Source organism: Gastrolobium bilobum, unplaced genomic scaffold, assembly GCF_033153095.1.
Source record: "Gastrolobium bilobum isolate Gb01-03AN ecotype WA unplaced genomic scaffold, APGP_CSIRO_Gbil_v1 utg19236, whole genome shotgun sequence".
NCBI classification, from domain to species: Eukaryota; Viridiplantae; Streptophyta; class Magnoliopsida; order Fabales; family Fabaceae; genus Gastrolobium; species Gastrolobium bilobum.
The window spans coordinates 6908-78996 of NW_026899298.1; the positions used below are offsets into that span (position 1 = coordinate 6908).

At 36.6% G+C, this 72089-nt stretch overlaps 2 protein-coding genes across 2 annotated transcripts; both read left to right on the forward strand.

The window, feature by feature from the left end:
• Nucleotides 1-8015: 8015 nt before the first annotated feature.
• On the forward strand, nt 8016-53496 carry LOC133289339 (E3 ubiquitin-protein ligase PRT6). The gene is made up of 19 exons (XM_061487256.1): nt 8016-8298; nt 8576-9649; nt 9878-11106; nt 11196-11336; nt 13046-13289; nt 13368-14087; nt 14417-14605; nt 14738-15414; nt 21595-21646; nt 21738-22377; nt 22951-23159; nt 23243-23784; nt 23862-23966; nt 34895-34961; nt 35164-35241; nt 49668-49736; nt 49827-49933; nt 50030-50167; nt 52897-53496. The coding sequence occupies exons 1-17, from the start codon at nt 8227-8229 to the stop codon at nt 49899-49901; spliced, it is 6183 nt and encodes a 2060-aa protein (XP_061343240.1). The 5' UTR covers nt 8016-8226; the 3' UTR covers nt 49902-49933; nt 50030-50167; nt 52897-53496.
• Nucleotides 53497-70392: 16896 nt separating this feature from the next.
• On the forward strand, nt 70393-71403 carry LOC133289340 (E3 ubiquitin-protein ligase PRT6-like; the record flags this gene model as incomplete). Its single annotated transcript, XM_061487257.1, has 3 exons — nt 70393-70596; nt 70680-71221; nt 71299-71403. Coding segments are annotated over exons 1-3 (851 nt in total), but the record flags the coding sequence as incomplete, so codon positions are not given.
• Between the last annotated feature and the right edge of the window lie 686 nt (nt 71404-72089).

The following is a 72089-nucleotide window of genomic DNA, read 5'->3' on the forward strand; positions in this document are numbered from 1 at the left end:
AGTTTTTAAAAAATATTTGACTGAATATTAGCGTATATTTAGGCTTGAGATTGAAAAAAATTAAGGGAAATGTGAAATAAAAATAAGTAATATTATAAAATTAATAAATTATAATTTATTATTATTTTTTATTTGTTTTTTGTTTTTTAGGCGGGTTGACCCGCCAATCCGCCAACCCACCTCAAAACGGGGTGGGTTGATGTTTCCAACCCACCATCAAATGGCGGGTCATCCCGCCCCGCCCCGCTTTTGGCGGGTTGAAGGCGGGTCGGCCCGTTTTGCCACCTCTAATATTCGTCATCATTTCATTCGTGATCATGTTAGTAAAAGAGATGTTGAAATTAATTTTGTTGATACAACAAAACAATTAGCGGATATTTTTACAAAGCCATTACCTAGAGATACCTATGAAAGATTGTGTATGGAATTAGACTTATTTAATCTGTCTTCTTAATACATGCACATTCATGCCTTATAAAATGTCTTTATTCATTATGTCATTTTTTATACACTTTGTTTTATCTCATGCTACTATTATTTTTGATAATGTCAAAGGGAGAGAAAATAAGACAAATGAATGTCAAATTGAGCTAATGCATATTGATAGGGGAAGCTTAAAGAAATTTTAAAGTTGTGATATTACATGTTATCTAACCTTTGCTACTAACCTTTATTTTGTCTCAATTTGAGTATATATAGCCATCATCAAAAAGGGGAAGATTGAAGGACCTCCTAAATTCAAGTAGATTATGCCTAAATGGTTTTGATGATGTCAAAGCATGAAGAACTCATTTTGAAGATGCTAAAGTTTCGGGTTAGATAATTTTTAGATTTCTTGTAACACATTAAATATATCACTAAGCATGATTCCAAGCTCCATTGCATATCATTGCATAACACGTATTTAGCTATGTTGAGTGACCTAATAAAAAAAATAAAAAATAAAATAAACAGGTCTTTAAAAATAAAATCCAAATCAATTAAAAATCTGTTTTAAAAAAAATCAAAAAGTACAAGTAATATATATATATATTTTATATAAAAAGAAACGAAACAAAAATTTACGTCTACAGTGTTCCTTTCAAAATTTGGTTTTAATATATAAAATATTATTTTACCAAACTGATTTTTCCAACGCACGTACACAGTGGTTCAACTTTGTTTAAAAGCTATACTATATAAAGTTAGTTAGATTTTAAATAATAATAATAAAAAATGTAAAAAGCAATTGCACCTTTCCCCTAAATCAAAGCGCGGTCAGAATCTTGTTGTATATAATAATAATAATAAAAAAGGAGAGAGAAACTTTTTTCAATATATACATCTTTCAAACTTTCACAGTACCCATTCTTCTTAGTTTACGTTCTCAGAAAAAACGCAATCTCATTTTCTCTATATCATCGTCTTTGTTCTTCGGAAGTTTCTTAATAGTTTTGGAAGCAATAATATTTTCAAAGCTCTCACAGTCTCTGCTCTTTGATAAGTTCTCAACCATTTTGAAGCATTTAATTCAAGATTCTTGGAACAAAGGTTAAAGAACCCTAACCACATTTTCTGTTTTACTTTGCTGAATATTTGAGATCTCTTGAGGTAATATTTTAATTCTTGTTTTGAGCATCCTTTGGTATATTCTTGAGACTTGATATTGTTGAATTAATTTTCTGTTATTTTTTTTGTATATTGTGAGTATTCAAATTTCTTTGTTTTGATATTAAGTGGATATAGTAGAAATCTTGATGCTCTTTGTGTAAGATTTGTGTTTCTAATTTTTTGTGAAAGATTGATTAAAAAATATTAAATCTGATTTTTTATAGATATATATTGTGTTAATTCAGATTTTTGTTTGAGATTTACTGTTTAGAAACCTAATCTTGAATTGTTCTAGAAATTTTATTGTTGGAATATTAAATTTAAATTTTCTGTTTTAATTGAGGTATATTGTGCTTAAAATTCATATTTCTTGTGGTTTATTACTAAAAGATTTATCTAGAACTAATTTTGAATTTTTTGTGAAATTTTGAGAGAAATTACAATTCTGATTTTTCTAGTTATAGTGTGATAATTTCTGTTTAAATTAGAATTTTTACTGTCCATCATTTAGATACTTGATATAAATAAATACAAGTTCTTTATTGCTGAAAATTTGTATTTTGTGATACATTTACTTGTGCTCTAAATTTTTTGCATACATCATATCATTTTGGAGCTTGTTGTTGTGCCTTATTTGATATATCAAGTGTGATAGGACTTGGTAATTGGTTGATAAATTTTCTGTTTTAAATCTGAGATATTGTATTGTTTGTTTAAAGTGAAGTGCGCGTGTTGTAAATCTGTCCTAGGTCGGGTGCAACCGTGTGGGTTGACAACCTTGTGCTTGGCTTGAGAGTGTGTCTCAAGGCTTGGAGCCTTAAGAATCCACTAAGAAGAGTGGAGGTCTTGTGTGAGAGGAGTTGATGAACTCCGTAGATTCGGCTTGAGAGTATTCTCAGAGCTTGGAGCAGTGTAGGCACTAGGAAGGTTTTTAATATTTTGTTTGATTGCTTGTGTAACGCGTGTTTGTAAAACAGGTACACTTGTGATAAATAAAATATCTGCAGCGACTTCAGTCTGGACGTAGCTCCCTACTTAGGCTTAGTGGGTGTGAACCAGGATATATCGTGTGTCTCTTGTCTCTCTGATTTAATTTCTGAATATTCTGTTTAGAGACTTAAAGTAACACTGATTTCTGGTTTAAAAGTGCTGTAGCAGAATTGATATTTTTCTGTTTTGTTTAAGAAAATTACATTGCTGCGTTTATACTCTATAAATTGCTAAGGTACATTTTCTGTCACTACATTGATCTTAGGATTGTGAAAAATTATTTTGGGCATATAAGGACTGAAGAAAAATTGTGTAATTGTTTACTGAATTCAAAAAGTTTTTGAAAAAGTTTAGAACACCTATTCACCCCCCTCTAGGTGTTCTGTAAGCCTCCCGTGTAAGAAGCCATTTGCCCAACCTTATTGGCATCCAGTTTATACACATTTTAGTGCAGGCACATCCACTTCTCAGCCCAGATATTCCCCGTAATTTTCAGGCCCGGCGACCAATGGTCAAGCATATTGTCCACCACAGTATCCCATGCCGTACGGGAGTAGTACACAACCCACTTAGGGATTAGATGAGTTTGTAGATAGGTACAGGCCTGGTTATCCACACACTTATATGGCCACCCCTATAACATATTCAGTCAGCTTGTGATCTTGAGAAAGAGTTTAGTTAATAGAATTATATTCGTTAACCCATTTGCCGATAACCCATTTAGCGTCTCCCTTTTTAACGTGTGCCCTCATCCTCCACGGACAATCATTGTTGTTTTCACATACCATGATTAATCTTTTGGTATCACTTTTTTCTACAACGGCCGTGTGATACTCCGCCATACAAAATTGCTTTATTGCCATCTGCACATCATGCTTGTTCTCAAACACTTGGTCCTTATACAGCTCCTGACCTATTTGCCAGTTAGGTATTTGTGCTTCCTCTATTGCAAACAACTCCTGATCTGGGTGTGCCCAATTAATATGTGTGTAATGACTTATTTCAGACCAAAATGGAACACTATTGTCTCTTGTATAAAAACACATGTGTAGAAATGAACCAACATATGTAGTTGCATAATCATATTCAACATGTGTAGTCATTTAGAGTTACTAACCTGCCATTGGTGGGTCGTGCATTCCGACAATGCTCGGTGAAGGAATCAGATGACACTCTGCGGTAAATGGACATGAATTAAAATTGCCCTCGATGTCGGTGTCAGATAAGTCACTTTCCAGAGCAACACCTTCATCCGCCTTTTCCTCGGAGCTGTCCGTATGTTGAGTTGGATTATAATCATCTTGGGGAGGAAGCATTTCAAACGACATTGGGGGGGGGGGGTAGGGGAGGTGGAGTGACACAGATCTATCTTCAGGATTCACCAATGGCTCCCTATTAAGGTTGATGAAGTGAATGGAAGGGAGAGAATGTTGACAGCTAGACTATCCACTGGGGTCTACTTCTACATACAGTTCAATAAAAGTGGACTCATGATCATGTTGAAATGCATCTACTACTAATGCAACATTTTCATCCTCAACAATCTCCACAAGATCCCAACTCTCTTTACCTGAGGCGTATCTAGCAGTCAATTGAGACAGAGATTGACCCTGTTGTAATCTCAACTTCTTGTATATTATCTTCTTCAGATCATTATAACAACATTGAGGGCTCATGTGAAATATTTTCGTATCTTCTTCAAAAATTTGACCATTAGGACCAAAATATCTCCTCTCATTGTAGTATACAATGACAATTATTGAATCATTCTCATCACTCGTTTTGAAAAAAATTTGAAAATAAGTATAAAAGAGAAGAAATAACATTAACGAGAAAGAACTTTTTTATATGCAACGTGTATAGATAACACAGGTGAGGATTCTAAAATTTTTGCTTGTTGAGATGGGTTTATATTAAACCAAAGTTGCTGAAAAGAGTAGAGACTATATTGCATTATAGTCTCTACCCTGTCCAGAATCTTTGGCCATGTGTCAGATAGCAGACCATAGTCTCTACCCTATCTAGCATCTTTGGCCATGTGTCAGACACGCAGCTGACATGCAAATGACTATAGTCTCTGTCCATACCAGCAACTTTGGTCCAGTGTCTTTCACGTGTCAGGCTCGCTGCATGAAAAGGTTGAAAATGACTCACAGTTTGACCATAAAAGTTGCCCAATAGTATAACAACTTTTGTGGCCTCAGCAAAATCGCCATGTGGCCAAGCAATTGACACTATAGTGGCTTGCGACTTAGGTGACGTGGTACTTTGGAAAAAAAATTCTGCTACGTGGCATTCAAGTGAATAATATTAAAAAGTATGTTAATTGGGTCAATGTCCCTCTAGGATACAAAATCGCACCTGCAACTTGACACACCTCGACTAAAAGGATAAATATTTGTATCTATCACTAATTGCATCCATTATGACCAAACATCTCTTGTAATTCGGTCCTTAAACTAATAAAACAACAAACTAGGAATAACTCTTCTAGGCTATTGTTTCGAACTCATAATGCAACTAGAATCCGACCCAACTAGCATCTACGAATGTTCAATCATTTACATACTCTATCCCTTTCACTCATTGACTTAAGCATCAAAATACTTATACAGGCACCACGTTTTTTATCCATTGAAATACATGTTGAATGTATATTAAGGAGACCTGGAAGCCACAACACAATTGGTTCTAAAAACAACATTTGAATGTATACTATATTAGTTTATAAAAATATGGTTTTAATATTTTGGATGAGGATTAGTTTAACACGTAAAGAGTGTAAAAAATGTTATAAGATTAGACAAAAGAATTAAGTAAAATAAAGAAGCACACATTAAACCATAGTTATTAAAACCGAATCGACCCAGCCGAGTCGACCCGGAAACCGGTAAACCGGTCATATAACCGGTCCGGTTGAAGCAACGGACCGGCCATGCATCAAAACCAGTGCGATCCGGTCCGACCCAGCCGATTTTTATGAAAACCGGTGACCCGGTCGGTTAACCGGTGACCCGGCCCGGACCTAAAAAAAAAATTCTAATTTTTTTTTCAATAAAAATAAATCATAATTGACATATTTGAATATTTTTTTGCTTATTGTCTTACATAATTTATGTACCTACAACACTAATATTATCTCAATTGTGCATTATGCAGAACATTTTGATTTGATTTATAGTTAGAGATGTCATTTTTTGAATTTAAAGCCCTGTATCACGATCATTATATTTTTATTTGATCCTTTATTGGATAATAGTATGTGATTTATTATTTTTTATATTAAAATATTTGAAATTTTTATTAGTTTTTTTAGATATTTGAGTATATTTATAATTTTTTAATATAAAATTTAAAATTATATATAATTACCGAATTATGCGGTTGAACCAGTAACCTACTGACCCAGTACATTGATCGAGCCGGTTTTAATAATATTGCATTAAACTGAATTAACATTTCAAAAAGTCATTGTTATGCTAAAATAAAGAAGCACACATTAAACTGAATTAACATCAACATTTGATTGTTTAATCTGGGTCACTTGAAATGTTCCCTACTAATTCTGTCCGGCCCACTAATGTATGAGCCCAACAAAGTCTCACTTTCACCAACTATATAATATATTATATTAAAATGACATAATTAATAATATAATTGTTATGGACTCATATATGATGCCCATTTAGTATAAAATCCAATAAGGGACAATAAAAATAAGAATATAATATAATCAAAGAAAAATATCAATTTAAAATATTAATCCTAATATAACAGCATCAAACTTGAGCTTATAGAAAAAGTACAAAATTCTAATACTCGCATGAAATTTTATAAATGAGAGGTAAAATTTATAAGTATGATTTATTCTCTCTTTTTATTGTTATAGTATCATTGTGTACATATATCATCCTTTAGCAAAAACCGTTCTTATTTATGTATAGTAATATGTTATATTCAAAGTATCTAATCTATAAATATAAATCCATGATAAACTTAGTAATCTTTTGACTAGTATGTGTTGATTTGAGGCGGTCTCCCAGCTAACAACCAAACCGCAAGCGAAGGAGATAATGATGAACGCATCTTTTCCACTTCTAAATAAATAAAATAAAATTTTATTTACATGCAGTTAATGTGATTTTTCTTAGATTTCCAATAATAAAGTCTAACTAGCAACTGGATCCGGTTGGAGAGTTGAATGAGCCGCAATAAAACTATGCATTTTTCATGCCAACGGATAAATTTTTAGTATCACTGTTGTACCCAAATATAGAGGTGTCAAGGTAGGTTATGACATGTGGGTCGATCTACGACATGACACGAAAATTCGTGTTCGGTAAACCTGTAAAAAATTCGTGTCGTGTTCCTGTTGATGTATTCGTGTTCGTGTTGACCCATATTTTTTTAATTATTTTATTATTATTTTTTTAATTTCGACCCATTTTTTTTAAATTTTTTGTCAATTACCGTTTTGACTACTATTTTGCGTGTTATTCGTGTCGTGTCGTGTCGTCAATCCATAAAAAATTCGTGTCGTGTTAGTGTTGAGGATTTTGACACGAATAAAAATTCGTGTTGTATTCGTGTTGATGTATTCGTGTCGTATCAAATTTATGTCGTGTCAACCTATTTTGACACCCCTACTCAAATAGGTACAACATTTTTCCACTTTGGGAATAAAGTGAAATGTGGCGAGAATATTTTTTTTTAAAAAGTGTTAAATTTTTTTCAAAAATGAAAAAATATTGTATCCATTTGAATACAATAGTAGTACCAAAAATTTATCGCACGGAGACCCTCCAAAACCATGCCAAGCTTACACCTCTCACGCTTTCCAAGTCAACACATGTCTTTGCTTCATTGAGCTAACATATGTCTCCCTCTACCGTGTTGATCCATCCAATAAAAAATATTGTGGAACATGTACATGTATACCTGTAGAACATTCCATAGGTATCTGCAGATAATAACAAAGCATGATAACAAAATCTAATTATGCTAATAAATTGTGGCTAATAGTAATTATAATTATTGCGTAAGGCACGTTCCACTTACCCCTCTTATAAATTATGCTAATAGGTGAACTTTTCATTCATTATTTACAATTTTTTTTACTAATTTAAGTATAGAGAAGAATTCGTTTATAATTTTTTTTATAAATTATATTAAGTATGATCAGTCATACACTCTTGATTGAAGTATGATCAGTCATGCTTTATAAACAAAAAATTTGTAAATATAACCCTCCTTTCACTCTCACTAATTATTTGGATCCTTATTATTTTTTTTTCAAAGTGTGACTTTTTTATTACCAATAAAAAAAATAGTTTAATATTTTCATTTCTTTTTATTCCCAAAACTAAAAAAAAACTAGGGAATAAATGAAACCGCTATATGAAGAAAGAAGGAGCGAGAAAACAGAATTTGGTACATACAGTAGCTGCAGGTAGCATCATGTTTAACCATATGGAATTGGATTTTCAAGCAAAGTTTGGGGTTTTTGGGAAATCCAATTAGGGTTTGCTATCAAAATCAAGAAATTGAAAAGAATTTCCTTCTGCAGAATCAAACCTGGGGAGTGAAGGTTCCGGGTTCGATCCTCGCTCCTTGTGCTGTTGCTTCGTTCGGTTCTGGCGCTTCCTCATGGCTGATAAAATGGAAATCGATTTACCTTCCGATTCCCAACCCCTCAAGTCACGAGATCGAATCGTTCGGGTAACAAACACTCTTTTCTGATTCTCATAGCTTTTGTTTTTTTATTGAAATTCACACTCTCAATGACTCGATCACTGTTTAGTTCACTCTACATTTGACAAATATAGGATCTTTATTGGTTAATTTAGCAGTTTTGAATTGTTTCCCCTTTATGCGTTGAATGATTCTTTTTGTTCATGAATGCAGATTATTGATTTTTTATTTTATTTTATTTTAGGGTTTGAGTTTTTATATTGAATTGCATGTTTGATGTGTGGTTGTTTTGCATGGTTTTCAGAGGCTTGTCCAGTTTGGGGTTCCTGAGGAGCAGCTTGACCAGCCTGGTTTGGTTGATTTTGTTAAGGATAAGAGGGATTTGATACCTGACCTGGTGTCTGTTATATTGCCTCCGGATGTGGAAGTGGCAGAAGCATTGCAAGATTCTAAATTGGGTTCGAAGAAGACACCTTTGGGTGTGACCATGAAGAAGAGGTTCCATGAGAGCATGGTGTGGTTGCAGTGGTTGATGTTTGAAGGTGACCCGAGTGCAGCCCTGAGAGGCCTTTCCAAGATGTCTGTTGGGCAGAGGGGTGTCTGTGGGGCTGTTTGGGGACACAATGATATAGCTTACAGGTGTAGGACATGTGAACATGACCCGACCTGTGCAATCTGTGTTCCTTGTTTTGAGAATGGGGATCACAAGGGCCATGATTACTTTGTTATATACACGGGTGGTGGTTGTTGTGATTGTGGGGATGTCACAGCATGGAAGCGTGAGGGTTTCTGCTTGAAGCATAAGGGTGCCGAGCAGATACAGCCTCTTCCGGAGGAATTTGCAAACTCTATTGCACCTGTGCTTGGTTCTCTTTTCACATGTTGGAAACACAAGCTAGTGAGTGCGAGTGATTCCATTACTGAAAGAAAGAAGGCTGCCAATGAGCTAACTTTTTCTGTGGTTGATATGCTTTTAGAATTTTGCAAGCATAGTGAGAGTTTGCTCAGCTTTATTGCCAAGTCGTTGTTCTCTTCTACTGGTTTATTGGGCATCCTGGTGAGATCTGAGAGGTTTTTAACTGATGTTGTTGTAAAGAAACTCCATGAGCTGCTCCTGAAATTGTTGGGAGAACCTATTTTTAAATATGAGTTTGCTAAAGTTTTTCTCACTTACTATCCAAGTGTTATAAATGAGGCCATAAAAGAGTGCAGCGACCATCCTCTGAAGAGGTATCCTCTACTATCCACGTTCTCTGTGCAGATACTTACAGTGCCCACTCTTACCCCACGTCTTGTGAAGGAAATCAACCTACTAACCATGCTGTTAGGATGTCTTGAAAGCATTTTCATTTCTTGTGCTGAAGACGGACGTTTACAGGTAATGAGTTATTTCATCTCTTTAAAGGAATACTACTTTGATAGACAAAATATTTAGATGTGGAAGAGTAATGAGTCTGTCTGGCTATCATCCTTTTAAATAATTATGAGTGATTTTTGTTGTGAAGTTTGTTAAAAAATTTATATTATTGTAATGTTGCTATACTTGTTACAATCATGCTTTTAATCTTCTTTCATGATGTTAAAGAAATAAAGAATCCATTTGCAGGTTTCCAGATGGGTAAATTTGTATGAGACGACGATACGTGTTGTTGAAGATATCCGATTTGTAATGAGCCATGTGGTGGTGCCCAAATATGTAACAAATGACCAGCAAGATATCTCAAGAACCTGGATGAGGCTTATATCCTTTGTGCAAGGGATGAACCCTCAAAAGAGAGAAACAGGTCAACATATAGAAGAAGAAAATGAGAATGTCCATTTGCCTTTTGTTTTAGGGCACTCTATTGCCAATATTCACTCTCTATTGGTAGATGGAGCATTTTCTGATTCTAGCAAGGGAGAGATGGATGATGAAAATGTTTGGAGCTCAAATAAGAATGAATCAGATGATGGAGATAACCTAAGACGTGCAAAGGTAGGGCGGCTCTCCCAGGATAGCTCTACATGTAATGTGACCTGTAGGAATAGTGTCTTTGCTTCATCAAAGGTTCTTGAGATAAAATCTGACGCCTCTTCTCAACTGCTTCTTCCACGTTCTGTCTCTTGGTTGATATATGAGTGTTTAAGGGCTATTGAGAATTGGTGGGGAGTTGAGAATACCCCTGGGGTGCTTCCTAAAATATTAGCTCCAAACAATGATAGTGTCTATGATGACAATTTTTCAGCATTTAAGAGAACAATATCTAATTTCAGAAGGGGTAAATATACATTTGGTAGGCTTGCAAGTTCAAGAGAAGATCATGGTAACAAATGCTCTGAATATTGCATTGATGACCTGGAAATTGGTAAAAATGCAGGGAAGGATGGTAAATTGAAAACAGATGGTGAAATTGATTCAGAAAACACCTGCATCCGTCCCAGTTTTGATGATAGTGCCATGGACGAAGATTTTCCTGTGGAATCAGACTGTCTACATTTTTTATCATTACCTGATTGGCCACAGATAGTCTATGATGTTAGTTCACAAGATATATCTGTACACACTCCGTTACATAGATTGCTTTCCATGCTATTGACAAAAGCACTGAGAAGATATTTTTGTGAATCTGAAGTGCCAGATGTCACTGATGTTTGTTCTACTAATTCATTGTCAACAATTTACACTGACTTCTTTGGACATGCTTTACGAGGAAGTCATCCGAATGGTTTCTCTGCCTTTATAATGGAGCATCCAATGCGGATTAGGGTCTTTTGTGCTGAAGTCCATGCTGGAATGTGGCGTAAAAATGGAGATGCTGCTTTACTATCTTGTGAATGGTATAGATCAGTACGCTGGTAAGTCAATTTTGAATTACTATATACTGTTTATAAAGGGTTGAAATTCATTCATTATATTATACTACATCAGTTCTTTACTTCCACAGGTCTGAACAAGGTCTGGAGCTTGATCTATTTCTCCTTCAGTGTTGTGCTGCACTAGCTCCAGAAGATCAATATGTCAGTAGAATTCTAGAGCGCTTTGGGCTATCAAATTACTTATCCCTAAATCTTGAACGGTCTAGCGAGTATGTCCTCTCCTGTAACAGGACAAACTTTTCATGCAACTATGTTATTTTGAAATGCTTAAAGATGCAGTATTATAGGAAGTTAATGGCATATAAGTTCTTGAAGGATATAATTATCTTCTGGATTGAACCATTATTGTTATGATGCTTTAGCAGCCTCGTTGGTCACTTCTTTGATGTTTTAAAGTTCTTTTTATTCTACACTCTGTGTATACAAATGCTCTCGAGTTTTAAGCTTGCTGCTGCATGAGATGCCTTTCTTTACCACATTTATCTTGTTTAACTCATCTAAAGTAGCATCATTTTGCATATGTTCTCCTTTATACAAAACTGATTGAAATTAAAGTCCTAGAATGCCTTCCTACATTTCCTATGGTTCAATTCATGGTCATACTGTAGAAAATATTTCTTGTAGGGTGATTATAAGATAAAGGTGCCAGATAAAGAAATTCTGGCAGAGACTTCATAGCATTTTTGGGTAAAATTGGTTTTGTCTATTGAGTTTGGAGAAATTTGTCTTATGCCACTTAACATGTCTTGGGAGAAGTAAAGAAGGCAAGGTCCGTCATTGTTGTGCTTTGTGGTATGTAGTGATTTGGTATCTGTAGTTAGAGAGAAATGTCAGAATTTTCAGGGATAATTTCTTGATGTTTCCTTTTTTCAAGATAAAGTAGTCTTGGCTACTTTGTTTTCAGAGGCTCTTCTGTGTTGGATAGACAAACATTGATGAGCTTCACTCACTATTCTTTTTTCTTTTTAATTTGTTTTTGTTGTTCCCTTTTTTTAGGGAAGATATATCATTTTCTCCTATACTTGTTTCTCTCTTCTATAAATTTCTGTTTAAAGAAAAATAAACTAGAATAAAAAATGCAATCTTATAATCCATGCGCTCTTCATTTCATCTTGCTGACCTAACTGAATCATTTACTGGTCTAGCTCATTATTTACATGATGTGTACACCTAATACACTGTAAATGGTTACTTTTGGAACTTTTGGGCCCTCCAGGCTCCAGTTCTTACTGTATTTTTATCTTGATCTTATAGTTGTCCTTGAGATATTGTCGTTTAAAATTGGTACCTCAAGGCTTGTCCATATCCTTGCGAATCTTAATTTATATAGTCTAATCTTATTTTAGAACCTTATGCAAATATGCATTAATTGAGTCACAACTCACAAAAACAAGTTGCTCCGCTTACAGTCACAGCCAATTCAATCATTCCCATAGTCTTCTAATTTGATTGTTGAATGCTGTGAAGAATCAACTCTCTTAAAAGCTTAAGTTGTTAAATCAAGGGCCATTAATTACGCAAGAAACCTTCAGGGCTTGAAATACGGACAATGTACAAGTGCACTTTGCCTTGTGTTGTGATTTAACTTTAGTTTTGAAGAATGAGGACAGCATTGATCAAACTCTTGATCACTTGGTTATAGAGGCTTTGATATTATGTTAAGGATCTATTCTCCTAAAAGCTTAAGGTGTTTGTGGATGCCATTGAATGATTTTATATCTCTAACAAATATGGAAAGTTTTGCTTGTTTCCTTTTATCTGAGTCTGACCAGGATCTTAAGATCTCGGATTAATGATATTCATATTTTACTTGTTATGTTTTGTTGTGCTAATGTATAACTCCTCCCATATTTTCTTGCAATTTGTTTGATCTTTTTATACGTAATTTGTTTAATAATGAATGCTTTCTGATTTACAGATATGAACCTGTTTTAGTCCAGGAAATGCTTACACTTATTATTCAGATTATAAAAGAACGGCGCTTTTGTGGGCTAAGTACTGCTGAAAGTTTGAAAAGAGAACTAATTTATAAGTTATCCATTGGAGATACCACTCATAGTCTATTGTTGAAGTCTCTTCCTCGTGATCTCTCCAAGTTTGAACAGCTTCAAGACATTTTGGATACTGTAGCTGTTTATTCTAATCCATCTGGATTTAATCAGGTCTTGTTGAATCTTGAACAAATTTATCACTTTATTTTGTTAGCTTGTATTTACCTAGCTTTTCACCTGTTATATCAGGGTATGTATTCTCTGCGATGGCCGTTGTGGAAAGAATTGGATTTGTATCATCCACGTTGGAATTCAAAGGATTTACAAGTTGCCGAAGAAAGATACCTACGCTTCTGCAGTGTCTCTGCACTAACTAGTCAGGTGCCCCAGTGGACCAAAATCCATCCTCCTCTGAAGGGAATAGCCAGAATAGCCACTTGCAAAGTTGTCCTACAATTTATCCGTGCAGTGCTATATTATGCTGTTTTTACTTTTAAATCAGCTGAATCCCGTGCTCCTGATAGTGTTCTTATACCTGCACTACACTTGCTATCGTTATCACTAGATATTTGTTTTCAGCAGAAAGGATCTAGTGAGAATACATGTCATGATGTGGCACAAATTCCCATAATAGCCTTCTCTGGAGAAATAATTGATGAGAATTCTTCTTATGATGGTGAACTAAGCTTGTTGTCACTTCTTGTTTTACTGATGGAAAGGCACAGGAAGGAAAATGAAGACAACTTTGTACAACCAGGTGGTTGCAGTCTATCTACTCTAATTGAAAGCTTACTGAAGAAATTTGCTGAGATTGATGACAGATGCATGATTAAGTTGCAAAATCTTGCCCCTGAAGTCGTGGGTCATGTTTCTGAAATTGTTCCAACTAGAGACTCAAGTGTCTCATTGTCGGCTTCTGATAGCGAGAAACGCAAGGCAAAAGCTCGGGAGAGGCAGGCTGCTATAATGGTAGGTTGCCGTGTGTTTTTGTTCTTTACGAAATGTTGTATTCTGTTTTCAGTCCTTCATGATTTTGTTGCAAGACAAATCTGAGACATGATGTTAATTATTAAATATTGAAAGTCTAGAATATTTTGAAAGATATAAGCTTTTCATATCTTTCAGGTGAATGGATAGTTTACAGGCTAAGGAAGGCATTTGGTTGCAAATGTTCTCAATTGTGCTAAACATATTTTATTTACTTTTTAATGAAGACAGCCTTGACCTGTTCTGTTGTGCCAATTTAATTGCCTTCAACATTTGAATCATTGTCTAAGTTTACTTGTTTTCTAATGCAGGAAAAGATGAGAGCCCAACAGACAAAATTTTTGGCCAGCATTGATTCTACTGTTGACGATGGTTCTCAACTTGGTCATGAAGGTGACTTAGACACTGAACATGATGCTGAAGAATCTAAACAAATTGTTTGCTCTCTTTGCCATGACCACAGTTCAAAATATCCCATTTCAATTTTTATTCTTCTTCAGGTATATAGCTGTAGCATGCATGCTGTGAGCTAGATAAAGTATAGGTTCTAGTTTGTTGCACTTCATTAAATTTTATTCAATGTTACTTATTTTAGCCCCTGGCTTAATTCATTCATTTTTTCTTTGTACAAGAAATCTAAGCTTGTGAGTTCCGTGGACCGAGGTCCCCCATCATGGGCCCAACTTCGCCAATCAGATAAAGAACACATGCCTATCATCAACACCAAGGAGACAGATACATTAGCTATGAACTGGAATTCAGGATCAACTTCTTCTTCCCATTTAACTCAGTTAGTTCAGAATGCTGCCAATGAATTAGCTTCTTCTGGGCAACCTGGGGAAGTTAATCTTTTTCTGCGATATGTCAAGAATCAATTCCCAGTGTTGGGAAATTTTCAGCTCACAGACACATGTTATGAAGAAAAAGAAAGGACGCCATATACTTTTGAGACATTAGAACGGGGTATGTATTTCTGCATTCGTGATGAAGTACATGATCTTATGTTGTCTTCTGATTTGATGAATGAGGATGAGAAGGTTCCAACTGCTGGAGGGAATCCAAATAATATAATAGATACTGGATCTGTATTGCTTGGGAAATATACAGCTGATCTTGTGAGAGAGATGTCGGAAAATTCTTCTGCATCTGAAAATGCTTGTGGGGAGAATGCTTCTGTTGAATCAACATCACAGCATCCAGCATATGATGGATTTGGTCCCACAGATTGCGATGGAGTTCATCTTTCTTCATGTGGGCATGCAGCACATCAAGGGTGTCTTGATCGATATTTGTCTTCATTAAAAGAAAGGTATGTTTCATTTAGAGTTATATACATAAATTACTATTTTTATGTTTGTGATCATTGAATGCTTCTTCTAGTCACCTTTATGCCTTCTCTTTTGGTTTAAACTATGCCAATATGTCCTATCCTTTTGAGATTAACCAACCCTTATGCAAATTGTTTTTAGTTGTCGCATTTGAGATATATTAAGATAAAAATATACTGGAAAAGACAATTTGTATTTATCTTCTGAACCCAAACACAGATTCAGATAAGGAATTACAAGGAAATTCAACAGAAATCGAGTCTCAATGGAGTACAATTAAGCAACTCAGTATAATAAAATAATAACCCTCAAATTACTACTACCCAGAGCATTCGAGAGGCTCTGGTTCTCTCCCAAATTCCAGCCTAAGCTCCAATATTTTCCAAGTGGTCCCAAAATGGAATAATTCCTTGCCATATGTAACCGTGGGTGTAAAGGTGAGCTGAGGCATGACTCCAACATTCCTCTAACCAACTGTTGACTCAGCAGTAGTATTAGGGGCTTGTGATCCTCTACGCCTCCTCCTTGAATACACCTTCCTGATTCTGACTGAAGCTGCCACATCATCCGTATCAACACTCCCTCCCAACACAATCACCTTGTCCTCAAGGTGGAAATTAGGGAATTGGCACTGAATAACTGTAAAGTCCTCCCAAGTGTTTTCGAAGGATGGTAAGGACTTCCATTTGATTAATACTTCAAGCCCTCCTCCTGCTGTATTCCTCCACTGCAACACATCTTCTGGTTCAGCTTGAAGTTCCCACTCTTCAGAATAAACAGCAGGCAATGGTTGTGATTGCAAATTAGGAGAGATTGCCTTTTGCAACAAGGACACATGGAAGACGGGGTGAATCTTGCAATCTGCTGGGAGCTCCAATTTATATGCCACTTCACCAATCTTAGCCAATATTTTGTAAGGACCATAGTATCGAGAGCTCAATTTTTCATTGATCCTTTTTGCCAAGGACTTTAAACGATACGATTGAAGCTTTAAATATACCACATCTCCTTCCTTAAAATCAGCTCTCTCCTTTTGGGTAATCACATGCCCTTGCAAGTCGATGGAGACTCCCCTGCAAATCCCCTGACTTGAAACCCGATGGCCATCACCTAGCTCAACCGAGTACTTTGGCGTCTTGTCAACTTGCAGATTGAATCTTCTGGCTACCTTGGTACCCACAAAGTTGTGAGAAGCACCGCAATCTATCAACACCACGACCTCGTTCCCTACCCTTCCCCACAATCGCATGGTCCGACTAGAAGAAAGTCCTAATAAACTTTGCATTGAAAGCTGCAAAGCCACTGTTCCACCCTCTATGTCAGAGGTGACAGCTACCTCAGACTCCGTGACCTCTTCGTCTTCCTCTCCTTCATCAACCACGATTAGATGGAGCTGTTTGACTGTACATCTATGGCTGGGGTTCCACTTTTCGTTGCATTTAAAACAGAGTCCCAACCAGTGCCGTTCATTCAGCTGAGCTTGCGTTAGACGACGGCCATCGCTGCGGAGAGTGCTACTTGACGAACTCTCAGCGGTGCGATTGGTCCTTATTCTGGCGTTAGAAACGCTAGGGTTCCCTCTCTCTGTGTTGGACGCTCTCGAAGCTTCGCTTGAAACGGGCTTAACATTTGATAAACCGGGTAAGTTATGCTGACCTATATTCGTAACCCGGCCCATGGAAAAACCCGTTCCATATTTGCTGGACTGGGCCGATCTATTACCCCAACTCATTGTATTGGGCCCACCCTTCTTTGCCCAACCCTTCAGCCACCCATGCCTGGTTTCTTCTTTCAATCTTCAAAGCCGACTTCATCATCTCCTTCAATCTGGTGGTGGGGTGCATCAAAAGTTCTTCCCTAATACTATCTTGTAACCTGTTTAACCAAATGCCTCTGAGAATCTCTTCATCTTCATACCTGAGTGGGCTCACCACTTTTTCAAAAGCTTCTCTGTATTCCGCTACACTTCCAATCTGTCTCAACGTTAGTAATGGACAAAGTGGATTGTTCTGCATTTCTGGTTGGAATCGACTAAAGACCTCTGAACGGAATATAGCCCAAGTGGTGTTCATGGTGTTAATCTCCCACCATTGATATCACTTCAGGGCCTCTCCTTCCATGGCTAAGAGTACCGCCGGAAGTTTTTCGTTCTCCGTGAATCCATTTACCACGAAATAGCGCTCCACTTTGTTGAGCCACCCATAAGCAACTTCACTAGAAAACATCGGTAGTTCGAGCTTCCTCGTTTGGGTATCCACCATGGTTGGGCCTCCTCCATTTCCTCCATGACCACGTCCTGGGTTCCGGTTAGTAGTGTTTTGGAGAACTTCATCCAACCTCCTAATAATTTCCACCAGTCCTTCTTCCGTTCGTCGTATTCTCTCGGCTAATTCATCATATCGTGATTCCATACTTTTGGTCACCACCATCCAAAGCCCTCCCGGATCGGAGAGCTCTGATACCAAGTGATAGGATTTAAGATATATTAAGATAAAAATAGACTGGAAAAGACAATTTGTATTTATCTTCTGAACCCAAACACAGATTCAGATAAGGAATTACAAGGAAATTCATAAGAAGTCGAGTCTCAATGGAGTATAATTAAGCAACTCAGTATAATAAAATAATAACCCTCAAATTACTACTACCCAGAGCATTCGAGAGGCTCTGGTTCTCTCCCAAATTCCAGCCTAAGCTCCAATATTTTCCAAGTGGTCCCAAAATGGAATAATTCCTTGCTATATGTAACCGTGGGTGTAAAGGTGAGAGGCGTGATTCCAACATTCCTCTAACCAACTGCTGACTCAACAGTAGTATTAGGGGCTTGTGATCCTCTACGCCTCCTTCTTGAATACACCTTCCTGAATCTGACTGAAGCTGCCACATCATCCGTATCAGTGTCTTGATCAATATTTGTCTTCATTAAAAGAAAGGTATGTTTCATTTAGAGTTATATACATAAATTACTATATTTATGTTTGTGATCTGTTGAGATATATAAAATCATTAATGTAGCCTCTCCCAACAGCTTAAGCTTTTGGGTTGAATTGGTTCTTTACATGGTATTAGAGCCTCGGTGTATCTAGTTCGATCCTCACCGCCCCCTACTTTCTTTCTAGTGGAATTTCTTTCTACGCACAGGGAGGTGGGCCTGTGCATCATCCACCCTTTAAGCCCAAGGGGCTTTCGTGTGAGGGGGCGTGTTGAGATATATAAAATCATTAATGTAGCCTCATCCCTAAAATTGTGCGTACCTAATGGACCTATTATCCTCCGATAAAAAAAAATTCAACAGACTTCTGTTTCAACTTCGATCCACTGCCAGATCGGTAATGATCCCTTCTTTGCAATCATTTTCTTTCTCCACTGCACATCTCCAAGGCATTTTCTCCCTCATCCGTGCATGGCTCAGCCAACTGCCACGACATCTACGAAGATTATTAAACAACCATCTCACCTAAAAGCTCAAGCTATTAAGTAAAGGCCACTTTAATGGTTTTATATTAAACTTTTCTAACACACCCCTTCACACAAGAGCCCGTTTGGCTTGAAGGGTGAATAATGCATAGGCTCACCACCTGTATTAAGAAATTTCACAATTAAATATTTATTAGAAGAATGGGGGAGGTGAGAATCGAACATGTGACCACTTGGTCACTGTCTCTCTGACACTGAATTAAACAACCTTTTCACCTAAAAGCTTAAGTTTTTTTAGTGAAGGCCACTGTAATGGTTTTATATTAAACTTCTCTAACAAAGATAGAGGACATATTTTGTTTGTCGGATATTTAGATGCCTACTGGGCAATTTCTTATGTTGATAGATGATCCACCTCTTGGGTTGTGTACTCCAGAGAGAGAGGTTAATTTATATCTTGGAAAGTAAGAAACATAATGTAGTTGCTACTTGCAAGATCAAGGGTTGAAGAGGATCCTCTGCTATGGCATTCACCACTGCCGAATTCATCTGGCTAAAGCAACTTCTTTAGTAGCTTCAATTCACGAAGACCATGCACCGACCCTTTTTTGTGATGACCAAGCTTTACTGTATATTGGCTGCTATCCTGCTTTTCATGAAATGACCAAACACATTGAGTTAGATTGTCATTTTGTCGCTAGAAAGATCCAAACTGGAGACTGATAAAATTAGACCCTAATTGTAGTAAAAAGGATGGATCCTTTATTGACAGGAACCCACAATCTTTTGATCAGTTGATACTGATCAGAGATCAAGAACGCATAGGACACAGTACAAACTCTCTTCGAAGAGATCTAGGCTCTCTCTTCCATTTCCACTCCAAGTCTCAAACTGATCTTTCTTATTTCCCTTCAATTATTTATATCTTGTCATACCATGTCATCTCCCCCTCTAACTAACTATTTCGACTTACTAAGAGAAATTGGCCCACTTTTGATTGGGGTTCTACTAACAATACTCCATCCTGAAGTTTCACCTTGTCCTCAAGGTGAAATTCAGGGAAATTCTCCTTCACCCATGATCCTGCCGTAGCCTGCTGACATAAACTTGGAGAGGCTTAGAAGTTGTCTGCACATTCGTATCAGAAACACTGGAACCCAATGAATAAGTGTGTATTCTGGTTACCATATAGAAGAAACCACCAAATTCTCTATTTCTTCCCCTGATAAGAGATCTGGCAGGTCAGACCAAATTGATAGGAACCCAAAAGCAGATTGAGTTTTCAGTGGGAGAGTTGAGAAAAACAAAGAAAGGAAAAGAGAAAGAATACACCTGTAGTGTTTATTGAATCACAAAAATAGACCAAAGGAGAAAAATATACTTCCAAGGGTTCCCCCTTCACAAAGGGTTCCCCCTCTCTTCAAAAGAGCTAATGTTTTGTGCCCAAAATGATAAGCTGATTACCTTCTCCTATTTAACTGCCTAACTATTCTAGTTAACTACTTTCTGGCTTGGTCATTTGATTTTAACAAGCATTTTTGGAGACTTGGGTGTGCCCTAGATCCTTGGACCATTTTTTGATTATTAGCTTCACTGGTTTTGGGAGAAGTAGAGGAACCAAATTTTTGTGGAAAGGTGTTGTCGATGCTGTATTTTGGTGCATATTATAGGAGCATTATTCTTGTATCTTTCGGGAGAGTTCTTTGGTTGGGCAGCTTCTTTGGGACAAGTTCAGATTTGGCTTCTACTTGGTGTAGAGCTCATGATTTTTTAAAGAGATTTCCCTTACAGATATGTTGAGTGATAGAGATGTTTTTTTTATTGATTAACCAAAGAATATACAATGCAATAGAAGAAAAGAGCCTAGCTCCCAGCTTTGAGGAATCCCCCAAGCCCCTGCCTCATGGGGCACATATCCCAAAGTCTACGGATATCCACATTCCTATTTAAAGAGCAAAAAACCAAAACAGAAATTTGAAAGGATAAACTTAAAATTATTTACTTATTCTAAATAGGAGATAAAGATAACAACTTATCTCCTTATCCTAAGTTCTAAAGATAACAGCTTATCTCCTCCTCCTAAGTTCTCTCCCCTCTAACTAGCCTAATCTACTAATACTGAAACAGATTGAAAGGAAAACTGAAGACTACCTAACTAATTATCCTATGATTAAGTGGAGTGGGTAGCTTTGCATCATTGGTTTTTTTCCTCTGCTTTTTGTATTTTCATTTTTTCAGGAATATTTCTTATCCTCGTATCTCTTTGAAAACATCATTGTTTTATCTTGATGGCGTTCTTCTTTTATTAAATAAATAAAAAAAAAAATCATAACAATGGAGATTTTAAGCCAACGGAAGTTGGATCATGTAGTCCACCTTTTGCTTGTGAAAACAGCATGACTTGGGTTAGAATCCTGAAATCCTCTGTTAGTAGGCATTTTTTAATATCACTATAACTCCTCGCCGAGATTGATGGCCTTGGAATCGGGGAGAGCATCCCCTTACCCTGAATTTTCATGTACCAGAAAAGGGAGATTTTAAGCTCAGTCAGTCATACATATGATTAACTGAGTTCTTCAATCAAATCAAATCTGATGAATCTAATGGTACGTGGTCATATATATACATAATGCAGAAATAGTTAATAGATTGGAAGTCAGGCTTTTTCATGATGGAGGGATTGGTATTTTGTAATTATGACTTAGTATATAAGATGCCTAATATACCATATACTGCTTGAACAGATATGTCAGAAGAATTGTTTTTGAAGGAGGACATATTGTTGACCCAGATCAGGTATAAGTTTGTTATGATATCTCTATACTCTTTTCTCCCCTCTCTTGTCCTTTTTGAATTTTCATTCTTTTTTTTTTATATTTTTTTAAAGGGAGAGTTTCTCTGCCCAGTGTGCCGCCGACTTGTAAATTGTGTCTTGCCTACTTTACCTGGAGAATTACAGAAGCCTCTCAAGCAGTCTATTGTCTTGAGTACTGGTTCAATACCTACTGCAGCCCCCATAGCTAAATTGAGCGAAGTGACACATTCACTTCACCTTCAGCAAGCCTTGAAGCTCTTGCAATCTGCTGCCAATGCAGTTGGAAAAGATAAATTCTTAAAAGCCATTCCTTTGCATCACATTGATAGAACTAGACCAAATCTTGAAAATTTCTCTCAGGTGCTTTCTAAAATGTATTTCCCTGGCAAACAAGATAAGTTATCAACATTTGCCAGACTAAACCATTCAATACTGATGTGGGATTCTCTTAAGTACTCCTTGACGTCAATGGAGATTGCTGCACGTTGTGGAAGGACTACTTTAACTCCAAACTTTGCTCTTAGTGCCATGTATGAAGAACTCAGATCTTCAACTGGCTTTATATTATCTTTGTTGCTGAAACTTGTTCAAAAGGCACGGAGTAAGAATTCTCTTCATGTACTTCAAAGATTTAGAGGTGTTCAACTCTTTGCAGAATCGATTTGCTCTGGGGTTTCCCTGAATTATGCAAATAATGATGTATCTGGGAGAGGTATAATTCTTGTTCTAAGTTTCTATTGATTCAAACACAAAATGATTTTACTTATTTAGCATATTTTAATTTTCGACCATCTTTTAAATGTAAATATTATCTTGTTCAATTTGGAAGGTGTGGCTTGTTGCTCATGATTTGCTGTTCTCAAATTGCAACAGAAATCCTGTTCACATTTGACAATTTTTTTTTTTTTTTTTTGGTTTCATATGATAAATTTTTCCTGGTGGTAAATTTGATAGGGTTCAAAGTTGTTTTCTACTGCTGTGTCAAAATAGAAAGGCGTTCAGCCTAATTACTTGTGACATGAATTTACAGAATTTTGTTTCTTCCTTTTAATAAACCTAAATTGGGAAAAAGTTATTCCAGCAACTTTATCGGTGGTCTAAGTTGCATCTGATCTCATAATTTAATCATTTATGTGAATAATTGTGATGATCCATTTGTTTGTGTGCATTGCCTGCATGCCAGAAATTTGCGTGAGTTTATTCCCTCAGGTTTTTATTTTAATTGTATAGCAAGTGTTTTTATCTACTACTGATTTACTTTTTTTTAACTGCTATATATTCACAGGTGATATGCTAACTATCTTAAAGCATATTGAAAAGGACTTGTCGAACACTGACATATGCTTTTGGAGTCAGGCTTCAGATCCTGTACTTGCCCATGACCCTTTCTCAACGTTGATGTGGGTTCTGTTTTGTCTACCATATCCATTTTTGTCATGTGAAGAATCTTTGTTATCCCTTGTGCATCTTTTCTATATCGTAGCTGTAACCCAGGTTGGTCACCTTATTTCCAACTTAATTAATGATGTGTTCTCTGATAGTGTCTATTTCCTAATCTATTTTTCCTATGGGTACAGGCTATAATTTTGTATTATGAGAAATCTCAGGATAAATCATCAAGCAAGTCAAGTTTTTCAGATTGCCTGATTACTGACATATATAAAGTTATGGGTGAATCTGGATGTGCTCTGCAGTATTTTGTGTCAAACTATTTTGACCCTGGTGTTGATATTAAAGATGCGATTCGGAAGTTTACTTTCCCTTATTTGCGAAGATGTGCATTGTTGTGGAAATTACTCTATTCTTCTATCCCAGCACCATTCTGTGATGGGGAATATATGTTGGATAGATCGTGGAATGTCCTGAATGACACCATGGACAGGGCCAATATTGACATGTTTGAGGTCACAAAAATTCAAGAGCTTGAGAATATGTTTAAAATTCCCCCTCTTGATGCGGTTCTAAAGGATGAACTTTCAAGATCTTCAGTCTCTATTTGGTGTCGTCATTTTTGCAAGGAAATTGAATTGCAGGGAATTCAACGTCATATGCATATAACACCTGCAGTTCCATTTGAATTGATGAGATTGCCAAATGTTTATCAGGATCTTTTGCAGAGGTACTTCTAACTATTATATTGTTGTGTAGGGTACCATATTACTTTTTTTATTCATACAAATATATATACGTAAGCAGGTGTATCAAACAGCGCTGCCCGGAATGCAAAACACTTCTTGATGAGCCTGCATTGTGCCTACTGTGTGGTAAATTGTGCTCCCCTAGTTGGAAACCATGCTGCAGGTTCACTTCCTACCAATTTTATTGTTAGGATTACAGTTTATGTTTAGAAATGCATTTCAGCATTTAAAGTTTTGTCTCATTCTTAAGCTGTACTACAGTGATTAATTACAAGCTTGATTTTAATTATTTTCATTGGGTTCAGATTCAAACTGATTGGTAGCTGCAATATCTTTAATTTGAGCTTCGAACATAAGTTTGTATGCTTGAATATATTTTCCACTTTTTGCAGATCTTTCCACTTTTTTCGTTGGCCATCTTACTATCTTAGATTTCTTTCAAGTTTTACGGCATCCTCTAATCTAGAATTAACAAATGTGATAAAGACTCAAGGTAGATTTAGAAAACAGTAGTAGCATTATAGGTGTGAATTATGTTTGTCAGATGAGTTTTTCTTTCTGGCGGAAATTGCCTTTCATGTCAGGAGTTGCAGACTGAGTCTGATTGTGAAATTAAAAATTAATAGGTGTACATGATTCAACGATGTTCGGATGATTAGGAATTGCAAGGAATTTCTACTTTGTATTAGCATATAAATGCTTTGTAGTTAGTTTACTTCCCGTATTACTGTTACTGGTAATTAGCTTTGTTGTTGTGTATTCGCTTGATCATGGTGTGTGCAACACCTGATTAGTTCTCTTATGGTTAGTTTGTTATTTGTAAATCATTACACTGCCTCATTGCTAAGTCAACTCTTAGCTCTATAAATAGAGCTCTATGTGCATCTGTTTGCTACTTGAATAATATCTTCAGAAATTCTCAAAGCTTTTCAATGGCTTGTCTCTCCTCTCTCTCTCATTCTCTCTCATCTTCGTGTTCATTTCTGTTATGGTGTCACAGCCTTCAATCTGAATGCCTGATCCATACCGAGCCAAACCATGTCTTCCGCATCAGATTTACCTTCTTCTAATCGAGAATCATCGCATGCAAATCGAAGTTCAGGAGGATGCTATGGAGGATGTAATAACAGAGGAAGAGGCTGTGGAGGAAGATCAAACGTTTACTGTCAGCTCTACTACAAGTTTGGGCATGATGTAGACTTGTTGCATTGGTAAAGCCCAATCGTTTACCTTCATAACCCTCAAATATTGTTTACAATAAACCTTTTGAGTTGATATATAGTGATTTATGGGCCCTGCACCAGTAAAATCAATTATGGGGCACCTGTACTACATTTCCTTTGTGGATGCCAATACAAGGTTTACATGGATATATCCTTTGAGACAAAAATCTGAGGCACTTCAAACCTTCAAAAACTTTCACTCTCTAATTACAACTCAATTTCAACTCCCAATTAAATCCATACAAACAGATTGGGGAGGGGAATTTAGATCCTTTGCACTATCTTCTTCTTCATGGAATTAACCATAGAAGAGCATGTGCACACACCCATAATCAAAATGAGGTAGTTGAGAGAAAACATAGACACATTGTTGAAACTGGCCTCACTATGGTGTCATGTGCTTCCCCTACCAATGAAATATTGGGATTATGCCTTCATCTCTATTGTTTACCTTATAGTTGAAAAAGAGATAATCTTCAACATCAACTACACCTTTAGCCCAAATTAATTGAGGTCGGTGGTAGATGAACCCAAATAAAAGATACGAAAAGGTTGAAATAAAAATAAATAAATAAAATAGTAATAATATATATATATATATATATATATTTAAATATAAAAGTAATAAAAGAAGGGGAAAAGAAGAAGAGTGGGAAATAAAGAGGAAAAGGACTAAAAAGGGACCAACTGGAACATAGGAATAACAATGGGTCTAACTCTTCACCATGCTTATAGCTCTTCTCCATTCCGTTCTAAGGCACACCGTCCGCCAATCTATATCTCACTCTATTAAGTCTTGTTTTATTACCTTCCCTCAAGTAAGCTTCGGTCTACCTCTACCTTTCTTTGTGTTGAGCTCTTGACTTTTGTTCTCACGGGAGCATCCAAGGGCCTTCTCATTACGTGCCTAAACCACCTCAATCTATGTTCTCTCATCTTTTCAGCCACCGGTAGTACTCCTACCTTTCGTCGAATATCTTCATTTCTTATCTTATCCAACCTCGTATAACCACACATCCACCTTAACATCCTCATCTCTGCTACTCCTATTTTATGTTCATGTTGCCTATGTGCTGGCCAACATTCAGCTCCATATAGCATTGCAGGCCTTACTGCTGTTCTATAGAATTTTTCTTTTAACTTAAAGGGGATTTTGCAGTCACACAAAAACCCAGATGCACTACGCCTTTTCATCCTCCCTGCTCTGATTCTATGATTTACATTCTCATCAATCTCTCCACCTTTTTGCAAAATGGATCTCAGGTATCTAAAAGCATCTTTCTCGGGTACCTCTTACCACTTAGATGCACGGGATCTTGGTCTCTATTTAAAGAGACTAAATAACGTAATGGGCTAAGCCCAAAGAAGATTCTAGAATGGAAATAAATAAATAAATAAATAAACAAATACAATTATTTACAACACTCCCCATCAAGCTGAGGAATAGATATTTATCATTCTCAGCTTGCTAGTAAGCTCTTGAAACCTTTCTGAGGGAAGTCCCTTTGTCAGTATATCAGCTAATTGACGTCCAGAAGGGATGTATGGAATAGTGATCAACCCGCTATCAAGCTTCTCTTTGATAAAATGGCGGTCGACCTCAATGTGCTTAGTCCGATCATGTTGAACTGGATTATGAGTTATACAAATGACGAACTTATTATCACAAAATAGCTTCATATGTACTTCACATCTTTATTTTAAGATCACCAAGTATAATTCACAAACGCCTTCAGCCATAGCTCGAAATTCAGCCTCAGCACTCGATTTGGCAACCACGTCCTGCTTCTTACTCCTCCATGTCACTAGGTTACCACAAAGAAACATACAATAACCAGTGGTAGATTAACGATCAGCTACGGACCCAATATAATCAGCATCGGTATAAATTTCTAAAAAGAGATTGCCATTTGATAAAAACCCTCCTAAAATAACGCTTTATCGTAGGAAGTGCCATAGGGGATTATTTGGTGCCATTCTGTTATATGGGGGAGCTGAGTCAGCAGATGATGTTGTGCATGTGGTTGGAAGAGAGAGAATGATACACGAGGGAGTGCATCCTTAAAGGAGGAAAATACACAAAGATTGGTATCTTTGGGAACTAGGACTTTGGGCACCTTCTTGGTGAATGGGAGAGACCAGGAGCTCTATAATTCCCTTGGACTATCTTTAATATTCTGCCATTCAATTTTATTGTAATTTTGTTATATTGTTTCAAATCAAAATACATTGCTGTTAATTGTTCACAGAGATACAATTGATAGGATTTTGTTATCGAATTAATATAATTGCAGAAGTATTACAAAACTACAATAAACTAGTATGCAGCCTGAAGACGCAGCCAAAACTGCGTTCCGTACCCACGAGGGACATTACGAGTATTTGATTATGCCGTTCGTACTGACTAACGCCCCATCCTCATTCAAGCACTGATAAACGAAGTATTGAAACCTTTCTTGAGAAGGTTTGTGTTGGTATTTCTTGACGATATACTCATCTACAGCAGGAACCGAGTTGATCATTTGGAACATATGAGGGCAGTCCTAACAGCGTTGCGTAGTCACAAATTATTTGCTAATAAAAAAAAGTGTTCCTTTGGCAGTGAGCAAATAATGTATCTCGGTCATGTGATTACAAAGGATGGAGTGATGGCAGATCCTTCTAAGATTACAGCAATGAAGGAGTGGCCAGTCCCTAAAAACATCAAGGCCTTAAGAGGTCTTTTGGGACTTACAGGCTATTATAGAAAATTTGTGGAAGGGTATGGTAAAATTGCCAAACCTCTTACTGACTTACTCAAGAAGGATGCCTTCCAATGGAATAATGAGGTGCAGGCTGCTTTTGAAGAGCTGAAACAGAATATGTGAGTTACCTACCTTGGCCTTACCTAACTTTGAGAAGCCCTTTGTGGTAGTCACTGATGCTTCGGGGAAGGGAGTTGGAGCAGTATTGATGCAAGATGGTCGCCCGTTGGCATTTGTGAGTCAGGCTTTCTCTACTAGAGCCCAAGGGAAGTCAGTATACGAAAAGGAACTCATGGCAATTGTGTTTGCTATTCAAAAATGGCGTCCATTCTTATTGGGGCGTCTTTTCATAGTAAAAACCGATCAACGCATCTTAAAATACTCGTTGGAATAGTGAGGACTAGGAGAGGAACAACAGAGATGGATTTCGAAACTTTTGGGGTACGATTTTGAGGTACAATATCAACCGGGTCGAGCTAATGTGGTAGCCGATGCTCTATCAAGGCAGATGCAGTTTACTGCACTTACCACGGTATCGCTGCCATTGTTGGAGCAGCTGGAAAATGAGCAGTATCAAGATTTAGGCTTGAAGGGAATCATTCAAGATTTATTAATAGGAAGCTCTGCTTATTCGGATTACAAGCTGCGGGATGGGAAATTGCTATACAAAGGAAGTTTAATCCTTCCTTGCACTTCAGGGTTGATTCCTCTATTACATAAGGAATTCCACGAGTCATCATCAGGTGGGCATTCTGGTTTCTTTCATACTTACAAGAGGCTTGCGCAGTTGGTGTTTTGGCAGGGAATGAAACGCGCAATTAAGGAGAATGTTGTTGGGTGTCATATAAACCACCAAAAACCACTCCCCGTTAAATTCGACTAGCGAGTATGTTGCTGGGTGTCATATCTGCCAACAAAATAAATCTTTTGCTTTATCCCCAGCCGGTTTGCTCCAACCACTGCCCATCCCATCTCAGGTGTGGTCTAATATATCAATGGGTGGTTTACGTAAAGCAGGAGGATTTGATACAATTTTTGTGGTGGTTGATAGATTATCTAAATATGCCCATTTTATACTGCTATGTCATCCTTATTCTGCACCTGAAGTTGCTGAATTGTTTGTGAGAAATGTGGTCAAATTACATGGATTTCCTCAATCTATTGTTTCTAATCGCGATATAGTATTTCTAAGTCACTTTTGGGCTGCTCTATTTCGCCAGGCTGGTACATATCTTAAATTTAGTACAGCTTACCATCCTCAATCGAATGGTCAAACAGAGATTGTCAACAAATGTGTAGAGACATATGTATGTTGTTTTTGTAGCCCCAAACCGAAGCAATGGCATGCATGGTTGCATTGGGCAGAATTTTGGTACAATACTACCTATAAAGAATCATCTGGTATGACTCCTTTTAAAATCTTATACGGCTGTGACCCCCCCACATTGTTGCGGGCTGATGGGATGTCGAGGGTAGTAGAGGTGGATAAACTAATGTAAGAACGTGATTTGGTACTGACTCAACTCAGAGATCAGTTGGAAAAGGCACAAAATCGCATGAAACAACAAGCAGATAAGCATAGAAGAGATGTTCAATTTGAGGTAGGAGATACTGTGTATCTGAAAATGCAACCATACCAGTTAAAGTCTTTGGCTAGGAGGATGAATGAAAAGTTGAGCCCGTGTTATTATGGTCCCTATCCTATCATTGAACGGATTGGTGCAACAGCTTATCGATTGAAATTGCCAGATTATTGTACAATTCATTCTGTGTTTTATGTCTCCTTATTGAAGAAATCTGTTTCTGCTCCTTTTCAGCTTCAACCAATACCTTCTGTATTGCAGGATAATTGGGAGTTGCAGGTTTCTCCAGCAACCATTTTGCAGTGGCGTCAATCTCTGCACCACACTTCGAAAGTACTTGGGAGGAATCCTTTAGGATCAATCAACTATTTTGTGCCTTCCACCTTGAGGACAAGGTGTCTGTTTTGGGAGGGAGTATAGATAAAGACCCTCCTAAAATAACGGTTTATCATAGGAAGTGCCGTAGGGGATTATTGGGTGCCATTCTGTTATATAGGGGAGCTAAGTTAGCAGATGAAGTTGTGTATGCGGTTGGAAGAGAAAGGATGATACACGAGGGAGTGCATGCTTGAAGGAGGAAAATACACGAAGATTGGTATCTTTGGGAACTAGGACTTTGGGCACCTTCTTGGTGAATGGGAGAGACCAGGAGCTTTATAATTCCCCTGGACTATCTTTAATATTCTGCCATTCAATTTTATTGTAATTTTGTTATATTGTTTCAAATCAAAATACATTGTTGTTAATTGTTCACAGAGATACAATTGATAGGATTTTGTTGTTGAATTAATATAATTGCAGAAGTATTTCTTTATTGAAACTGCTGTGTTGAGGTTTGATTGTTACACCATTACGCCGAAACAACAGTCCTTTACCAAGAGTGGCTTTAAGATACTGAAGAATTTTCTCCATTGCTTGCATGTGTTTTTCTTTTGGATTATGCATGAACTGACTTACAATACTGACAACATAAGCAAGATCTGGTCTAGTATGAGCCAAATATATCAGTCTCCCAACTAATCGTTGATATTGTCTTTTATCAACTGGAGGACTCTCCTCTTCATAACCCATCTTGTGATTCTGCTCAATAGGAGTACTAGAGGGTTTACACCCAAGTTTTCCCGCTTCATTAAGAAGATCAAGGACATATTTTCTCTGGCTGATAAAAATTCCTTCCTTTGAATGAGTTACCTCTATCTCTAGAAAATATTTCAATCTCCCAAGATCTTTAATTTCAAACTTAGAGGCTAGCCGTGCTTGTAGAAAATGTTTCTTCGTAATATCATCACCTATTATAATAATATCATCAACATATACAAGGAGCATAGTTATCTTCCCACCTTGGGAGTGCTTGAAGAATAGTGTGTGATCTCCTTGACTGTTTATATCCTAAGGCTAGCATAACCTTAGTAAATCTCCCAAACCAGGCACGAGGAGACTGTTTCAATCCATACAAGGCCTTTTTTAACCTGCAAACTTTATTTCCTCCATCCATAGAGTCAAAGCTAGGTGGGATTTCCATGTAGATTTCTTCTAACTCATCGTTAAGGAAAACATTCTTCACATTAAATTGATTCATATCCCAGTTGTAAAAGGCTGCAAGGGATAATAAAGCTCTCACAGTATTAATCTTTGCAACTGGGGCAAAAGTTTCTTCATAATCAATACCATAGGTCTGAGTGTAACCCTCGGCAACTAACCGAGCCTTATATCTCTCGAATACCATCAGAATTATATTTCAAGGCATAAACCCATCTGTACTCTACTGTTTTCTTTCCACCAGGTCTATCAACAACCTCCCATGTTTTATTTTTCTCCAAGGCATTCATCTCATCTTGCATGGCTGGAGCCCAATTCTCATCTTTTAACGCTTCATGTACTTATTTTGGGATTGAGATAGAATCTAGTGCTGAAATTAAGCTTTTGTGCTGCACAAAAAGGTTAGGAGAAAAGACAAAATGAGAGATAGGGTGTTGGGTACGAGATCTTTTCCCTTTTCTTAAGGAAATAATAGGTAAGTCGTTAGAGGTACTGGGTAAGCTATCAGAAGCAACAGGTAAATCATTAGAGGGAACAATATTAGGTTCAGAAACAGGAGAAGTAATAATATTAGGATCAGAAACAAGAGATTCAGGACTTACCAGTGGTTCAGACGATTGAGGTTGCTGGTGAAGCAGTGTAGGCTGCTTTCTCCTGTGATATACCAACTCAGGTGTCACAATCCTCCGTATTTCCAGTGTATCAGATGGGTCAAACACAAAAGAATCAGAAACAAGAGGAAGAGGTGTAGGAGAAGACATGGAAAGTTCATACTCAAAGATAGAAGGTGATGAATCTATTGAAGAACTGCTCTTCCCCTGAAGATGAAGACTTGGGAAAAAGGATTCAGATTCATGAAATGTGACTTCCATTGAGACAAAGAACTTCCGACTAGCAGGATGATAACACTTGTAGCCTTTTTTATCAGGTGCATAACCAAGGAAGATAATCTTATTGATAAAATTGTATATTACATCTGTACAATTGCTCTCTAATTAAAGAGACTAAATAGCCTAATGGGCTAAGCCCAAAGAAGATTCTAGAATGGAAATAAATAAATAAAGAAATAAACAAATACAATTATTTACAACACTTATTAATAGATTACCAACAACTTTCTTAGAATTTCAAGTTCCCTGCACCAAGTTGTTCCACACTACACCAGATTATAAATTCCTTAAAATTTTGGCTGTGCTTGTTTTCCCTTCCTTAGGCCTTACAATAAACACAAGCTGGAATTCAGATCACAAGATTGTATATTCATTGGCTATGCTACAAATCACAAAGGATACTTGTGTCAAAACCCTCATGGACGTGTATATATCTCAAAGGATGTATTATTCAATGAAAACAGGTTCCCATATCCTTTATGGAATAATAAATCCGAACCATTAAGCTCCTCTCCAACCACTTTCTCTCTTCCTTTTGCTGTTTTCCCAAAATACAACCTTCACCAAGCATTTTCCTTTCCTAATACTAATGCAACCAGCTATATCTCATATCAGAATATTCACACTGCTCATGGTATTGAAGAACAAGCTGATAGCTCCTTACATGATGCACCTGTTATGTCTAATTCTCCCTCAATATCAGCTTCTGCTCCTATCATGTCCAGTGCATCATCATCTTCAGTTCAGGTCAGCTTTTCCACTTCAGGTCCGTCCTCCTACTCATCATCTTCTTTGTCCTCATCTCCTTCTGAATATCAGCCTTCTACTAGTCTTACTCCTCCCTCTCCTTCTCATTCTATTACCACAAGATCCAAAACCCTTGCTAGATCTCTTGCTCTCCTCACACACATGGAACCTTCGACTGTCAAACAAGCCTTGGCCAATCCTTATGAAAGCAGAATTTCATGCTTTTCAAACTAACCAAAATTGGACTCTTGTGCCTCTTCCATCTAACAGGAAGGCTATAGGGTGAAAATGGGTGTTTTAGTGAAGGAGAATCCTGATGGGACCATCAACAAGTATAAGTCTCGACTTGTTGCTAAGGGGTTTATCAACAAGGTTTTGATTATAGAGAAACCTTTTCCCCTGTTGTTCGACCAGTAACAGTGAGGGTTATGCTTACTCTTGCCCTTACATTTGGCTGGCCATTAAGGCAATTAGATGTCAATGCTGCCTTTCTCAATAGGACTTAATTGAAGATGTATACATGCAGCAGCCTCCAGGATTTGAAGCTCCTGATAAAACACTTATGTGCAAGCTGACTAAGGCTCTATATGGCCTTAAACAAGCTCCTAGAGCTTGGTTTGACAAGTTAAAACAGGCCTTGGTTCTTCTTGGTTTTCGGTCCAGCAGCTGTGACCCATCTCTTTTCGTTTTTCATCGTGATAACAGATGTATAAATGTCTTAGTATATGTTGATGACATCATTGTCACAGGAAATGATGCTCCTTTTATTCAAAATCTGATCACTGCTTTGAACTCAAAATTTGCTCGTAAAGATCTTGGTCACTTAGACTACTTCTTGGGCATAGAAGTCAAGAAGCATCCTACTGGTTTTGTTTCTCTGTCTCAATCCAAATACATTTGGGATCTCTTGGCTAGAGCAAATATGACAGATGCTAAAAGAATTGCCTCACCTATGGCTACTAGTTGCAAGTTGACAAAGCATGGCTCCAATTACTTTGATAATCCTTACCATTACAGGTCCATTGTGGGTGCATCGCAATATGCAACAATTACGCGTCTAGAAATCAGCTTTGTTGTGACCAAGGTTTGCCAGTTCTTGTCTCAACCCTTGCTTGATCATTGGAATGTTGTTAAACGCATTCTAACGTATCTTAATGGGACTGTTTCATTAGTTCTACACATTGTCCTCTCTCTCTAACAGCCTTTTGTGATGCAAATTGAGCTAGTGATCCAAATGATCGCAGGTCTACATCATGTGCCTGTCTCTTCCTTGGTCCTAACTTGGTATCTTGGTGGTCCAAAAAGCAGATTTTGGAGGTCAGATCTAGTACAAAGGCTGAATACAGGAGCTTGGCCATTACTTCTGCAGAAATTTTGTGGATTCAGTCTCTCCTTCGTGAACTTTATGTTCCCTTGGCTACTCCTCTGGTTTATTGTGACAATCTCAGCAATGTTGCTCTATCTCATAACCCGGTTCTGCATTCCAGGACTAAGCACATGGAGCTGGATTTCTTCTTTGTAAGAGAACGAGTGTTATCTAAAGATCTTCTTGTCTCTCATGTTCCTGCTTCATAACAGCTAGCTGACACCCTAACAAAGCCTTTTTTTGCTCCCAGATTTGCTGAACTCAGGACCAAACTCAGTTTTGGATGTTTTCCAACTCCACAACTCCTGAGTTTGAGGGGGCATATTAGCATATAAATGCTTTGTAGTTAGTTTACTTCCTGTATTATTGTTACTGGTAGTTAGCTTTGTTGTTGTGTATTCGTTTGATCATGGTGTGTGCAACACCTGATTAGTTCTCTTATGGTTAGTTTGTTATGTATAAATCATTACACTGCCTCATTGCTGAGTCAGCTCCTAGCTCTATAAATAGAGTTCTCTGCGCATCTGTTTGTTACTTGAATAATATCTTCAGAAATTCTCAAAGCTTTTCAATGGCTTCTCTCTCTCTCTCTCTCTCTCTCATATCTTCGTGTTCATTTCTGTTACTTTGGCTTTGTTGGGATTATTCTTTATATCTAGTCTCTGCTAATGACTTGTTTATGTGGGTTCAAATAGTAAGGAATTTGCTCTAATGTAAATGGATTTTTGAGAACTGAGTCATCATGCAGCTTGATGTTACTTCCATTACAAGATGTAGTCTGGTGATTTTTACATATTTGTTACATAACAGTCAAATTAGGAGGTTAACTGGTGCACAGCATTTGTAGTCTTGTTCAGATATGTCTCAGTGGTTATATTTTTATTTTTTTTAAGGCCTATTTTGGAATAGAAAATTTCAGTTGACCTTGATTCATTTATACTTCTCATGTATTTGTTTATTGATGCTAATTTGAAATGATTTCCTGTATTTTATTTTCAGTAAAAGTGGATGTCAAACTCATTCTGGAACCTGTGGAGCTGGTACTGGAGTGTTTCTGTTGATTAGGGTATCTTGCTCTTTCTCGAACTTAAGTTTTGAATCACTCGTTGGCTTAGGTTTTCTTGCTCTTTTTTGGTTTATTTTTCTTTGCCGTTGGATCTCCCTTTTGAGCTATCTTGTCCTGCCCCTCTTTCTTGTTATTTATTAGTTAATTAGGTACTTATTTGCTCAGACACCAAGGGAATAATGAGTTGTGTTTGTACTGACAGAGAACTACAATCCTACTCCAGAGATCTGCACGTCAGGCCCCCTGGCCTTCTCCTTACTTGGATGCTTTTGGTGAGGAGGTAAGTTTCCCTTTAACAGTTCTATTTAATGTGGATAAGAGTATTCCTTTTTTTGTTGTCTTCTTTCGTTATGAAGCTCTGAATGAAAATTCTATACATAGCTGGGTCATCTCTACTCTCGCAAGTCGAGGAGCCTTGTGTATCGAGGTTCTCCCTTTCCCTTTAGGAGGTTCTAGCTTATGGGATGTCAAGAAGCAACTATCCTAGAAGCATATGTTGTTGGGTTAAGGCACATAAATGGTTTTATATCAAATATGCCTCCTTACACAAGAGCCCTCTAGGCTTGAAGGATATACAATGGACAAGCTGATTCGACTTTGTGTTGAAACTTAATGGGGTAGCAAAACAAGGATTGAATTCTAGATCAGATGGTTGTAGATAATTTGATGCCATGTCATGAAACAACTATTATAATATCATATGCCATTGGGTGAAAGTGCATGAATAGTTTTGTATCTAACATGGGAAAAAGGATTGTAATGTTTTAGAGTTAGATCTCCAAGTGAAAGATTTCTGAAATGAGGATGTCCTCTTCATTTCGCAACAGTGATGGACATTTCTATATGCTTCAGTGAATATAGTCTATTGACTCTTCCTTAATGTCAAGGTATTCAAATTGAACCCTGCCGTGGGTAATTTTGTCTCATATAACCCTTAGGCTGAGTTGGCATCAAGTCGTCTTGAAAAAGTAAAGAGTAGGAATTGGGGGATTAAAATTATCAGCCTATACATGTTCTTTGTATTGATTTTGTTGGCTGGCATTCAGAGAATCAGAAGAAAATTTAAGTATATTAGAATATCAGGATTCGTATTTTTTTACCAGTCTTGTTATTTAAGTAGTTTTTCTTGGGCTTTGCTTTTACTAGTTGTATTATGCTAGTACTTGACGTAGATTATTAGTATAAATAGTGTGAAGAAATAGAAGATTTGGATTTTTTTTATTTTTTTTGGTTGTTTGCTGGAGTGAATTGCACACAAAGTGGTAATAATTACTCGATATTTAAAAGAGCTATCTACTTCCTAGTTGTTTGTTCCCAATGCAACTTTAATTCCTAGTACTCCCACTATACATTAAAAGCTGTTTGTTTCTAATGTTATTTTAATTCCTTGTGCATCGACTATACATTTGAAGCTGCTATTTCCAATATTTCATTGAAAAATATAATATAAAAATATAAAATCATTCATTTACCTTTACATAACAGCTTAATCTTTTAAGTTGAATTGATTTTTTGATATGGTATTAGAGTCTCTGCGAATCTAGAGTTCAATCCTTGACACTTCCATTCTTTTAATAAATATTCCGAAGTTTCGTAGTTCATGTAGGTGGTTTATGCCAATGAGTTCTTGTATGAGGAGACGTTAGAATTAGAACAAAAATATAGAAGTTTCAATTTGTCTCCACCTCAGCTTAAGCTAAGTTGAATTGGTTCCGTGACAATCTCCATTTACTGCAATGGCTCAGTTTTCCACAAATAGGTATATTACTTTAGTGGTTAAACATATCTTATTTTATATTATAATAATATCAATTATTTAGACCCTTTCTAAGAGGGTGAATCTGGAGCAGCGGTGAAGTTGTTCCTTTGTGACTGAAAAGTTGCGAGTTCAAATCTAGGAAACATCATCTTTGCAAAAAAAATCCTCTTTGCAATTAAGCAAAAATAAGGTTGCTTACAAGGATTATCCTTACCCCATCCTCGTTAGTCGGAGTTTAATGGGAAGTGATTTTTTATTCAAATTGTTTAGTGTTAGAATATCTTTGGTGGACAAAGGAGGGCATGTGGTTTATTATATAGCATAAGGTAAGAACAACATCCCCCAACCTGAACATATGTAGGAGTAGGGTCCTGACAATTTCAACTAAATGTCAGTTCTTGTGTTCAGATACTCTGTTTTGTTGTTGAATATGAGGAAAGGTAATTGGATGCAAGACACCCTGTCAAGACATAAATTCCTGCGATTGGTGTGCACATAACTTCTGAAAAATTGAAAATAATTGAGAATGACATTTCATTAAAAAGACCCAAATGCAATGATAATAGTCATTTATAATAGTGACAATATTTGAGCCCTTAACTAGAACTAACTCAAGTCAAACTCAAACTCAATATATCGGAATAGACAAATGAACAAGAGAAAAGGGACGTGGTTGTGCTAGTCCAATGCCACAAAGAATTATTTTCATGCCATTAGCAAGAATAAATGAAGGCAAGTTATCAGAGTAGGTAAGATAAGAGTGAAGATTCTTATTGCTGTCAAGATTATGATAAGCACCGGATTCAATTATTCATGGTTCAAGAGATGATTGAGAAATGCAAGCAATAAGTTTACCAATTTGCACAACAGAGGGTTGTGACTTGTGAGGATGCCTTAAAGCAAAGGAAGACCTCCTATTCTGCATAGGGAATGGTCACAGTAGAAGTAGATGATAATGTTGTCTCGGTTTGAGCAAAATTAGCGGTTTATTCTAATTGGAACTCGGCTGATTCAATCAATCGGTGTCGTGGTGGAAAGGACATTGATATTGGTGAACATAGCAGAATTGTCCCCCATTGTAATAACTCACATTATCTTGACTAAATGCGAAGAGAACTGTTGGTTGGACAGCGTCGGAATTGTCCCATGAACACCAAAAGTGGGTAACCCACAATCTAAATAATTAGAATGTATGAATGTATTGTATTCAATTAGTTAAATGTAAAAGAATACGTTGTGTATTGATCTGTGTCAGGGAGTTACAATATATAGAGACCCTAATGGGCTTAAGTGTAAGGCCCAAACCTAATCCAAACCTAATCCTAATACAGTCAGAATACAGTCAGACTATTTACGGATAAGACAGAATCCAATCATATCTAATCAAATCTAATCATATCATATCTAATATTCTAACACTCCCCCTCAAGCTGGTGCGTATATATTATGAGCACCAAGCTTGTTACAAATGTATTCAACCCGAGGACCTCTAAGAGCTTTAGTGAAAACATCTGCTAGTTGATTAGATGAGTTGACAAAAGCTGTCTTGATTTCTCCTGACTGAATCTTTTCCCGAATGAAGTGACAATCAATCTCTATATGTTTGGTCCTCTCATGAAAAACAGGATTAGAGGATATATGTAGCGCAGCTTGATTATCACAGATGAGTGTCATGGGTTGTTTCTGTTCACAAAGATGAAGCTCCTGAATCAACTGCTTTAACCAGATCAACTCACAGGTAGTATTTGTCATTGCACGATACTCAGCTTCTGCACTAGATCGGGAAACAACAGGTTGTTTCTTGCTTTTCCATGAGATTAAGTTTCCTCCGAAGAAGACACAATAACCAGAAGTAGAGCGTCTGTCCGAGGGTGATCCTGCCCAATCGGCATCTGAGTAACCACAAATTTCTGTATTTCCCTGATCCGAATACAACAAACCTTTTCCTGGTGCTCCTTTGATGTATCGGAGGATCCTCACAGCAGCATCCCAATGTGAATCACAAGGGGAATCAAGGAACTGACTGGCCGTACTGACAGCGAAAGAAATATCTGGCCTAGTCACAGTAAGATAATTGAGCTTCCCAATCAGCCTTCGATAACGTCCAGGATCAGATAACGGCTCCCCCTGTCTGGGCAATAACTTAACATTAGGATCCATTGGTGTATCAACTGGTTTACACCCCAACATACCAGTCTCCTCTAGGATATCCAAATACTTCCTTTGACAGATAGAAATGCCCTGTCTAGATTGCGCCACCTCAATTCCCAAGAAGTAACGCAGCTTCCCAAGGTCCTTTGTTTGAAATGCACTGAATAAATGTTGTTTTAACTGATGGATTCCGTCTTGATCACTTCCGGTGAGGATGATGTCATCAACATAGACTAACAAATAGATGCACTTGTTAGGAGATGTAATCCTATAGAATACAGAATGGTCAACTTTACTGCGAATTAGGCCAAACGCCTGTACAGCAGAACTGAAGCGACTGAACCATGCTCGAGGAGACTGCTTGAGACCATATAAGGATTTTCGAAGACGACATACCTTCCCAGACTCCCCCTGAGCAACAAAACCAGGTGGTTGCTCCATGTAAACTTCTTCTTGTAAATCACCATGAAGAAAGACATTTTTGATGTCAAGTTGAAGGAGTGGCCAGTGACGAACAGCAGCAAGGGCAAGAAATAGGCGGACGGACGCCATCTTAGCGACTGGAGAGAATGTATCGCTATAATCAAGGCCAAAGATTTGAGTAAAACCCTTGGCAACTAGGCGTGCCTTGAGACGATCAACATGGCCATCAGGTCCAACTTTCACAGTAAACACCCAGCGACAACCAACTATAGACTTCTCTGGAGGAGCAGAAACAAGGTCCCAAGTGCCATTGGTATGAAGTGCGGTCATCTCATCAAGCATCGCTTGGCGCCATCCTGGATAGGAAAGTGCTTCACCTGTGGTCTTAGGAATAGAAACAGAAGAAAGACTAGAAACAAAGGTGAAATGAGGAGGAGAAAGGAGATCATAGCTCAAGAAGGTATAAAGAGGATAAGGGTTACGAGTAGTACGTGTACCTTTTCTTTGAGCAATGGGAAGAGCCTCTGGTGAAGGATCCGGAGGGGAAGAATCAACTGCAGAGGGCAATGAGTAAGCAGGGGTCGAGTCGACTGGAGGTACTGTCTTACGACGCTGATAAGTGAGAAGTGGACGGTCCTTAGGTACTGGAGCAATAGGTGATGGCTTATCTGGAGTAGAAGCACATGCATCTGGCAAAGACAAGTCAAGAAAAGGAACAGGAAGAACATGATCAACCTGTGACAATGGAGATGGGATAGAATTAAAGGGTTGTTGATCAAAAAAGGTGACATCCGCGGAAACTAAGTAATGCTTGAGGTCAGGAGAGTAACAGCGATAACCCTTTTGAAGACGAGAATAACCAAGAAAAATGCATTTAAAGGCTTTGGATGTTAACTTATCCTTACCAGGAGTGAGATCATGAACAAAACAGGTTCAACCAAAAACATGTGGGGATAGAGGAAAGAGAGGAACATCTGGAAACAATAAGTTATGAGGAATATCATTACTAAGCACAGATGAAGGCATGCGGTTGATGAGAAAGCAAGAAGCAAGGACTGCATCAGCCCAGAAGTGAAGAGGAACATGCATGTGAATAAGAAGAGTCCTGGCAATCTCAATGAGATGTCTATTCTTACGTTCAGCTACTCCATTTTGTTGTGGAGTGTAAGGACAAGTGGTTTGGTGTAAAGTACCCTGTGTGGCTAAGAAGTGAGAAAAGTCAACAGAAACATACTCCTTAGCATTATCACTACGTAAAATACGAATAGAAGCACCAAATTGAGTATGAATTTCAGCAGAAAACTTTTGATAAATAGAAAACAACTCAGAACGGTTTTTCATTAAATAAATCCAAGTACAACGGGAGAAATCATCAATAAAGGTGACAAAATACCGAAAACCTAAAATAGACACACTACGACTAGGACCCCAAACATCTGAATGAATAATTGAAAAAGGAGCATCAGCTCGTTTATTGACTCGATTAGCAAAGGAGGAGCGTATGTGCTTTCCTTGCTGACATGACTGACAATCTAAAGTTTGAAGACCGGATAAAAGAGGAACCATCTTTTGCAATTTCGCAAGACTAGGATGCCCGAGACGACTGTGGATGAGCTGTGGAGATTCTGTGAGAGAACAAGCAACTGAAGGACTCGGCACATCAAGGTAGAACAGACCCCGTGACTCACGGCCCACTCCAATCATCTTCCCCGTACCCGGGTTCTGCACAGAAACAGAATGGTTTGAGAATGTGACAATACAATTAAGAGAATTGATCAATTTACTAACCGATATTAAATTATAAGGGATGTGAGGAATGTAATAGACAGATGTCAAGGTCAATGAGGAGGTTGGACAGATTTGTCCAATCCCATGAACGGGGGCCTTAGTTCCATCAGCAAGAGTAAAAGAGGGTAAATTATTAGAATATGTAAGGGAAGAAAAGAGTTCCTTATTACCACAGAGGTGATCAGTAGCACCTGAGTCAAATATCCAAGGACCAAGTGATGCAGAATGAGAAACACAAGCAACAGGATTACCAGTTTCTGAAGCAGAGGCCTGAGATTGAGGAGAGGACTTCCTGAGAAGGGCCTGGAATGCTGCATATTCTTCAGAGGAGAGAGAGACTGAACCATTTGAAGCAGTATCCGATTGAGCTACATTAGCAACAAAAGAAGGTCGCATGTGAGGATACTTGGTGTAGCAGCGTTCCTCATAATGACCAAGTTGCTGACAGTAATGACAACGAGGTCGCTGACCACGTCCGACTGGACCTCCTGGGCCTCCTGGGCCACGACCTCCTGGGCTACGTCCTCCTGGGCCTCCTGGGCCCCGGCCTCCTGGGCCTCTATCACGACCACGTCCACCTCCAATATGCCCGCGAAAATCAGTACGGGAAACTAGAGCAGTAGAATCAACAGCAGAAGACGATGCAGGAGCAGATTTCTTATTCAAATTCAGAAGACGCTGATACGTCATGGATAGATCAGGCTCCCCACTAGTCAAGATAGTATCACGAACATTATCATATTCTTCGGGAAGGCCAGAAAGTGTGGCAACCATAAAGAGACGTTCCACCTGTTTTCGATATGCAGTAGCATCAGTAGGGTAAGGCAGCATATCCAAATATGCCTGCATCAAAGAGCGACTCTTGCCAATATATGTCTCCATCTGAATGTCGGATGATTTGCTCAATTCCATAAACTGAGAGATGATGAAATAGAGCTGCTGAACATCATTAGTGTAGAGGTTTTTTGCTTCCTCCCACACTTCAGTGCAAGTTTGAAATGAATAAAAGATATCCAAGACAATCGGATCAATGGATTGCCAGAGGATACTCAGAAGTTGGTTGTCAATCTTTTCCCAATCAGACTTGTCCTTCTTAGGGACATCAGTAGAATTAGTTGTGAGATGGTTCCCATATCCTTGTCCAAAGAACCAAACTCGAACAGAGGTGGCCCAGTTCTTGTAATTAACAGATCCCTTCAATTTTGAAGAGGTAATGGACCCAATATTGGTAGAGATGATATTGGGAGAATTTCTCAAAGGAGGAGATGAAGACTTGACCTCCGAATGAATTGGAGGGTTTGCTGCCATAGTATCAAATCACAAAGATACAAACCGAATAAAGAGAAACGAACCTGATCACCAATCAAGAAGAGGTGCGCACAAAAAGTCAGACCCACAAAGAACCAACCACAGATCCAGAAAGAGCTCTGTCCAAGACCGGCTGGAAAAAGCCGCCGGAATAGTGGTCACGCGCCGGCAGAAGGTGGCACGTGAAGCCCACGCGCAGAGAAGACTGGAGGCGCGTGAGAGCGCGTGACAACTCCGATGGTGGCCGGACTTCCACAGAGCAGGTCGCCGGGAGGAGAGGGTTCTGTTCGCGTTCGTTCCAGACTGAAAACTCGCCGGAAAAGTACTCCGGCAGCCTGAACAGTGGCTGACGGTGGCTGATGGTGCTCCGGTGACTGTGGACACGTGCAGAAGATGCCTGGAGAGGACTTACAGCCTTTGATATCTTACCGGAAGGACGCACGGCAAAGAAAAGATGACTCCTAAGCAGTGGGCTTAGGTTTTAAAGCGAAGAACAAGATTTCTAAGCGGAAGCGAGGGTTCCCAGAACGAAATAGCTCTGGTACCAAGTTAAATGTAAAAGAATACGTTGTGTATTGATCTGTGTCAGGGAGTTACAATATATAGAGACCCTAATGGGCTTAAGTGTAAGGCCCAAACCTAATCCAAACCTAATCCTAATACAGTCAGAATACAGTCAGACTATTTACGGATAAGACAGAATCCAATTATATCTAATCAAATCTAATCATATTATATCTAATATTCTAACACAATTGTATATAGAACTGTACAAAAGTCCTCTATTTAAAGAGGTTAAAAGACCTAATGGGCTAAGCCCAAATAACCTGTTAAAATAACAGAATAATAAATATACAATACTATTTAATACAATATTATTTCTAACACTCCCCCTCAAGCTGGTGAGTATATATCATAAGCTCCCAGCTTGTTACATATATATATGATCTATTCGGGGACTTGTAAGAGCCTTGGTAAAAACATCTGCAAGTTGATCACTGAATTGATAAATGCCGTCTCGATCTCTCCTGATTGAATCTTCTCTCTAACAAAGTGACAGTCAATTTCTATATATTTGGTTCTCTCATGAAAGACTGGGTTAGAGGATATATGCAATGCTGCTTGATTGTCACAAATGAGCTTCATGGGCTGCTGTTCACAGAGACGTAGTTCCTTAAGCAATTGTTTTAGCTAGATGAGTTCACAAGTTGCATTTCCCATTGCCCGATATTCTGCCTCTGCACTTGACTTGGCGACCACAGTTTGTTTCTTACTCTTCTAAGAGATCAAGTTTTCTCTGAGGAGAACAAAATACCCCGAGGTGGATCGTCTGTCTAAAGGAGAACCTGCCCAGTTGGCATCTGAATAGCTAGACACCTTTGCATTCCCTTTATTTGTGTATAATAATCCTCTTTCTGGTGCTCTTTTGATATATCGAAGAATCCTGATAACTGCATCCCAATGGGAGTCACAAGGAGAGTCAAGGAATTGACTTGCCACACTAACTGCAAAAGAGATGTCTGGTCTTGTCACAGTAAGATAGTTCAACTTTCCAACTAGCCTGCGATAATGACCAGGATCTGCCAATGGCTCCCCCTAGGATCCATAGTTGTATCAATAGGTTTACATCCCAACATACCAATCTCATCTAGGATATCCAATGCGTACTTCCTCTGACAAATGGAAATGCCCTGCCTAGACTATGTCACTTCGATCCCTAAGAAATATCGAAGTCTGCCAAGATCTTTGGTCTGAAACTGATTGAATAAGTATTTCTTTAACTGATCAATCCCACTTTGATCGCTGCCAATAATAATGATGTCATCTACATAGACCAGGAGATAAATGCACTGGCCAGAAGAGCTATGCTTATAGAAGATAGAATGATCGGCTTTACTTCTGGTTAAGCCAAAGGATTGAACAGCATAACTAAAGCGACTAAACCAGGCCCGAGGGGACTGCTTCAGGCCATATAAAGATTTACGAAGCTTACATATCATTCCAGAATTCTCCCCTTGAGCAACAAAACCTGGTGGTTGCTCTATATATACTTCCTCTTGCAAATCACCATGTAAGAAGGCATTTTTGATATCAAGTTGTAGAAGGGGCCATTGATGAATGGCAGCAAGTGCAAGAAACAGACGCACAGAGGCCATCTTGGCAACATGAGAAAAAGTATTCCAATAGTCAAGGCCAAATATCTGAGTGTATCCCTTGGCCACTAAACGAGCTTTGAGGCGATCAATAGTGCCATCAAGACCAACTTTGACTGTGAATACCATCGACAACCGACAACTGACTTTCTTGGAGGAGCGCGAACAAGATCTCATGTGTCATTCAAGTGAAGTGCTTGCATTTCATCAATCATCGCCTGGCGCCAACCTGGATGAGATAGTGCTTCACTTGTGGTTTTAGGAATAGAAACAGACGAAATACTAGAAATAGAAGTAAAATGCGGTGAAAAAAGTCTATCATAACTTAAGAAACTATAAAGTGGATGAGGGTTGCGAGTGGATCGAATACCTTTGCGAAGGGCAATGGGAGTAATCTCTGTTGGAGGGTTCAGAGGGGAAGAGTCGACAGGTGAAGGCAGTGAGTCAGTAAGGGTCAAATCCGCTGGAGGCACAGTCTGACGACGTTGATAGGTGAGAAAAGGACGGTCCTCAGGGATGGAGGCAAGGGGCCGCTCCTCTGGGATAGAGTCACCTGCAACTGGTAAAGAACAAGGAACAGAAAGAACCTGATCAACCTGTGTTATCTGAGACGGGATAGAATGAAAAGATTGTTGATCAAGGAAAGTAACATCAGCCGAAACAATATAACGCTTGAGATCAGGAGAGTAGCAACGATACCCCTTTTGAAAAAGAGTATATCCAAGGAAAATACACTTGAAGGCTTTGGATGTTAATTTATCTTTTCTTGGATTAAGATCATTGTAAAGAACCTTGGGATACACCACCCCAAAAGTTAGCTCAAAAGGTGGGAGTGCCCAAGGCCTTATAAAGGCCACATTAGTTGGCTCATACAACCAATGTGGGACTATATATCTCAACACGCCCCTTCACACGAGAGCCCATTGGGCTTGAAGAGTGGATGATGCAACAGGCCCAACCTACCTGTGCTAAGAAATTCCTCAAGAGAAAGTGGGGGGCGACGAGGTTTGAACCCGGGACACGAGGCTCTGATACCATGTAAAGAACCTTGGGATACACCACCCCAAAAGCTAGCTCAAAGTGTGGGAGTGCCCAAGGCCTTATAAAGGTCACATTAGTTGCCCATACAACCAATGTGGGACTATATATCTCAACAATCATGAACAAAGCAGGTACATCCAAATACATGTGCAGGCAGAGGATAGGAAGGTGCTCCTGGAAATAATAAACTATATGGAACTTCATTATTGAGCACGGAAGAGGGCATGCGATTGATGAGAAAGTAAGAGGTGATTATAGCATCTGCCCAAAAACGAAGTGGAACATTCATATGAATTAGTAGGGTACGTGCAGTTTCAACAAGATGTCTATTTTTACATTTGGCCACTCCATTTTGTTGTGGAGTGTGTGGACAAGTGGTCTGGTGTAATGTCCCACGTTTCTCCAAAAAATTAGAAAATTCAAGAGACGCATACTCTTTTGCATTATCACTGTGCAAGATTTGAATAGAAGCACCAAATTGACTCAGCACAATTTTTGATAAATTGAAAATAATTAGAACGGTTTTTCACTAAATAAACCCAAGTGCAACGAGAGAAATCATCAATAAAGGTTACAAAATACTGAAAACCCAAAACAGACATTGTTCGACTCGGACCCCAAATATCATAATGGACAATAGAAAAAGGAGCGTCAGCTCTTTTATTGACTCTATTAGCAAAGGAGGAGCGAGTATGCTTTCCTTGCTGACACAACTGACAGTTTAAAGACTTAAACTTGATAAAAAAGGAACCATATGGTGAAGCTTTGAGAGACTTGCATGACCTAGACGGCTGTGAATAAGCTCAGGAGACTCTGTGAGAGAACACGCTACTGAAGAAGGTGGTGCAATCAAATAGTAGAGACCTCGTGACTCAATGCCCGCTCCAATCGTCTTCCCCGTACCTGGATCCTGCATAGATAAAGATTGTTTAGAGAAGTTAACCGTACATGAAAGAGAATGAATCAACGGGCTAAAAGAGATTAAATTAAAGGGAATGCCAGATATATAATAAACAGAGTTCAAAGTTAAAAAGGGAATTGGGTTGGTTTCCCCAATTCCACGAGCAGGAGCCTTAGTGCCATCAACAATAGTGACAGAGGGTAGGATTTTAGAATAAGAAAGTGAAGTGAAGAGATCTTTATTACCACAAAGGTGATGAGTAGCACCTGAGTCTATTATCCAGGGTCCAAGAGATGATTGAGAAAGACAAGCAACATGATTACCAGTGTCTTGAGTAGGATGCTGAGAAGAAACTTTCTTGAGAAGTGCCTCATAGTCGGCACTTGAAAGAATTACTGATCCAGTAGAAGGTGGTGTAGCATCAATCTGAGCAAAGTTGGCAGTCGGTGGCTTCAAATGAGGGTACTTCCTATAGCAGCGTTCTTCAAAATGTCCAAGATTCTGGCAATAATTGCAACGAGGCCTCTGTCCGCGGCCACCCTGTCCACGGCCATGTCTGCGACTGTGTCTACTGTTCCAATTGAAATCATTGGCACGAGAAAAGAATGCAGTGGAATCGGTAGCTGGCACATATGTGGGAACTGTTGATTTATCCTTAAGATTCAAAAGGCGCTGGAATGTGTGTGACAGGCTAGGAGTCTCAACACTGGTTAGAATATACTCACGAACACTTTCTAACTCTTCTAAAAGACCGGAGAGGGTCATAACCATAAAAAAGCGCTCCACCTGCTTCTTGTATGCAGAGGCATCTGCAGCATGAGGTAAAATAGCAAGAATTCTTGCATCAAAGAACGAATCTTACCAATATAAGTCTCTATTCGAGATTCTGGTGATTTGCGTAATTTCATTATTTGAGAAACAATGGAATAAAGCTGTTGAATGTCATTGGTGTACAGGTTTTTAGCTTCCTCCCATACGTCATAAGAGGTCTCAAAAGGGATTAAAATGTCTATAATTGTCGGATCAATGGAATGCCAAAGGATACTTAGCAGTTGAGCATCAACCTTTTCCCATTCAGATGTCTGATCCTTTGAAATATCGGCAAACTTAGTTGTGAGATGTTTTCCGTATCCCTGACCAGTAAACCAGATCTTAACCGAGGTAGACCAGGTCTTGTAAGTAGCAGATCCGGTCAGTTTCATCGTTGTAATGGATGGGGTAGTACTGGAGATGACGCCAATAGTGTTTTTGGACGCATTACCTGAGCCCTCCATCCCAAAAATAAAAGAGATGACCAGATAAAAGAAAGAAATAGCAAACTCACAAGAAATCCAGCAAAAATTAACTAAAAAGATGTCCAAACAATGTGTTTTTCGCTAATATCTTCTTAATGGATGGGACCCACAACGAATAGAGACCAGATCTGGAAAGAGGAGAGGAAGGCGAGCTGTTCTGTCTTGGAATGGTCGGAAAAGACGTGTGAACAATACCTGTACGGACGCGTGAACACTACCTGTACAGACGCGTTGAATAGTGACCTGTACGGATGCGGTGAACAATGTCATGTGGACAGTAACATCAATGAACAGTACTCCCGCGTGAACATTGCAGAAACAAGCCGAAGGGACGCACAGCGTTAGAGGAAGGAGAGAACGCCTAAGCTGTGGGCTTAGGGTTTTAGCGGAAGCTAAAGTTCCCAGAACAAAGAGCTCTGATACCAAATTAGAATGTATGATTGTGTTGTATTCAATTGTATATAGAACTGTACAAAACTCCTCTATTTAAAGAGGGTAAAAGACCTAATGGGCCAAGCCCAAATAACTTGCTAGAATAACAGAATAATAAATATACAGTACTATTTAATACACTTATTTCTAACATAAATCATCCCTAGATGGTTGATGCAGGCCAAGGGTGGGCTTGTGCTCAGATTTTAGACAGATATGTGCATGAACAACATCAGAATAGCAAGTGATGCGCTCTCATGTGCCGGCGCAAGTGTGTAGATGCCAGCAGCTTCTGAAGGCACATGGCAGTGCATGGAGAAGCGAATGGCAATTGGCTTTCGGGATTTGGATGGCCTGGCTACTGGCTTCAGATCTGGTGATTACGAAGTTGCTCGTAAAAGTTTCCTGGTTACCGGAAAATGGAATGGCAGCAGGGGCTTGCTGGAAAGTGACGCGCCTGGGAGGTAGAGACAATACAGGCTTGCGAGGAGGAAAAGACCATTGGACAATAGTGGGCAATTGGTTTTGTGATATGTGCTATTGGGAAGTGGGAACAGCGGGTCTAGGGTTATGTTAGGAGAGACAAGTCGAAACACTCTTATACCAATGACATTGATGTATGGCAATACTCTAATAAGAACATCCCAGTGAGAGTCGCATGATGAGTCAAGAAATTGGCTTGCCATACTCAGACCAAATGAAATATCTTATCTAGAGAGATGGCAATGTCTATACACTCTAATGATCAACTTGCAAACATCTTCATCTTAGGTTCTTGGAGGTCCTTGAGTCAACTATATATGTGACAAGCTTGCGCATATGATATATGTGCACCAGCTCGACAGAAGTGTTAGAATATTGTTAGAGAATAGTATAAACCATTAAAACGCTTTCACCCATCAGCTTACGCTGTTGGGTTGAATTGGTTCTTTACATGTTATCAGAGCTTCGATGTCACGGGTTCAATCCTCACCGCACTCCATATTTTCTTGTGGATTTTCTTAGCATATGTAGGTGGGCTTGTGCATTGTCCACTCTTCTAACCCAGTGGGCTCTCGTGTGAGGGGACGTGTTAGAGAATAGTATAAACCATTAATAAGCCCTCACCCACCAGCTTAAGTTGTTGTGTTGAATTGGTTCTTTACAAATATTTTAGGTCATATTATGTATATTGTAGAATCAATTAGGATTATGCATATCCGGCATAATATACACACAATATCAGTCATATCTAGGTTGCGCTCTAACCTTCAAGTGTCCCTTCTCTCTTTCCATCAAATTCCTACTATTTCAGCAAAGTAAATAATTTCTTATAATTCGTGATTGCTTGTTTTGGAATTCTGTTTAAGTTGTCAGGATTTAGGTGCTTGATTATGTAGCAGCTTAAGGTAGAAGTTTAAATTTATCTTATCTACAGTTTTTCAAATCTGTTATTGGTAATGTTTTTTACTTCAGGATTTTGAAATGAATCGAGGCAAGCCACTTTACCTGAATGAGGAACGTTATGCTGCTTTGACCTATATGGTAAGGATATATTCTATTTTACCCCTTATCTGTCTTTCAATTTTCTTATATTAATTAATATTTTAATCAATGGTTATTTTATATGCTTAGGTTGCTTCTCATGGTCTGGACCGGAGTTCCAAGGTTCTTGGACAGACTACTATTGGTTCCTTCTTCCTGGTTTAGTTCAAATTTTACATGTTGTTTCAAATGTTAAGGTCTGACATGTGAACTAGCATATCTTATATCTTGGCTTTCTTTTCTGCCTTTCTTGTCTGCTGAAGCACTGTATGTTGGTGTCCTTGTGAATGCAGAATTTTTTACTGGACATACCTCTGGAAGGTGGAAAGTGGTTCTAGATATGCTAAAATATCATGTTATACACTCCCCTGACTAATCAAAGGATCTTAGTTCATACTATGTCTTGTGCTATAAGTGTATAGCTCATTCAGGTGTGCTTGCTGTAATTGAAATTTTTGTTTTTATCAAATTCAATGTCATTATTTTATTACAATTGGAAGGATGCTTTCTACTTCTTGGATGATCAGATTACTCTTATTTTTGTTTGTTCTCTTCGTATACCGTGCTTTTCTTTAAACTTCTCAAATCTTGGTAGCTATGGCTCAAATAATCCAGAAAATAATGACAGATTTTCTTTCGTCCTATTTAGACAACATTAATATCAACATCAACAACATCTTTATTCCAAACTAGTTGGGGTCGGTGGCAGATGAATCCAAATGATAAATAATAAAAAATTGAGAAAAAAGATAAAAAAAAAAATTTAAATATATATATATATATAACATTATCTATAAAAAAAGTAGCAGTAAACAAATAAAAGGAAAAATAAATTAAAATAAAGATATATAAGGACAAAAAAGAATAAGAAAGGAAAAATAATAAAAAAAGAGAATAGAGGGGAAAAAATAGTGAAATGAAGAAAAATACATAAATAAATAGACAAGAGAAAAAAGATTGAAAGGGAAAAGGAAATACAAGAAAAGAAGGAAAGAGATTAAAAAAAGGGACGTAAGGAAAGTAAGAGAGGGAGATAAAGCGAAAAAGAGCTAAAAAGGGACCATCTGGAACATAATAAGAAAAAAGGGGTCTAACCCTCTACCATGCTAATAGCCTTTTTTCAATCCGTCCTAAGATACCAATTTATATATCACTCCATTAAGTCTTGTTTTATTACCTTCCCTCAAGTAAGTTTCGGTCTATCTCTTCCCCTATTGTGTCAAGATCTTGGTAACAAGCTTTTTGTTCTTACGGAAGCATTCAGGTGTCTTCTCATTACATGTCCAAACCACTTTAATCTATGTTCTCTCATCTTTTTAGCCACCGATACTACTCTCATCTTTCGTCGAATATCTTCATTTCTTATCTTATCCATCCTCGTATGATCACACATCTACCTTAATATTCTCATTTTTGCTACTCTCATTTTTTGCTCATATTGCTTATGTGTTGGCCAATATTCAGCTCCATCTAACAATGTAGGTCTTATTGTTGTTCTATAAAATTTCCTTTTAACTTAAGGGGAAAATGATCTCCTTGTGTCACCAGGATGTGGAAAATCATTGTATTTTTTGTTTCCTTATTCTTAGTGATCAACTAGTTATTTTATTAATTAGGGTAAATCCATGTAATTAATTAGGGTGTATATATTGTAACCCCCCCTATTTGGGATCAATCAATCAAAAACATTTTCAAACTGGGGAGATCTGCAAACCTAAAAATGTAGTAGATTGGGTCTTGGAAATTTGGTGTCTAAAAATATTGTTGTAGAGGCTAAATGGCTGTGGGGCTTTCAGTAGAGATTACTTGTTTACGGCACCGCTTAATTCAAAGTTAGTATGGTTTAGATCATAAAAGATGGAATGCAGCCTAGTGATCCATACAACTCAGGCTAGTCCCTCGAAATTCATCTTTCAAGGTTGTAAATCTTTTAGTTTTCTGTTTTCTTTTAGTTTGGGTAATGATTCTTGTATAATTATTGTGAGGATATTTGGGTATGAAGCATTTCCTTCTTATATGCTTTTCCTTGTCACTATCCTTTCTATTTTGCGTGATTTCCCCATTAAATTTTAAGAGAGTGAGCCCGAAGCAGTGGTAAAGCTCGCTCACTCTCACCCCTCCTTTGCCAGTCAGTAATTTTTGAGAGTTTTTTTTTTTTTTTTTTTTTAATTTTAATTATCTAAACTGATATTCTGTAGAAAAAACTAGAGTGATAAAGAATTTATAAATTTACAGTTCCTCTTAATTCTACTTGAATTCACTCTGTTCTCTGCCAACTCTGATAGATGACTTGGGAATCTATATCCTTCTGGTGTGTGTTTTAATCCATTTTCCAATTTTTAAGCCACTACCTGAATAGTGAAAGAATTCCTCTGGTCAAATCTTTTTGTTTGGAGTCTTTGCACAGCAGTACTGAATAAGATGATTGCTTCAGATTCGCTGACCTTATACTATTAGAGTATAATAGAAACTATTAAAGGGGCCCTCACCTAACAGCATAAGCTTTTAGATGAGGGCCTCTATAATAGTTTGTATTATACATATACTATCTCTTGTAAATCTCACGTGCAATTCAATTTTTGAAACAGTGAGTCATTTATTTCTGTATTCCAAGGAAGCTATGATGCAATTCATCCCATTATTTGGTGCATTTGATTGGAGTGGAACATACGAATTCTAAACCTTGTCTTTTATAGTATCCCAGAAATATTAGGTCTGACAATAAGTTTATTAAACTCCAGCCAGTTTTTCTAAAATTACTATATTCGAATTCTGGAAACAGTCTCTTTACAGATCTTTAAAAAGTAAAGTTGTGTTCAAGAATTGCCCTCATCCCTATCCTCCTTAGTTGGGTTTTAATGAGGAGTGAGATTTTATTTTTTTAACTATATTTGAACAAAAGCATAAATTCTTTCCTTCTATGTAGCCCGCACTTGCATCCAATTCCTCTTAAACAATCACCTTTAAAATGCAGCTGTCCACGTTGACAATTGTAACATATCATCAATTGTAGCTTTGATTGTTTCTCTTGTTCTTGTCTCTTCTTTTCTTTTCTTTCCTTTTTTTTTTTGGGTTTTAAATCAATGCCTTTTATTGAGTACTGCATTAAATATTTTGAAAAGCTTATACTTACAAAGGTTTATCATTTTTCACACATCAGTAATTGATACAGTTGCTGCATAAAGATTTTAAAACTTGGATCCTGTGGGAGAATCTACCTGTTGGCCACGGCTGTACTGAGTTTCCCGGTGCTAACATAGCAGCAAGCTTTCTTCTGCTCCATGCTAACCAGAGGACAGCAGTCTTCTATGAAGTAGGTGCACTGGTGTACATATATCATAATACTAGCAAGAGGAGCAATTGCTTTAAGGTATAATTTATGAAATTATGGACTTATACCTGCTCATTAGTGGTTTACGATGTGGGAGAAGACAATCATGTTGGTTCTGTATCTCTCCTTCTTTCATCTCTCTTGAGTTGGGTCTTTGGTTAGGGCATTCCCTCTGCTTGGGTTGGGGGAAACAGGAAAATTTCCAATTTGTGGGAATATTGTATCCAATGCATATATATACTAATTTTCGCTGTCAATATGTTGGTTTGCTTTATTTATATTCGAGTTGTGTAATATTTGGGCTGTTTTCATTTTCAAGCGTGATGTCTTGTGATGATTTTATCATATTTTGGAGAATTAAAGATAGGTGAAAGGTGGTTTTGTTTCAATGTAAGCAGGTGAATGTTGGAAGGGGAAAGGATTTTCAGTTTGAGCTTTCATTTAAGTTTGTTAAATTGCGTATTTGAATCAGGAAAGAATCGAACTGCTAATAAAGTGGTAATATCAGGATTTGTTAGTAATGGAATTAAATTAGATTCATTTGTTCCAAATAGACATAGTGACATTGGCTTGTGATTGTTAAAAGGCTTTACAGTTTACACTCTTTGTAAGAGTACAAAGGGAAGTTCGAAAATGAGTCATTGAAAATTAGGGAAGTGTAATGCGTTCAAATGCTGTCAAATTTCATTTCTCTACTTCCTGAGTTTCACTCCAGAATATAGGTGTCTTCTGCTCAAAGTAAGATTAAAGGTAAGTATTGGATTGAATAATCTTGTGCTTAACACCATGTTGATTGTATCCCTTGAAGTTGACCAGTGCCTCCACATTAGTCAATGTTCATATACTGGGGTTCTTTCTCTTCCATGTGCATCGTTTCTTTCAGGAAATTTCCCATTTACTTGTTTTCATTCTATTTAATGTATATTTTGAGTGCTGAAAAGCATGATTGGATTATAGCTTCCTCAAGCATTTACTAAGAAGCAGAGTTTTGTATATTTCTTTCAATCTGTCAAGAACCACCTCTTTTGAAAGCTTGGTTGTTGATAATGATGTGTGCCTCTTTCTTGTCTTTTACTTTTTCTTTTCTTCTTTTTTGATAAACTGTCTTTTACTTTTTAACTGTATATATAAATTCTTTTTTTTATATTGTAATAAATTTAAATTCAAACAATGGCCAGGACGGTCCTCCTAGATGGGATTTGATTTTTTTTGGTGAGCTAAGAAAGGACAATATCGTTAAGTAGTTAATAATAAATTTAAATTGAAAAGGGTCTCTTGTATGCTGTATCTTGCTGAAAACTTGGTTGCTTTTTCACTATAATTAAAAGTAGGTTTTGCTTTGCCCAAGGAGTTGTGACAGCTGGATATTGGTGTATATTTTTTTAATAAAACCGCTGAACCAACTTGGGACTCTCGTATCAATGGATTTTTTTTTTTTTTTTAGTAATAGTATCAATGGATTTTTGTCTAAAATCAAATATAGAAAACAAATATGGAGCTATAAAAGCGAGAACATTTTCATGTGTCATAGCTATAGAGAGAGTGTTCCTATGCTTTAAGGGTGTGTTTGGTTGGGGTTTTCTTTTGGGATAAATGGGGAAGTGTGGGTAGGTATTTCAAAATGTTATGTTTGGTACAAGTTTAAGAAAAAAAAGTCTAGGAAAGAAGTTTGCATAGGAAACCATATTTCAGTTGATTTTGTGCTTAAATTCACTGTTTAAGAATACCTATTGAGATGTGGTATTTATGGGAAACTAGGGAAGTAGAAAACTGAGAGTGAAAATTGTGACTAAAGTGACCTCCATTTTGTATTAGAAAACTAATTGTGAAGTTGTAGATTTATGTAAACAATGATTTCTTATGGACATTTTTGTAATTGTCACTTATTTTTTCATCTATATTTTACTTCAAACCAAACATAGACTTTATAAATCTTACCTAATTTGTCCGGTTAAATTTTTTCAAACCAAACAACTCTTTTTACATTTTTTTACCAAACTCACTTTTCAACCATTTTTGTATCAATTATATTTTTCTAGTATTCAAAAAATTTCTCCTCAATCAAACGCCTTGGATTGCTTGGGTTGGTAGTGAAGCTTGTGTGCAACTAGGTTGGACTGTGCCACGCATTCTGAGTTAACTTTAACACGTGTAAGGTAGAATGGTTTTGCTTTTGAAATGGATACAAATCGTTTTCATATGCAGCTTTCATTGATGGCAAAAAAAGACGTGTCTAGTCTCCATCTTGGAACTCACCATTGAAGGGTGGCTGATTCCTAATTTTCAAGGCTTTCGAAGCAAACGTAGCCATCTATGATGGGGGTGTTGTTCTCTCCTCTTTCTCATAGAGATGTATGGCTAACCCACCTTTACATTGCTAAGAAAAGGAAGGTGGTGGTGGTGGTGATGCTGATGTTCAGTGTGCCACACACATACATAACAACACAACACCACACTAAACCACGCTTTTATTGCATCCTTTATTCGTGCCACCCATTTTCCTTTTTCTCTTTCCTTTTTTCTTTTATCCTTTTCTTTTTTTGGGTGCACGCTATGCATTCAACAGGCTTAGTTGTAAGTAATGCCCATTTAATCTTAGGATATGGAAAATCTTTCCTCAGAAAAAGGAGTAGTGACCTGCTGGTTAAAATTGGTTCCTACATTTAACTCTCGCAATTATATTTCTCTTGATATTGTTTTTTATTTTATTGTTTGTCATCATTTAATACAGATTTAATGGAATATGTTATTCTGCCTATTCTTATTTTGTCTCCTTATGCCTTCCCCTTTTGATCTGGATAAATATTATACAAATACAAGGCCCAAAATTCAAAGCCTTCACAATGAAGCAATGCCTTAGTCCAAGAAGGCTGCAAGCTCCATAATATTAATGACTCCATGACAGCAAACTCCACAAGCTGCTATCTCATCTATAACAGCAAGCTCATGACAGCCATCAAGCTGCACAATATTAATGGCCTTATCTCATCAAGCTCCTCAACATTAAACATGGCAGCTCTAATACTTTGGCACTAAGACAAGCAAACTGCATCTTATCTCAGCCACCCACAAGAACCAATAGAGAGGAACATTTGCCTTCACCATGAAGAAAGACACCCTCCAAGCTGCACATATCTCCAGTATAAATACATGTATCAACACTAAGGTACATTATCTTCTCCTACATAATTAAACCTGCTTGAACCATATCTGACTTGAGCGTCGGAGTGTCTTGTAGGTACACCCCTCATCGCGTTCCATCGAAGATCCATGGGATAAAGTGGCCCCACTCCAAGATGCTCTGACCCAAGACGGTTACAGGCCTATGTAGAGAAAGATCACATGATCGGCCTAGTTGTAAAGATTTGATCTGATCACCTTTCAATACCGTTAGATTACAATCTCATCCAACGATGGAGATTTGCAGGATAAAATAAATCCTTTTTTCCTTTCTTTCTCCCCAATACCTCCCACACTTTCTCTCTCTCCTCCCCTTTCTCCCTCTTCAATGGTGCTTCAGCATAAAAAAAAGTACAAGCTTTTTTCTCAATTCATCCAACCCATCCATTGTTATGAGCATTTACATAGAAAATTGAAATGGGGTGTCAAGAAGAAACAAACCCAGATGCCCTATGTTATGGAACCAGGTAGACCTGTTGTTGGGCGTAACAGAAAAGAACAGAGATCATTTCCCCACTTCAAGGTGAAAAACAGAATAAGAAGAAGGAGATAAGTTGATCAGATTTCAAATTTCAATAGCAGAGTAAAAACGTTGCGGTAATCGTGTATTTTGAAATACATCAGATTCAAGAATTTAGATTCAAATTTTTGTGATTTTTGTCGTGTTCAATTATATCAGATTCAAGGAATTTTGAAAATTATACTCATCCAGCAGAATTATCTTGCCATTAATCATTCATGGATTTAAATTCAAATATAAATTCAAGTTATAAATTACGCAAATCGATAGAGCGAAAGGGGAGGAGAGAGAAAAAGTGTGCGAGGTAGTGAGGAGAAAGAAAGGGAAAAAAGATTTATTTTATTCTGAAAATCTCCACCGTTGAATGAGATTGTAATCTAACGGTAAAGGTAGGCAAAATAAGAGTAGGTAGAATAATCTATCCCAGATTTAATACTCTAAAATTTCCAGAGTCAATTGTTTTATTAGATTTTTTTTCTGTAATGGTAAATAGTAAAGGAGACAATATTCCATTAGATGACAATAAAAAATAAATGTTTAAGGGTATTGTTATCCAGAAAATAAAATGTTAGTTCTCATATTTGATTTTCTTTTAATACAAGAGTTATTATAGTATGTGTGTTTTTTTTTTTTTTAATGTTCATACTTTCCTAAATTATTAAATATTTATTGATTGTTGGTTATATTTGTACCATTAAACATGTGTCATGAGAAGCTATATCAAACAAATGTTTAATAACTCGTTAAAAATAATACCTAAAAAATTTATATAACAACTCTTTAAAAATATATAAATAAAAACCAAATTTCAGTGGGACGAGAGACTAATTCGCATAACGATTAAAATCTTACTTTATAAAAAAAAAATATAAAACCATAAAGGATTTGGAATATGCAATACTCAATAACGTAAGTCATCAATAGTTTGGTTTGTGAAGCTAGATTCAACGATTAATTTATATTTTGGGTTGTAATCGGATACCTAAAGGAATATGCCACTACTAGAAAATTCACAATCAGTAAGGAAAAAATTCCCTTGCAAAAACTGTCTGCGACGGAATTTGCAAGGGAACACGGTCCCTCGCTAAAACACTCGTCGCAAATAGATTTGCAAGGGAAATTTGTCATATGATAATTTTCTCGCAAATTGCTACGGAAAAGTTCCCTTGCAAAAAAGTAAATTTCCCTCGCGAACAACAGACCTATCTACAGTGTTTTTCCGTCGCAGATTGTGACGGAAATTGCGAGTACAATTTCCCTCGCAAAATTTCGTAGCAAAATTTGCAAGGGAACATTTTGATTTTCCCTCGCAAAAGGCTACGAAATTTGCAAGGGTATTTTGAAAATTTTCGCCACAAATTCTGGAATTAAAATAAAAAAATGTATTAAATTTTTGTTAATTTTCATGTAAACAACAAGGATTCCAAATGAACATAAATACATAAATTGAGCAACAAAAATCCAAAAAAATACTGGATAAACAATTAAATTAAAATTAAATAGTATATCAACAAAAGTGAACAACAACAACCATTAAATCTCCAACTAAAATGTCTCTAAAGTTCTAAACAAAATAAAACATACAAAAAATATCTTATATATCTCTGAAGTCCTAAAAGAAGTAAAACGTACAAACAACAACTAGTATGCCTCTAAAGTCCTGCAAAGTCATCATCATCAAGGTCATCATCCGGCGCCGGTCCCTTCGACTTGTTGCAGTTGGCTTCCTTGTCCTGCATTAAAAGTCGGAGTTGTTCCTGCATTTGTTTCATAATGTCAGCTTGCTGCTTCATAAAGTTCGCTTGCTGAGTTAGCTGCTCTGTCGCAGCATGCAATTGCTCCTGAATCTGGGAGTGGGACACCCTCATCCTTTTAAGCTCATCTGCAAATACATTATTATAAAACAGTAAGTTAAATGTTTAAAATAAAATATTAATAGAATAGAGATTGAAAACATAAAAGAATTAACTATGCATTGAGTTTACCTGCAGAAACACTGTCAACCTGGGTAGCGGGCCGCTTACTAGGCTTCAGCCGGTTAGCATATCCTCCCAGCCCGACCACCCTTTCATTCTTGTTGAATCCACCTGCAGTTGTAACCAACATGTTCCCATTATCGGAATAGGAGGAGCTGGATTGACCATCTGTTGCCGCCTGTGCGGACCTCTCTTCTTCAAGCTTTTGATAATTTTCCTGCAAGTAAAGAAAAACCAGCACACGTATGGACATGTAAAACATTACATAAACCATCATAGAAAAAACAAATGTCAAATAATAAATGATCAAACCGCTATTAGCTCCGCTCTGGGGCCTAACCACCGCCTTTGACCAGCTTCAGGCTGCTGGGAATGAGTTCGCTCGAAGGTAGCCAAATCAACCTTTTCAGGCGGCACTTCTCCAGAAGCCTCCTGGAAATACAAATGAAAATTATTAATTCATTAGTTGCAAGTACGAATTGTTGAATACCGAACTAGAAAACAATTTATACTTACTATCCTTTGTTGGTGCTTTCTGATTGGAATCGACCCTCCAGCATATGTGGGTGTGTCCTTCTTGGCCCTATTTTCCTTATTTTGATCGATCTCTTTTGAAACTTAGGACAGTTTTTCCATTTTTCTTTCAATTGAATTTTTAATGATTCACTATACCATGCATTTTTGCTGATGTCATATCTTACTTTATGCATTTTATCTGCGAACATTGTGGTGGCTCTGTGATGTATATGAATAAATATAATAATGATAATAGTGTGCACAAGAGAATATATGGCGAAATGTCTCCAACTGCACCAAATAAGCCAACCATTTGTTATTAAAAGATAATATAGTATGTATATGAATAAATATAATAATGATAATAATTCAGCTCTCAAAAAGAAATTCGTATATTGAAATAATAAATTAAAAATATTTTAATCTTTATAAATTATAATTGATTTGATATGGTTAAGTTTAATTTGATTTAGAAATTAAATTTTATGTTTGAGATTCACTGTAAGAATATTTTATGTTTCAAATTAGATTTGATTTATAAATTTTATGTTTCAAATTTTATAAATTATAACACGTGACTTTATCTAAGAATTTTTTTTTTTGAATATTTATATCTAAGACTATTAATATATACTTAGTTATTAATATAATATTTATATTTATATACTTAGATATTTATATCCTATTTAGTACCTAACGTTTTGTATAGATGATATTAATATCTAAAGTTTAATTTGTATACTTAGATATACTTAGATATTAATATTTATATACTTAGATATTAATATCATGTTTAGTAACTAACGTTTTGTATACTTATATATATATACTTAGATATTAATATAATATTGAATATTCAATAACAAATAATTGATGATTATTAGTACCTAATGTTTTGTGTACCTAACATTTTGTATACTTAGATATTAATATAATATTGAATATTCAATACCAAATAATAGATGAATATTAGTACCTAACGTGTTGTATCCTGCAATTTGCGATGGAATTTGAGAGGAAATATATTGCCTCGCAATTTGCGAGGAAATTTGTGAGGAAAATTATAAAATTTCAGTTGCAATTTTCAGATCCTAAATTTTGCGAGGGAACTTCTGTCGCCAATTTTTCCCTCGCTGTTTCCATCACAGATTTATGATTCTTGCGAGGGATTCAATTTCCCTTGCAAATTGCGACGGAATTGCGACCGAACTGCAAGGGATTCTGCGACGGCAATGTAGTAACAAAAATCTTGCCTATTTTCCCTCGCAATTATTTTTCCCTTGCAAATTTCGTCGCAGTTTGCAAGAAAATTTTTCCCTCGCAAATTTCCCTTGTTATTCACAACTTTTCCAGTAGTGCTTATCCAATATAAATGGTGCCCAAGAAGTATAGAACATAGGATAAACTTTTGTCTTAGACTTGATGATGTATAATATAATGTATAGAAAGTTGTTAAATCACTTGGAAGGAATGAGAATGTGAAGATATATACTATGTCAACATTTACCGATTAAGATTCTAGTGAATCGAGTGGTCAGAGGAATGTTATTACTCTTTAGGAACTTTGGATATATAGAACTCTTAGATATCTTCCTTCACTTGTAACTCGTTAGGGGTGTGATTTTTTGCATACATTGTTGTTTAGATAATATTATTAATATTGCTTTCTAGACTCTGTTAGTATCAATTAAAAGTATTAAATCTAACTATTTATTTATAACTCGTAAACAGGAGTCACCAATGGTAGTGGAGAGAGGTTGTTTTTTTTTTTGTCCGATTTAACATACTTCATATCAGTGTTTAAAAATCCGTCCCGACCATCGACTCGGCCGAGGTCAGGGGTCACGGAGTCACGGGTTCAACCGGGGGGTCAAAAGGATCACTACGCTGACTCGGTTTTATATATTAAAAATTTATAAATATATATATCATATATGAAAATATTAAAAACTAAACCACCAATCTTCAAAGATCCAAAATATGCTTAACATAATTCACCAATTACAACCACAAGTCAATATTACACAACATAATTAAAGTATCAAAATACCAAAGTACAAAACTCGTATTATAATGGGGTCACTATGTTGACTCGATTCTGCCTCTTTTAAGAAGGTCACTGACAAAGGAAAATTTCAAAGAAGTAAGAATGAGTTTTTGTTTTCCATCAACGACGGTAAGGATTTCATTTGAATGGGTAAAATTCTTTCCTTTTCTAGAAGATTCTCAGCAGCGAGGTGAAGATTGAACACATCTACGTCGCTTGGAGAGAAGAGAATGATTAGATTTAAGTTTGCAAGCATTTTTATTTTATTTTATTTAATAAAACGATGTTATTTCTTGGAATTTTTTCTAAAAAAGAAAACATGCAGTGACCCCCTACCCGGGAGTCACTGAAACCCGGCCGGATTTTGAAGGTCGGAGGAGTCGATGTGCATGTAGGATCCAACTTGTGACCCTCAACCCTCATAGGGGAGGGTCAATGTTGACCCGAGTCAACCCAGAGAACGGGGTTTTAAAACACTGCTTCATATACGCGGAGAAGAATAACAATACTTATGCATAAAGTATTTATATACTTCTTTGGATATCATTAAATAACAAACTGCATTATGCTACTTTTATTTTATATTTTTCGAATTTTCAGATTATACACATGTCACATAATAGGTGCGACCATCATCTTCTTGAAAGAAAATAGTCATACTACACAGATTTAGTTGCAACATTTTTTTTTATCAATTATTTAAATAATATTTTTATAGTAAGGAAACTTTGGGAATTGTAACATATATTTCGAGAAGTACATATTGTGAATGTGAATAAGCAAATTCTTTTAAGTAATTTTCAGAAATAAAAATAAAAAATTCCCAAGAATTTTTTATTTTTATTTTTTTTTAATCATCAAGAATTTTCACCGTAAACTAAAACAGGTTTTTGTAAAATATGCAAGAATAGCATTACAAATGTGATTCAAAAGAATATGATTAGAAACCTTGAAGTAAACACTTCAATAAAATATATGCTTTTTGACCAAATTGAAGTAAATTTTAAAAAATATTTTAAATAATTTAATTTGTAAAATAATATCAATTTAATAAAGTAAGTCACATACGCTTTCTATGTGGAATTGACTCCTGTCATCCTTAAACATATTTTTAAAAAATAAACTACAATTTAAATTGTTAATTTCATAACAGTCCTCGATGAAAAATGGGTGGAATTATTTTTTATAAAATTAGTTACTTTTCTCATCTGCGACACATGGGAGACATCCCAGATAGATGGCGTATGAGTAGAGGTGTAAATGGGTTAGGCCGACTTACAAGAACCTACGACTTAGCTTATATTAGGTCGGATTTGACTTGTTATAAATAGTAAAATAGAACAGGCCTAAGCTTTTAAAAATACCTATTTAGAAAATAGGCCATATGGGGTTCTTTTGTACATATCTGACCTATAAGCCTACAGGCCGGCCTATATCATTTATTTAAAATATAATAAATAATTTTTTTTAATAATTTTGAATAATAAAAGAATATTATTTTAGTTATTCTTTTAATTGTTGAATGTTTAACAGACTTAAACTGACTAACAGGCCTAGGGCAAGACTTTTATTGTTTAAATATAGGTCAGACCAGACTTGTAATTTGAGGCCTACACAGACTAATAGGCCAGGTCAAACCCAATATTTTTTACACAGAACTAACCTATTTAAGGCAAAGCCTAGCCTAGCCCAGCCCATTTACAGCCCTACCTATGAGACACCCTACGTTAGCTTGATATTATATTTAAAAATATTTATTCCACCAATCCATTTGTGATTAATGTCACTTGGTCTCATTTTTTTCTTTTAGTATAGAAATACATGCTCCCATGACACTAAAAGAGGCTCTTTGACCAATTGAGATTTTTTTGAGGTTTTAATTTATTAATTTGGTATTTGGTTCACGGTATTTATCAATGGGGGTCATTTAGTGACGCGAGAGGGATCCAACGTCACTGAGTGCCGCTACCTTCTCCCCGCGTCACTCTCATTCTTTTATTTTATTTTTATTTTTTCAATTGAGTGACGCCCCCCTCCCCTGGGGCACTCAGAGGATTGTGTCAAGTGACACAATCTCGTTAGTCCCGTTATCATAAAACTTCAGAAAGCTATAACTTTTGACTCGGGTATCCAAATCAGATGATTATTTTTATTTCACATAAATTTTTGAGATCTACGCAATGACACCTCATTTGACATATTTTACCTCTCACAAATATAGTTCAAATCGATAAAAAAGTGGAACTAGTGTTGCAAATTTGAACTGTGTAAAACCAATGCAAAATATAAAGATTCAAGAATTTTGATGATAACAAACAAAGCATGGAAAGAAGGCCTCAAGGAGCAACGATCAAAAAGAAATAATCAAATAACATTCATGAAGCCCATCAAGATTCAAGCTTCAAAAGAAGAATCCAAGTCCAAGAATTCTCAAGCAATATACTTTTAGGGGGTGTTTGGTTCAAGTTTTTGGAGAGGATTACCGGTAATCCTTCTTTGGTAAATGTAATTACCACGTTTGGTAGAAGGAATAAATTACGATTCCCGGATATCCAAGGATTACCGGTAATTTGATTTATAAAGAAAAGTCACTATTCAGATTACCAAAAATAATATGATAATTCGGAATACCAATCAGAATACCAAGTAAAGGGAAAGCACAACAATAAATTTTGAGACCAAAATACCCCAATACACATAAAAATCTAGACCCAATCTATCAATTACAAAAGTAAAAATAGTTTGGGGTTATTTTTGTAAAATAACCTCATATTCCAAGTCATATTTGGTTCTAAACCAAATATGGAATCAATAATTTTTACCTAATATTCCCGGTAATATTTTGGCGAACCAAACACATCTTTCGTAAGATTCCAAGTAAACTCAATTTCTACTGAATTCCCATTAATCATGATTCCCGGTCACCAAAAAATTTCTCCTGTACCAAACACACCCTTAGAATTCATCCTGAGAGTGATTGACCTTTTGCATGAGAAAGCTCAATACATTTCTGTCAAAATACATGCATCAAAACACCATTTGATAGCAAAAAGATTTTCTAGCATAATACATTTGTTAAAATATGTTTTCAAAATTTAATCAAGTAATTGAACATGTTAGAAAAGGTTTCAAATATTACAAAAAAAAAAAAAAAGGTTTCAAAGTGAAGTAGAATACTCTAGAACGAATTTCCAGCCTTTCCAAAAGGCTGGGAATCGATTCCCTTCATATGGGAATCGATTCCCTCTCACTGAAAAAGATGGGAATCGATTCCCATATGAAGAAAAAATAACGGCTATAAAACGGCTAGTTTGTGAAAATGAGTGTGAAAACAGCCATGAGGGCCCTCTATAAATAGATTCTATAAATAGAGAATATTGTTCCCCTTGATAGGACACACTTCTTGATCATTATTACTCATTTATTATCATTCTATTTGCATTATTCTTGTCTTCTTGATCATAAATTCGCTTTGAGCTTTATTCTTGTGGGAGTGTCAACAACCATTGTTCTTAAACTTGTGTTATTTGTACTTTGAGAGTACTTAGCCATTGTTAAACACCTTCCTTTGATTTCTTGAATAGATAGGGGAGTGAACCCACACACTTGAGAGGTTACCAAATTCCTAAGAAAATTTAGAGTGAAAAATTGTAAGGCATCAAGAGCCCGAAGTCTTGAAAGGTTGTAGTTGTTTGTCAAGCACCCCCAAGCTTAATAGTTAGTGAAAAGAATTGATCAAGCGGCTTTAGTCTGGACGTAGGTCACGGTGGTGATGACCGAACTAGGATACATCTAGTTTGCAATCTCTCTAACCTTAACCTTTTTTTTTTTGGTACATTGCCAGGAGGTATCCCCATTCAACCTTCTCCGGGCACCATGCCCTCGGGGTACGGCTTGTTTGGGCTAGCCCCTCATTGTAACAGTGGGTGCACTAAGCTTCGCAACCGGAGAAAGGACGAGACTAATCCCTCAACCGAAGATTTTTTGGCTTATCCTCTGGCCGAAAGATTTTCCAAGAAACTGCTTGAGGCAGGGTTTGATCCCTGCACCAAGCAATCCCTTGGGAGCTCAGCTGCCAACTGAGCTACCCTTGGGGGTTAACCTTAACCTCTTTATTTAAGTATTGAAATTGCATTTTAGAGTGTCTTTATATATTTGCTTGCTTACTTTGTTGATCACTACACTTTCTCTCACACTTAGATTTTTCCTTATTAAATCACTTTATTGAAGAAATAGTCTTTAAAATATCAAAGGAGGCACTTTGCGAAAAGATTTTGTAAAACTCAATTCACCCCCCTCTTGAGTATTGAAGCCACTTGTCCAACACTATGTTAATGGAAGATAAAATATGTCAAATGAGTTGTCATTGCGTAGATCTCGAAAAGTTATGTGAAATCAAAAAAAAATCATCTGATTTGGATACCCGAGTAAAAAATTATGACTTTTCGAAGTTTTATGGTAATGAGACTAACGAGATTGTGCCACTTGGCACAATCCTGTAGTGTCCCAAGGGAGGGGGTATCACTCAATTGAAAGAATAAAAAAAATAAAAGAATGTGAGTGAAGCGGGGGAGGGTAGCGGCACTCAGTGCCGCTAGGTCTCCTTGCGTCACTCGATGACCCCCATTGATAAATACCGTGAACCAAATATTAGATTGAAAAATTAAAAAGGTAAAAACCCTAAATAGGTCAAAGAGCCCACTAAAATATGCTATCCAATGAGTGTAATTCAATTAAAAACACGGGTTGGATAGAGTGGGGAGAGAACCTGAGTTCGATTCTCACCAAATACATGTTTGGGGAGAGGCAATGAGCTTTAATTGTGACTAAATCTTGACTTGAAATTAATCACACAGCCGGCTCAGAGTTGAAATCTGTGAAAATACCTAAAGACCGACTCAGTTCAAAGAGATAATTAGAGTCGATATATATATGGATTTTATGATTTTAATGTTACATGACCCAAGAAAATTTTTCTACACACACAACTAAAAGGTGGGGTTCACATTTTTTTTTCTCTTTCATCATTCTGCTTTCTCTCTTCTCTTTATTGTGAGTGTAGGAAAATTTTCTTACATCACGTAACATTATACTCATTAAATCCTATATATATAGGAAAAATATTTTCTCATGTTGTATGAGAATTCAATTCTCATCTTATGACCCTTCGATTTGCATGAAAAACTTTTCTTTTTCTTTTCTTTTTTTAATAAATGTGGGGTCCACCGCTAATTAAGTCATAACATGAGAATTCAATTCTCATGCAAATTGAGAAAATCAAACCCCATATATATATATATATATATATATATATATATATATATATATATATGAGGTATGATTTTTTGACACAAATTTGACACCACATCTGAGAGCCGTTAGATCAAAAAAAATCAATGATGTCACATGCTTACAAATCTGAGTCGTTGATTTTGATCTAACGGCTCTCAGATGAGGTGTCAAACTTTAAATTTGACACCGGTGTCAAAAGATCCTGCCTCTATATATATATATGGGAAATACAAGTGTCATGTAACATGAAAAATCTTCACTTTCCTACACACTTAATATAGCATGGGACCCACTTCAACTTTTTTTACTTTTTTATTATACAATGGGGCCCACATTATTATTGTGTCTGTAACATGACACAAATAATGTCATGTTACATGACAAATGATTATCCCTATATATATATATATGTGTGTGTGTGGGGAAAATAGGCTAGACAGGTCACTAATGCTTTCCTTAGTTGGTAGACGTAAAACTAAACCTGGAAAGACAGATGGATCCATCGACTGAGAGTTTGAAATCTGGCCCATTTTCATTTTTAGCATTGTTGTGCTTTTATCCATAGACTCGAGTTGGACTCATTAAGTCCAAAAATAAGTTACTTGGAGGAATGTCCAATTTATCCCTCTTTCTTAATGAATCCAACTACTTAGATTAATTTGAATCTTACCCGTTACCCTCCACCCTAACTTCCTAGAAATCGAGGGTGTATGCTAGTTAACATATTCAAGAACTCCACTAAATTATCTATTTCTTCTCCTGATAAGAGATCTGACACGTCAGACCAAATTGATAGAACCCAAAAACGGATTTTGAGTCTTCAGAGGAAGAGGTGAATAGAGGTCTAAATGGATTATGCCAGCTTACAGGAGCTTACGGCCCAGTGCGGAGCCACACCAAAATTTTAAGTGGTGTCAAATTTTTTTGACATATTAAATTATTAAAATATTTATTATAATTACACAAACTAATCAGGAAAAAAATTTACTATAAATTCTAACATGGTTATCTAAATTATGTATTAAATAATATCACGTAACATTGAAAATTCAAATGAACAATTATCAATGATTATATATCAAAGCAAACATATAAAAAGGCACTAACCTTTTTTATAAGCATTTCAAACATAAGAATTTCACTTTCCTCTCACAGCATAATAAGTAAGGGATAGGTTATTTTATCTATCATTTTGTTGGTCTACCTTTGCCTATCACTCTCCAACATCGTTAGATCAGAATCCTAATAAGAGAAAGAAATAATAAATGTAATTGAGATTCTGATCCAATGGTATTGAAGAGTGGTAAGCAAAGGTAGGTAGAATAACCTATCCTAATAAGTAATGGACCAAGCATTGTCCTAAGGATATGAAAACACACAAATATAATAAATATATGCTTAATAACATTTAATAAATAATTTAAAATATAATAAAAAATGCATACCTAAAATTGTAAACGACGCTCTTTTAAACTAACAAAATCTTCAAGGATAGAATCTTGTAATTCTTGAATAAGTTACTTTGTACTTGAAACTAATTGTATATCATTCAAAATATCTTGAGATTTTTGTTGTAATACTTGAAAAAGATTTTCAGTGACAGCTGATTATCTCTTTCATCCAAAATAAATTAAAGATAAATTTAAAGGAAGTGATCATCTTATAAGCTGCAGTAGCATCTCCTCTTTGAGAGTAATTTGAGCCTTCACTACGAATTATTTTAAGTATGTAGCATCTCCTCTTTGAAAATAATTTGAGTCTTTATTATGATTGCAATTGTATTCACAAATTAAGGCTTTGAAAGTAATTTTAATTGATGGGTTAGGTAAAAGGGTTTGGGTATTGAGTTTTATTTTTCTGATTGAAAAACATAAATATAATTATATTTATTTAGGTGGTGCCAAATTACAAATTTAATCTTAGTTAATTATAATTAATTATATATTTATATAAAACAAGTAAATTTTTTTAAAACCAAGCAGGTGTCAAGGCACCTGCTGGCATAGGAGTGGCTACGCCACTGCTACGGCCTAACCTATATTAAACCAGACTTGGCTTATTACAAATAGTAAAATAAAACAAGCTTAAATTTTTTTAAAAATCTATTTAAATAACAGGCCATAGGCTTTTTTTGTATATGTAGGTAGGGCCTATAAGTCTATAGACCATCCCATATTATATTATTTATTTTAAATAAAATAAATAAAATTATTATTTTAATAATTTTGCATAATAAAATAATATTATTTTAGTTATTCTTTTAATTGTTGAATATTTAATAGACTTAAACATGCTAAGAGACCTAGGCCAATGCTTTTATTTTTTAAATATAGATTAGCAACTTATAATTTGAGACCTACGCAGGCTAACAGTCCAGGCCAGACCCAATATTTTTTACACAGACCAGACCTATTTAAGTCAAAACCTAGCCTAGCCTATTTACACCCCTGAAGTGAAAAAAACAAATAAGGAATTATCACATTTTTTATCAATTACATTTACAAGTAATATTTAAATAATATTTCTAGAAATATAATAAGGACATTTTGAGAATTATCACATATTTCTAGAAATATACATTGTGAACCAATCAAACTTTTTAAGTTATTTTCAGAAAATTCAAAAAAAAAAAAAAAGAGTTTCCCAAGAATTTTAAATATTAAGAGGTTTTTCTAAAATATCCAAGGAATGTGATTAGAATACTTGAAGCAAACGCCTCCTCAGCAAAATATAAGTTGTTCACAGCTTTCAAGAAGAAAAGCAAACTCTAGATGATACCTTCCACCTCAGTCAGCAGCACCTTTGTATGATTGTCAAACATTATCTTCAGGGTAAAGTCTCATTAATACATAAAACTAAAAGGTGCCATAACGCAAGGATTACACTCTTATTTGTGGGTCATGCTAAAAAATATTTAGAGAAAGAACTGAAGGAATCTTTGGACATTGATGAAACATTAGAAGATTTATTTTTCCTAGGCTAAACTGTACAAATCTGAGAAATACAGCTAGCTATATATATCCACAAGTAAATGGAATGTATCAATTCTTATTCTTCTAAACATACAAGTTGTTTCACTGCTGTTGATGTGTGATGGAAAAGAATGCCAACTATCAAGTGGATAAGCACCTCATGCACTCTGAATTATCTTTGCAAAATTGGTAAACGTGGTCAAACAATTTAGAGAAAAAATCAACCAGCTTCAAGAACAAGTGCTGCCATAATCCCTGCTTCAATCCAAAACACACGTTATTAGGATCCATATCTGCAAGGAGACTACATTATCTCCTGCCAAAAGAAATACAGGTAAACAAACACTCACAATTTACATTGCTGGACTAATTCAGGCTGAAAGCTATGCAAAGAAGAGCAAATCATAAGGACTACTACTACAAGGTTAGATTCTAGCTTGGTTTTGGTTTCATATGATAAATTTTTCCTGGTGGTAAATTTGATAGGGTTCAAAGTTGTTTTCTACTGCTGTGTCAAAATAGAAAGGCGTTCAGCCTAATTACTTGTGACATGAATTTACAGAATTTTGTTTCTTCCTTTTAATAAACCTAAATTGGGAAAAAGTTATTCCAGCAACTTTATCGGTGGTCTAAGTTGCATCTGATCTCATAATTTAATCATTTATGTGAATAATTGTGATGATCCATTTGTTTGTGTGCATTGCCTGCATGCCAGAAATTTGCGTGAGTTTATTCCCTCAGGTTTTTATTTTAATTGTATAGCAAGTGTTTTTATCTACTACTGATTTACTTTTTTTTAACTGCTATATATTCACAGGTGATATGCTAACTATCTTAAAGCATATTGAAAAGGACTTGTCGAACACTGACATATGCTTTTGGAGTCAGGCTTCAGATCCTGTACTTGCCCATGACCCTTTCTCAACGTTGATGTGGGTTCTGTTTTGTCTACCATATCCATTTTTGTCATGTGAAGAATCTTTGTTATCCCTTGTGCATCTTTTCTATATCGTAGCTGTAACCCAGGTTGGTCACCTTATTTCCAACTTAATTAATGATGTGTTCTCTGATAGTGTCTATTTCCTAATCTATTTTTCCTATGGGTACAGGCTATAATTTTGTATTATGAGAAATCTCAGGATAAATCATCAAGCAAGTCAAGTTTTTCAGATTGCCTGATTACTGACATATATAAAGTTATGGGTGAATCTGGATGTGCTCTGCAGTATTTTGTGTCAAACTATTTTGACCCTGGTGTTGATATTAAAGATGCGATTCGGAAGTTTACTTTCCCTTATTTGCGAAGATGTGCATTGTTGTGGAAATTACTCTATTCTTCTATCCCAGCACCATTCTGTGATGGGGAATATATGTTGGATAGATCGTGGAATGTCCTGAATGACACCATGGACAGGGCCAATATTGACATGTTTGAGGTCACAAAAATTCAAGAGCTTGAGAATATGTTTAAAATTCCCCCTCTTGATGCGGTTCTAAAGGATGAACTTTCAAGATCTTCAGTCTCTATTTGGTGTCGTCATTTTTGCAAGGAAATTGAATTGCAGGGAATTCAACGTCATATGCATATAACACCTGCAGTTCCATTTGAATTGATGAGATTGCCAAATGTTTATCAGGATCTTTTGCAGAGGTACTTCTAACTATTATATTGTTGTGTAGGGTACCATATTACTTTTTTTATTCATACAAATATATATACGTAAGCAGGTGTATCAAACAGCGCTGCCCGGAATGCAAAACACTTCTTGATGAGCCTGCATTGTGCCTACTGTGTGGTAAATTGTGCTCCCCTAGTTGGAAACCATGCTGCAGGTTCACTTCCTACCAATTTTATTGTTAGGATTACAGTTTATGTTTAGAAATGCATTTCAGCATTTAAAGTTTTGTCTCATTCTTAAGCTGTACTACAGTGATTAATTACAAGCTTGATTTTAATTATTTTCATTGGGTTCAGATTCAAACTGATTGGTAGCTGCAATATCTTTAATTTGAGCTTCGAACATAAGTTTGTATGCTTGAATATATTTTCCACTTTTTGCAGATCTTTCCACTTTTTTCGTTGGCCATCTTACTATCTTAGATTTCTTTCAAGTTTTACGGCATCCTCTAATCTAGAATTAACAAATGTGATAAAGACTCAAGGTAGATTTAGAAAACAGTAGTAGCATTATAGGTGTGAATTATGTTTGTCAGATGAGTTTTTCTTTCTGGCGGAAATTGCCTTTCATGTCAGGAGTTGCAGACTGAGTCTGATTGTGAAATTAAAAATTAATAGGTGTACATGATTCAACGATGTTCGGATGATTAGGAATTGCAAGGAATTTCTACTTTGTATTAGCATATAAATGCTTTGTAGTTAGTTTACTTCCCGTATTACTGTTACTGGTAATTAGCTTTGTTGTTGTGTATTCGCTTGATCATGGTGTGTGCAACACCTGATTAGTTCTCTTATGGTTAGTTTGTTATTTGTAAATCATTACACTGCCTCATTGCTAAGT

Coding starts and splice junctions, on each gene's coding strand:
- LOC133289339 (XM_061487256.1), top strand. CDS start 8,227: ATGGCTGATAAAATGGAAATCGATTTACCTTCCGATTCCCAACCCCTC. Junction 23,785..23,861: donor TATCAGGATCTTTTGCAGAG/GTACTTCTAACT, acceptor ATACGTAAGCAG/GTGTATCAAACAGCGCTGCC. Junction 35,242..49,667: donor TGGATGCTTTTGGTGAGGAG/GTAAGTTTCCCT, acceptor TTTTTACTTCAG/GATTTTGAAATGAATCGAGG.